The sequence below is a fragment of the Caretta caretta genome, chromosome 8, assembly GCF_965140235.1.
Source record: "Caretta caretta isolate rCarCar2 chromosome 8, rCarCar1.hap1, whole genome shotgun sequence".
Classification (NCBI taxonomy): Eukaryota; Metazoa; Chordata; order Testudines; family Cheloniidae; genus Caretta; species Caretta caretta.
The window spans coordinates 54679181-54740128 of NC_134213.1; the positions used below are offsets into that span (position 1 = coordinate 54679181).

Consider the following 60948-nt stretch of genomic DNA (forward strand, 5'->3'; position numbering starts at 1 on the left):
AAATGCTTACTATAGACGGAATACAGGCCTTTTTACAGAGGTGAGTAATCCAGTGCTAGACAGTGGTAAGAATGGCTGCCCCTTGTTTATTAGCACTTCCACCATTGCTAGTGTTGGTGGATCTGTACCAGTGTTAGACCACTACTGGGAATTTCCTCAAATCTTCAGTGCAGACAACCTCTGAGTGCAACAGCTACAGTGGGAAGGGAGTTCAGTACCTGTAAAAATCTATAATCTCTGGGGTATTCAAGCCAAAAATCTCTTGCATGGAGCAAGAGATGTTGCTATTCCTCTGGAAGCCAACTAGTGCCTCAAGTGCAGTCTCAGCTCTGTAGAAATCTTGCTGCTGTTGGTAAAACTCACTTTCCCTCGATGAGCTTGCCAGACAGAGCATAGAATCCTAGAATATCAGGGCTGGAAGGGACCTCAGGAGGTCATCTAGTCCAACCCTCTTGCTCAACGCAGGACCGATCCCCAATTTTTGCCCCCGATCCCTAAATGGCCCCCTCAAGGATTGAACTCACAACCCTGGGTTTAACAGGTCAATGCTCAAACCACTGAGCTATCCCTCCCCCCTAAATGCAACTAGCCCAGCTGCAGAGAAACTTACTTGAGGCCTCCTTCCTCCCTCATGGATTTGGTGCTGAAGTTGGTGTGGCAACCGGCTCCATTCCAATTCCCAGAGATGGGTTTGGGATCGAAGGACACGATTACCCCAAAGTCTTCACACACCCGATGTAGGATGAAGCGTGCAATCCAGAGGTGATCCCCCATCTCAATCCCTTCGCATGGGCCCACCTGGAATTCCCACTAGAGAGCAGAGAAAAAAACCACAGAAATCATTGGCTCAGTTTGGTGAGGAACCATTTGCTGCAAGGTGCCATTCACCCCCTCTGCACCCTCCTGCACACTCAACGTTTGCAAAGCCCCAGGGTACATACTGACTGTAGCAGCAGGATTTAGCATCATGAGCTTCTGCATTGCATTGTTGGCCGGGGCCAGCTGACTGCAATGGCTGGTAAAACCAAAAGAGTTACCTGTGCGGGCATCACTTCTGCATTTGTTCCTCCAATTTTAACACCAGCATAGAGACATGCACGATAATGCGCTTCCACAATGTCTCTGCCATAGGCTTTGTCTGCTCCTACGCCGCAGTAATATGGACCTGCAGTGCCAGAGAGCACAAGAAAGGTGAACATAGTCTTCAGTGAACTCAATCACAAGCTATTTGAAGAGCACAGAGTATAGTTAGGAAAGGATTGTCAGAAGGCACAGGTCACAAGTAAGTCTCTATACCGCTTTCGTTTGGGGTAGCGGAAGAACAAAATGCCTTCAGAGTGTGACTCCATTCAGAGTCGGTGGGTTTTGGGCTCCTGCTTCTGAAAACCCTGCCCAACTGGTCATATTTAAATGAATTGCAGACTAATGGAACTAACACTGGATATGAATCTGGTCTATATGTCATAAGATTACCATACAGTCTCTAAAAAGATTACTTTTGTTGCTTAGTTTTGGTCATTGTCAGCATAGCTTTTGGTGATCCAGTTTTAGCAACTCCTTGAATCTTTCGTCTCACTTTAAACATTTCCACTTAATCCCATTCATTAATGATCTATAACATTATGATTTGGGGTTAAATATTCATGAGAGCTCTCATTACTAGTTCAGACATTAGCTCTTGAAAGCTTACCCTGGGGCCCAGGGAAGCCATTGGAAGGCCAGCCAAATGGATGTCCATCTGTCCCAAGAAGAGTGTATTCCTGCTCCATTCCAAACCAGGGGATCTGGTTAGACACCATATCCATAATCCGTTTACAGGTGTGCCTTAGGTTTGTCTCTAGAATGAGAGAGAAGCACAAAGCTTATTAGCTCAGCAACGTTCTCGCCACTGGGCATCCCACTGGTTTAAAAAAAAAAAAGTCTGGTGAGCTGCTCTGGTGGAACAGCCCAGATCCTTATCCCACTATGGGAGCTATGACTTGCCAATGTATTCCGGACAAAGCCACTACCATACAGGCTGTCTGGGGGAAATCATTTCCCCACCCATACCTCTAGGGAAGCCCAGAAATTCAGACCCAAAGAGACTGCTCTGTCCCCACCATCATTAGCCAATGTAAAATCTAAGTGGTAGGTAGGACCGCTGGCCTTAAATATTGGGTGGTGGTGCCATCTTATGGACTTCCTTGTACTGTTCCAAAATGTTCTTAGTCTCCTGAACCATATGCTGGCAATCATATGCCCAGAAGCTCCTCATCCATGACCAGGCCTGCATCTCACACATCAGAGGTTTTTGTTCCCTCAGGTACACATTATCCCCTCCAATCAGTGATACCACTCAATTCACTTCTTTCCCCACTCCCTTCCATGCTGCCCCATGAAATGATTTCCCAGTCCCCAGATTTCTCCCAGCATTGGAGTTCCTCTTGAAGAGTCCTTCAGTATTTCCAAGCACTGACCCATGTCATACTCCCATCTACGTGTTGCCAGTGACAAGAGGGGCTAGACCAGAACAGATAAACATCTAAGTTTCTCCCTTGGTATTGCCTACTGCATCTTGTTTTCTTTATATCTAAGCTCTTCATGGCAGGATTATTTGTAGGTCTTGTACAGCATTAATGCTGTAATGGTGCTTGGTAAAGTCTTCCATTAACTACTTTTTTACAGTTAGCCCTCCACCCTCCTCTACTCCAAGAGGCAGCAGACCTTCTCACCCCTCCCAGTACTATTGCAGCCACTCTTGGGGAGGCACTGCACCATACCTGCTGACTTGCGGTTGTATTTTAAGACCTCACAAAGAACCAGCTTGTTGGGGTCCTTGCGGAAAGGGTCCCGGAACATGGCAGCAGGGAGAAGGTACATGTCACTGTTTGAACCCTCAGACTGGAAGGTGCTCGAGCCATCAAAGTTCCACTCAGGCAGATCTAGAGCAGGAGAAAAAAAAAAAATTCACCCCTTTATGTTAGCAGCTTTCCAAAACCGAGAGGAGTTCACCAGCAGATTCAGCACAACCATTGTGTAAAAAAAGATTGCTCGTTAAAGGACACTGGCGCACACACACTGTACTTTTTGCTGATTTTGCTCCCACTGAAAGATGGGAGAGGAAATTGCTCTTTGACACCCTGTGGAAAAACAAAAAGCTGGGACATCAGCAAAGTCCAATTCAGCTAACTGCACTGCAGACGTCCTTGACGAACACTTCCTATCTTGTACCCAACACGCTATGGTAAGATGAAGACCCAGATGGGTTTCCCTAGCCAAAACAAAGGAAGTCAGGGAGATGCTATAAGACAAAAGCAATGAGAAAGAGGGAATCCGGTGTCCTCAGTTGTCTCCAGAGTCCTGGATGGCCCTGAAACATGCTCCTCCACATTGATGCAACTGCACAGAGCTGGTGAAGGGAACCTTGGGAGAATGCACAAGGCCTAGAGCTGCCTGAAGGGGGAACATCTTCAGTTTTTGTGGGGAGTGAACATCCCTTTCACACTACCTATGCCCCTCCAGTTGAGCATGGCTTAGGCCCCACTATTGAATACTGCTTTTGCAGGGTGACCACATTTAATTCCTTCACAGCTGCTTCAACTCTGCCCCCATTGTTATCCCCTTCCATGTGCTGTGGGTGCCAAACAAGCTGTGCCAGCCACTTCCTCGGTGGGCGGGGAGATAATTCCGATTGCTCATGCACAGTGCTTTGGTTTTATAACTGTCCTGGCCAGTGCCATGGCAACAAGTGAAGAAATCCAAATGCTATTATGTCAGTCGGGGCTGTTTGTTCTGAGACACACAAGCTCTTAATTACACTGGATAGATTATCTCCCCAGGGCCAGAAGAAGAGATTTACAGGTAAAGAGCCAGCAGGCTGGTAATACCCTGCAGACAGACACCCCTTTTTAGCAGATGGGGACACGTCACCGATTCCCAGCTCTACTTACACTCTGCCCCACAAGGAAAGGAGTGGTCTCCCAGATCTCCTTCCGCATCAGGAGATTATGAAGTGCATCTTGCTCAGCCTGTCCCCTTTCCCAAACACACGCTGGAGTGAGATGGGAGCTATGCACTCAATACAAAGAACTCGAGGGGTGGAATGCACTGACTGTCTCTGGTCCAGATTTCCCCCACGTGGGAGAGGCACCCTAACTCAAAAAGGAGCTTTGCCTTCCAACTGCACAGCAGTGTTTTGCAGCTCTGTGGTCAGATGCTCGACCCCAAGCCAAGCCCTATATTGCTGCAAACCCACTGGGTGCAACTGCTTGTAGTCCCAGCATTCGCTTTGCGTCAGTCACACACCTGCCCTCTTACCTTCAATGCTCTTGGGCTCTTGGTCCAGTGTCCGGGTTTTACAGCGCAGGTGCTCCCCAGTCCCATCAATCCAGATGTACATAGCTTGCACCTTTTCACCCTGAGGCAGCTTCATGTACATCTGCTTTATAGCTTTGCTCAGGTGGGAACTTGCGGAGGTGGCCATGGCTGCGGGGTGCGTTACTGGGGTCCTGCCAGAAGGGGAGGGAAAAACCAACCATGAATATTTCTGTGCTCCAAGTGGGTTCTCACACCCATGTACAAGAAAAGGACCACCTGGGAGATCTTCACAGCTCAGCAACAGGAGAGAGATGTGTGTACTGAGTGTCCCCTAGACACTTATGCTAGAATATCCCAGACAATGTCATAGCTGATTACACCAGTTGTGAATCTAAATACAGTAGATTACACTACAGGAAACAGACAGTGGATCAATACAGCAGTTCAACAACATGGTTTGGGACCAGCTACAATAATCATTTGGCTTCAAAGATTTCCTGTGATCTCAGGATATCCGAGAACTCATCTACTGAGGGGTTGGGTCCTGCCCTGGCAGCTGATGGACTTGTTCTTTTCCCTCTCTAGCTCTATGAGCATTAAAAGATCAACAGCCCCTCAGAAGGGCTCCTTGACTCCACCGTGAACTCTGCACTCACAAAATGCAATTTCAGAACATACATTTTCCATCACTGCACAGAGGTTTTGCCCACTTTAGCTTAGACAGGGCCTTCTGCGGTCCTTCCCATTCCAGTAAGGACCATTTGCCAGACAGCCCATTTCCAGACCATGTGATCTGAAGATATACAATACTGTTATCTAAGGAAGATGAGGGGCCCCTAACTACAGCCCAAGGCAAAGTAAGTAACCTTTGAACAGCAGAGACTCAAGAGGCCCCTCAGCCATGGAGCATTTGGAGGCAGGGAGAGCTGTAGCAGATTCAGAGGATGCAAGCTGAGGTCACTGGGGATCTTTTACAGCCCCCTGGCTCTGCATATTCGGGGAAAAAGCCCCTAACTCTGAGAAGTAGCTGCTTTGGCGGAAGACACTGTACTCCCTTGTCCCATATGAGGAATGCAGATTTGCCTCTGTCACACCAGCAGCTGTGCTGGGGGTCATGGAGCCCTGCTGGCCCTCGCCAATGCTATTCCAGCCTTCCCAGCAGGCCACCAAGTCGAGCCCTCTCTGGTACTCTCAGAAGCAGCCACCCCTCTGATCGGCACAGACAAGATTTTGTTCAGCCCCTTCCCTGCCTTTATTTATTTCTTGGCAATAAAAGCAGCACTGCTTTGACTCCAGCCTGGAAACAGCTAGGGTCTCGGAACCAGCCTGCCTCTCCCCTACAACTGGCCAGAAGGCAGACCACCCCCCAAGATACAAACCTCTCTGGATTCTCCTTCCCCCTCCACACCCCCCTCGCTGTCACTTCATTTACTGGCAATTTGATTGCATGCCTCTACCGTGGCAGACCAGGTTTGGCCCTGTAAAAGCTTCCAACTGAAGGACCCACTGCTGCCCCCCACGGCTTCTCTTTATGGTCAGCAAGAAATTTGGTCTATGGCTTTTTCCTCTCTTCACGCAAATCCCTCCTCTCCAGTTCTCCTTCTTTCGGAGCCTGCACTCCCAGTTTTTTAAGGAAACTGCTAAGGAGCCTTGTGCAGAGCAACTGCGAGGAGATCTTCTGCCCCAGGAAGCTCAGAGCAAAGAGAGCCCCTTAGAAGATCTAGAACGACCTAGTTTCCTTCTCCCCTTTACAGAGCTAAATCGGAGCTGCCCCCTGGAGTGGCTGCTTCTGGGGCATAAAGCAGCTAAACACAGCAGCCTGGAAAGGGGAGCTATGCCGGTGTACCTGCCCCAGACACCATCAGGAATACAGGTACCACACACCCAGCCGTCCCTTTGTCGTCAGGGCAGGAATCTCCCTGCTCGAGGAATCGGAGACTGACTGGAAGCAAGACAATGAAATAGGGACAGACACTGAGAGGCATTTCAGAAAATGAAACACAAGATCCATCCTTTTAATACAGCACTGCAGACCCGAGCCCCGCGGGGGACCCAGCCCTGCGGCATATCTCTGCTGCTGTACGAGCGGCCTGCCAGACGCAGGGTGCACGGGTTTAAGAGGAGCGGGGCCATCCTCTAAGGGAAAGCAGCAAAACCCCACATTAAGCAAAGCGTCCTCCTAGCCCACCCCACTGCCTGCGAACAGCGCCAAAGCAGCCCGGAGCACCCCCCAGGCGCGGGGCGACAGCGCATTCCCAGTCCACCTCCCCCGCAAACCCAACCTGACCCAGTCCATGGGAGAGCGCGGGCCGACATCCACCCCCCGCCCGTGCTACCTTGCCTACCGAGCAGGGGGCGGCGATGCGGAGGAGAGGCCGGCCGGCTGGGTGGGTGGACGGGCGACAGCTCACTTCCCCCAAGGCGCTCCCATGCTCGGCTCTGGCGGCGCCGGCTCCCTGCCGGCCCATTTATCGGCTGCCCGTGCCGGCCCCCGGGCTGTCCGATTGGCTTCCTCCAGACATGAGCACGACACGATCAGCTGATGGGCGGCCCCTGGATCCCAGCCATTGGGCCGGCGAAGACAGGGCGAAGGGGGCGGGAGGGAGAGAGGCGGGCCGGGCCGGCAGAGAGGAAAACAAGAGCGAGCTCCTGCGGGGCTGGGGACTCCGCCTTCTCCAGCGGGGAGAGGAAAACAAGCTCAGGGCGGCAGCGGGCGGAGAATGAGCCGCCTGCTCCTGCAGCCGCACACTGGCTCCTTTGTGCAAGCCTTGGCCCCTCTGCCGGAGCCTGCTCCCCCGGCAGCGCCTGCTGGAGCCCCGCGGGGCGATCCCGGGAGCGGTGTGGGCCGGGCCTTCCTGTGCCCGCTTTTAAAACGAAGGAAGCACCCCAGAGTCAGCGGCCCTGGGCCTCTGCTGGCGCTGCCGCCCAAGGAAGGTGCGGCTCGGGATTTGCATTGTAATTGTGGTAACAATAAAACTCTGTTTAGGGTGAAGTTCCCCCCCGCTTCTCCCACTGGATTCTCAGCATTGCAAATCTCCGGTTGTCTGTTTACACACCCTGTGCCGCTCTTTTCTGGCAAGCGAGAACTCTCCCCAGTCACTTGGTGCCCCTGGGGAGGGAAAGGCCAAGCCGGGTTTAGAAAGCAGGGGGAGGGGGTTATTTTTTTCCTCTGACGGTTCTTGGAAAGTGGGGACAGGATCAACTCTCCCTTCTTTCCAAAGCGTTTATGTTAACAGCTGCCCTTTCTTTATATAACTGCATGCACAAAAACAAGCCCTGCTCGCTAAGCAGGGCAGAGAGGGGAAAGCTGCTGAACTAGGGCACCCATAGTTGGCAGGGGTAGGAGGTGCCAGCTGAGTACCCAGCTTTCCCCCCTGGCTATACAAAAACAACGGAGCTTTGAGCACATTTAATTAAATTTCATATCCTGGCTAGGCAGGGAGGAGGGGAAATGGAGTCAGCAGCGACCAGGAATTCAGGGAGGCTGACATCCTAGGACTCGGGATGGCAGGGAAGCACACAGTGGTCGGTATGGCCTGCTAGAAGGGCTGGCCAGTATTTTTCCATCCTGCGAATGGTCTCTTCTCCCACTTCTGCTCTGCCCTCCTCACTTTCCAGCACATTCATAAGAATCAGGATTCAGAGGCCACTGCAGTGCACCATTTGCATTCAATTTGCCTATCCTCCCCCATCACAAGAGGCACTGGGGCTGCTCCCTGGATTGCTTTAGAATAATCTCAGAATGTGGGGGGAGAGGAGAATGAATTTCTCAGCCCTTAGAAATCCAAACCCTGGAAGTACAAAGGCTCAGAGACCTGAACTTCACCAAGATTCTCGCCTCCAGCCGTCCCCGGAAATGAGCTTTTCAGCACAAACACTGCTCTCACTTCTCTCAGCTCCTACCTATTTCAAAGAGGAAATCTGATTGCCACTGCTCCCTGCTCTCTGGGCATCCAGGGGGCACTCTCAGCAAGGTGGTGACAGGTAAGATGGCACTGCACATCCCTAGTGCTTGTTGCAGTCAGAGGGGACCAGATCCTTGGTGGGTACGAAGTGAGATAGTATCACTGAAGTTTATGGAGCTGCATCAATTCACAGGTAGTGTGTCCCCCTTAACAGCCCAAATTCCTCCTTGGAAAAGGGGCGGCAGCATTTACACAGGGAGCCAATTATTTTGCACATCAGCTCACACGGAGGGCAATACAAGCATGTTACTTCCCCAGGGTTAGTCCCAAGGCTGATGTCTATATACCCTCCCCATCAGCTGAGTAAGAAATAGGTACACATCATGTTTCTTTAGCATTTTGGAGGAAGAGTAAAGGGACATGCCCCCAGACCTGACCTCCTCTCCTGTCCCCCAACATGCAATTTCCTGCAGCCTAGAAAGCCCAGGTTTAAATGTAGATACAAAAGCAAAGGGATGCATTAAATCCAGCATACCTGTAACCAACTGGCTTGATAACAGGATTTGAACCCAGACCTTTCAGCACTAGCCTGTACTGCTTAGCTATAGCACAACAATAGCCCACTGCAGCCAATCAAAGCTCTTACGCAGTGCAGTCATTATAGAAGAAAGATCCGACCCCCCTTCTATTATGGGTTAAGCAGGTACTAATTAATACCTGCTACCAGACATATGAGAGAGGTAGTGAGGCTATGACTTGCATTGCCTCAATTCTCCTTTGGTTTTTGTTTCCTCCTCCTTTCTGACGGGTCCATTTCACTCCTCATCCTGCGCATGCATTGTTGCTCTTCACATCCACTACTCAGAAGTTGATGCTGAGTGACCTCTTTTATTCCTGACCCAAACCGTGGACAGATAAACTGGCACGTTATACTGAACTAGAGGCCAGGTCAGATTTGGTCATTTGAGAAAACAGACTAAGTATCAGTTGTTGTGTAGAGACCAGGTCAGTCCACGCCTGAGCCAGCATTCCTGCTGCATAACTGGACTCTGGAGACTGCAGCAGAAAGATCAACCCAGCAAATTTTGTAATTAAAGGTACATTGGACCTGGGTTATATTCAAGTCTGTTTTTCTCAGCTCTGCAGTGAAGGTGCATCAGAAAAATACTAGCTTGGATGGCTAAAGCTTCTCTGAAATAGACAAGTAGTAAGTTGCAAATGAGCTCAGTTTATTGATGCAATTAACCCTCCCCTCCCCCCACACACACACTTCAATCTATTTTAAATCTCATTGTTTTCTAGATTTTAGTTCAAGAGTCCTGGTGTTTGATTAGAGTGATCGGAAGATTCCAGGGTATTAAAAACCTCTTCATGCATTACCTGGCATTTGTCAGTTGATTTCTTCCCCCTGGGGAAATTCCAAAAGAGATTTTCCCCCATTTCTGTTTCCAAGACTCTCTCTGTTATTCAACGCCTGTTGTTTCACATTGGAACAGAGACATTTTCAGTGCAAATAGCCCTGTGCTATGCTGTATTCTGCACATTCTGTTCTGTTCAGTATTCATTACACCTCCCAGGCACTCTTCTCTTATTCAGGAATTGTTTACAAGGAATAGAGAGAAAGGCCTAGCCTGGCAGGTGTAAGGACAGTGCCTCCAGTGAGACCTCAGGGGGAATTATACGTTTCCTTAGCCAGCTCCATTTCACTTGTTTACATGCTTGCGTTCCCCTCCTCAGTTACAGTTTATTTTTGTGGGTGCACAGATCACTCATTCCTCATTCCCTCTTGTGTGCTCCACTGACCCTCATTTTAGTCAGAGTTTAATTTTAGAGAAAAAGCCTGTCCAAGAACTGAGAAGATGAGGACAACCGCCATGCCCCACTTAGAAGGGGTATATATCAGCATAGCTCCCCATGTTATGTTTATGTAATGCCTTTGAAAGACAATGTAGCATTTAGGGGGTGGGAAAAACATGCACATTTTTATTCTTTCTTCCTACCCATTTGTAATCTTTGGGGGAATGTTTGTCTTTATCTCCTGCCTCTATCCCCTCACTTACCCAAGCTGTTACTTTGGGCATCTTAAAATATTTTCAGAACAGAGGCTTTGCCATGGCAGGGATGAGACTGGAAAGGACTGGTAATGGCTGGTACATGGAGCCTTTCATCTCTAGGACAGCAATTCCAGTACTGACAATCCCAAGCATTCAAAAAATGACAAGTCAGGCCCCATCATGAGATTGGCCTAAAAATCACAAGAGTTTAAAGATAATAAGTGTTGGGTTCTTTGTGTATGTCTTCCCGTATTAGAAACTTCACTGTTCATGTTTCCAGGCTTTTCTCTGCAGCCAAGTTAGAAACTTACTGTTTTTGCAATGAAAACTGAGTTTCGTAGGTAATAACGTGACTCCAGAAGTTGGGGGCTTTACGAAAAAAACCTCAAAATCACAAGCTCCACAATGAAATCACGAGAGTTGGCAACACAGCAATGAATTCAAATCTAGCCCAGAGTGGCAAGTGTACAAAGGTAGTCCTGATGCTAAAGCTGAATCCATCAGCACCTGGGCCAAACCCCATTGACTATAGCAGGACCCTGGGCAGGATTAAGTGTCTGCATGTAGTACTGGGGCCTTTGTTACCATCTAATGCTGGTTTGGTGCCCTATGAAATGGTGTACTCCCCCCAGTTCTTTTAATACACAAATGGCCATATCTCAGAAGTCATCCCCTCCTTCAGCAACACTCAGCAGCCTGCTTGGCAGTTCTAGCTGAGAAGTCAAGGATCAAAACAGCATGAAAAGAACATTCTTTTCTTTACTAGTGGCCATAGTTAAGGCTCATTGGCAGGGCAGCTTGCACAGCTACTGCTCATGCTGTAACTATTCACTGGTTAAACAGAGAACTTCAGGCTCCAGGACTATTTAGACTGTAAACTCTGTATGGCAGGGCAGGGGTTTGTCCATTTATTCTGTTTGTACAGCACCTAGCACAATGGGGCCCCAATCCTGGCTGGAGCCTCTAGGCACTAATACAATACAAAGAAATAAGGACAATCTCTGGTATCTTTCACCAGCTCTAAGGTCACTTTTAATAAAAAGATATATTTTTAAATGGAGATACTGCATTAGAGGAAAAAATGGCCCACCTAGCTCAGTGTCATGTCTCAGCCTGTGACCAATCCCAGATGCTTCAGAAGAAGGCAGAACACATCCATAATGCACCTACCTGTTCAATACCATAGTGGAGGGAGGTGAGAACTTTCTTCCTGACCCAGCTGATTACATTAGGTTACATCCTGAAGCATGAAGATTGATAGTTCTTATAATTTGCAATCCTCACCAATGTAACTGCAGATGCAATTCTTAATACACAAAAAACTTAGCCAGGAAGCATTTGGGGCTGCTGTAGATATAACACAAACCCACATAAGCATACCCTCTACCTACAGGCACCTCTACCTGCAGCACCCATTTGTCTCTTGACCAGCCTTTAGATTATTCAGCTAGTCACGCTGTAAATCCCATACCACCAGGGACATGGCTGCCCTGTGCATTTGATTAAGTAATCCAGGGAGGTGGAAGGTCACTGGTTGCTCTCAGTGGCTTAAACAGGTGCAGCAGGCACTGACCTTGCATATCTTGCAGCAGATTTTTATCCCTTTGATTTCCGTATCAGGCTGATGACATTCCCAGAAGCAAGTTTTTGATTCCTATGCACCCAATTTACTTTATAATGAATAAATATTGAAAGAGAGGTGCCGGGCTTGCTTTGAAGAAGCTGCCAGGTCAAGGGTACATGACTGCTGGTTTTGAAGTGGTTTTCAAAAGCAGCGAAGGCTAGCAGTTATCTCTGGGTTGCACTGCAAGGCAGGTTCTTGGGGGGTTGGGTTTTTTAAATCCCTCACCTGGCACTGAAAGGCTTAATCAGTGGTTCTCAAACTTCATTGCCCCGCCACCCCCTTCTGACAACAAATCCTACATGACTCCGCCCAGAATGGGGCTGGGGCCAGAGCCCAAGCCCGAGCCCTGCAGCTTCACCGCCCTGGGTGGGGGCAGAGCCCGAGCCCTGCCACGCTAGGCTGAAGCCCTCGGGCTTTGGCTTCAGCCCTGGGTCGCAGCAAGTTTAACGCTGGCCCTGACAACCCCATTAAAATGGGGTTGTGACCCACAGTTTGAGAACTGTTGGCTTAGTTGCTATGTTGTGAATGATGCATTTAGGATAGTGGGGAACTGGTGATCTCTGAGAGCAGAGAGGGGAATGTGGGGCCAGATGGGGCCAGGAAAAATGTATGTTTCCTGCACATCCCCTCACTCTTAACTCTTCATCTTGACAGCCCAGTTGCAACTCCCTTTGCTGGTGCATCAGCCTGTGAGGTTGGTTTTCTGCCCACTCACTTAGGTTCCCCAAAGTTCAATGGGGCAAACAGGAAGGATCACAGCTACTCTATCTTGCCCCAGTTCTGTAGGCCAGCAAAGCCTCAGCACAAAGTCTCTTCTTCCAGGTTGGCATCTCTTCCCAGGCCTCAGAGTTTGAAACTCCCTTCTCTACGCTTTGCAAAAAAAGGGAATTACAACATAAACCTCCTACGCCCCTGAAGCACTCCTGCCTATGGGAGACCCAGGTTTCTAAGGCTCAGGCTGGCCTGAATGCAGGCCTTTAAAAGAGGCAGAACATCAGCGGTGAGCTAGAGTCACTGCTGACAAGAAGCACATGGTTCTTAGGAAGGTGGGGCATGGCAGGAAGATAAAGATCTAGCTCTAAGGGCTGAGGACTCAACTTTGATTTCTTTGGTACGTGTGCAAGTGCAAAACATTCCATGTTAGTGTAGCATTAAGGCTGAGAAATTAAACAGACAGTTTGTAAATGCTGAAGGGTTTGCCTAGCAGCGTTAACTTGGTCACACTGCGTATCTTGTATTTCTTCCATTACTGTTCATGTTGCTAAATGTATTCCTCATTGCAGCAGAACCTCACTACTAGTGGCTGTAAGACTAACACACCTTGTGGATTGGCAAGTAAGAGAAAACCCAAAGGCTGGCCTGAATGGATCCAACTGTAGCATCTTGTAGGACCTTGAGTTGTAGATTAACAAAGAGAGAATTAGCAGCATTCTGTTGTGTCTATCTATAATATGACTGAATTAGGCCCGCATGCTGCAAACACTAAGGCCCTGATCCTGCAGGGACTCAAACACATGCTTAACTTTAGGCTTATGAATAGTCCCTTTATAGTCAATGGAACTACCCAGGTACATAAAGTTGCATACATAAGCCAGTCTTTGCAGGATCAGAGCCTTAAGCACATGTGTAATGTAATCCACATAAGTAGCCTCTTATTTGACAGGGTATATGATGTAGTGGCTAACACCTTAGCATGCTTAGACTGAGACTCAAGAGACCTGTGTTCTAGTCCCACACAAAAATATCTTCATTAAGATGGAAGTTTCTATCAGTAACTTAACAGTAAGACAGGTTTCAGAGCAGCAGCCGTGTTAGTCTATATCTGCAAAAGGAAAAGGAGTACTTGTGGCACCTGAGAGACTAACCAATTTATTTGAGCAAAAGCTTTCGTGAGCTACAGCTCATTTCATCAGGTGCATGAGGTGGAAAATACAGTGGGGAGATTTTATATACACAGAGAACATGAAACAATGGGTGTTACCATACACACTGTAAGGAGAGTGATCAGGTAAGGTGAGCTATTACCAGCAGGAGAGAAAAACAACAAAAAAACCTTTTGTAGTGATAATCAAGGTGGGCTATTTCCAGCAGTTGACAAGAACATGTGAGGAACAGCAGGGGGGGAAATAAACATGGGGAAATAGTTTTACTTTGTGCAATGACACATCCACTCCTGGTCTTTATTCAAGCCTAATGTAATCGTGTTCAGTTTGCAAATTAATTCCAATTCAGCAGTCTCTCGTTGGAGTCTGGTTTTGAAGTTTTTTTGTTGAAGAATTGTCACTTTTAGGTCTGTAATCGAGTGACTAGGGAGATTGAAGTGTTCTCTGACTGGTTTTTGAATGTGATAATTCTTGACGTCTGATTTGTGTCCATTTATTCTTTTACATAGAGACTGTCCAGTTTGGCCAATGTACATGGCATAGAAGCTGTGTTGTGCTGGCTTGGTAATCTAAATATTGGAATATCCACCAGTGTTTGGGGTTTGTTTGCCCCATTCTGTTTGTAGTTCACCCTGATTGAGTGACCTCAGCTGGCTCCCACGGGCCGCACCGTCACACACCCAAACAACCTTAACTCTGCCCTGAAGTAACACCATGCAGTAACCTTGTGATTAAGACATTTCAGTGCTTGTGGTCCCAGATTAAATTAAACTGATTTTTAAGGACACATTCACTTTTTTCCATATGTTTTAAATTCCTTGTGACCTCACTTATGTCCTTAATTATTGGTATTACAGGACCAGGCTTTTGGCTGTGTAAAAATCAGACTTTACTGTTGTTGTCTTTTTAATTCCAGTGAAAACAAGTTTCATGCAACCCAAACATGGCAGCCATGGCTTGTGCATGAGAACTAGAAGCAAAAATGAAAGGGACTGGTCTAATTTCATGTATGTGTGGAGAGAAATGCACAAGCACAAACAGTGAGAAGCAGACTAATCTTTCAGTGATTTTACTTAGACAGTTTTTGAGGAGGAAGAAAGAGGAAGTGATGTGTTGCCTCTTTTTCCTGCCTCCAAACTCTGGATAAGAGTGGGGGTGCAATGTGACCCGCAATACCGGCACACACTCACCGCCAACAAAGAGGGACTCTCTCACTGGTCCAGAGGCAGGTAGGCTGTAGAACTGATCAATGAAATTGTTTTTAATTGTTCACTTTATTAATATAACTTCATAAGCAAAGTTTTATGAATGAAACAACATTCATTCATAAAACTGGTTACCCCAATAACTGGCTAATTGAGTTTCACTTTCAATCCAATTTTTGCTTAAATCGCTGAAACTTACACTGTTTCAACATTGTAACTTCTGTTCACTGTTTGCCATTCCTTACACTTTTCCATATTGTAACTCAAACCCCATTTTAACGTGTCCCAAACGCCATTTTAAAATGCTCACTCCATTTTGTAAAAGCTTGCTGCAACCTTCATTTTTGCAAAACCCTGCTGTCATCTTATTAGTTTAGTTTAGATGTGTGAATGAGGTATGTAGGGATGATGGAATCAATCTCCAGCCCCAGCCTGTCCTGATGAAATTAAGTGTAAACACCCAAGGGCTGAAGATGCAGACAACAGCCCTGACAGAGTAAGAGGAGTCCACCCTCAAAAGAAAAGAACAAAAGTACAATTGAAGAACCGTGCCAGGTCCTAGGCTGAAAGTCATGTCTGCAATTGACGGGTGATCAATCACACCGAACCCAGAGGCAGCGTGACACAGCAAGACCTATAGACTCTGGATTCAAACTAAAGCCTACAAAAAGGATGGGTGAGATGGAAGACTTTGAAGGGTAACATTCTGCTGCCACCATGGAAGGGCATTGGTGCATGCCCAACAGAGACCCAGCTCTTCCTTGTGCCTGGCTTACCTGGCCAGTTAGCCGCCATGAGCTACGAACCCAAGCCACGAACTCAAGCTACATTCAGGACTGGTAACTATACAGCAGCTGCAGAACCTTTGTGTGTGTATGAACGAACGTGTGAATGAATGTGAAACTGAATGAAATGTTACAGCTATAACTGACTGCCTACTATGATTCTTTTTGTATTCACAATAAATGCGACATTTTGTCTTATCCCCTTTAATAAGGTCCTGCTGGTTTTTATTTTATTGGTATAACAAGGCTGGGGGTTGGGGGGGGGGGTGGAGTGATAGGGAGTGTTGGGTATGATGTGGGGGAAAGCATGGGATTGTGCGTGTGGCAAGTGAGAATACAGCACCATTTCCTCCGTGTAACAACCTGGTCTAGTGTGTGACTTCCACTACCTCTAGAGGTCCCCAGCAAGTGGAAGCCAGTTACTGCTGTCTGGAACCAGCTGCATGCAGAAGTGATGGGATGTGTTTTGGATCTCTACCAAGTGACTGTCAGGTTTCAGTCAGGGATTCTGGAATAGGCGCTGGTTGTAGGGAATGGATTCCGATGAGAAATAACCTCCCCACCCCTCTCCTGTAACAAAAGCATGGGTAAATTGTACAGCTTCTCAACATGTGCAGCCAGTAGCCTTAGAGGGAGCCAGGCATAGCTCAGCCAGGTACTGTGCACATGCAGCTAGTTTTGCCAATGCACCTCTAACCCTTGGCAGGTTAGTCTTGGATTTAGCAGCAGGTGTGAGTTGTGCCAATTTATATTGGACCAGGCTGAGAACACCACACTTGCTCCCTTTGATTTAGGCAACATAAGCACTGGTTATTGCTTGCCACCGACTTCCAGGTCCAGATCCTCTTCTGTTGTAAATTGGCAACTTAGAGCCAGATTGGTACCTCAGCTGAAGTCAGCAGGCATACACCGATTGCTGAGGATCTGGCTCTCACTTTGGTCATTTACCAACAGAAAGGATGATGGATTTCTTCCTAACGGAGTCATGATCTGAGAGTCATGCATGTGACAATCATGGCAAAAATGCAGTGTCACGCAGAGGTTACCTGGCCCCTCCTGGGGCTGAGATTAACGGAGAGCTCCTGGGTGGATTTGTAATCAGAAATACTTTTTACCGTGTGTCCAAACTGTAACATATAGCTCTGTTTCCAGCATTTCATGGGGCACAGTGTGTAGCACCTCCGTCCTCTCTGCTAATTAATTAGAATTAGCTGTGTTTTGCTGCTCCATACCTGCCTCAGACTCCTGTGATAGATCAGATTGGAATGGAAGTAATGTGGCCAGATGATGTGTAGTGTTTGGGGAGACAAAGGAATAGTGAGGGGGGAACTTGTGATGTACTCCAGCCTGGACCATGACTGAAGAAGAACATCCTGATTCTTATGGGGGATTCTGATTCTTATCACGCTGGAGATCATTCACCCTAAACTGCTGGCATTCCTCACCTCACATGGCAACAGATCATTAGCACCATGCCTCATGCAGGCACTGGTGGTCCCATCACAATTGGGACAGGGAGCCAGCAGCTGCAGTTCCGAAGCATTGTTTAATCTGGCTCTGGCTGAAGGGACCTGCCAATCCCTTCCTGAGTCTCCTGACTGCAGAGTGATATGAATCACCCCGCCTCCCTTGGGCCTCTCTGCTGACGAAGTAAAAAGACCTGATGCCCTTGCTCCCAGCACCTTCCAGGGACATGAGGAGAACTCGGTTCCTGTTCCTTGCATGGGTGGTGAGAATAATGCAGAAACCCGGGTGAGTCACTCGTCCGTGACTGAATCAAAACGTGCCAGGAGTCATCTGTGGTTTTGCAACATTTGCTGCGACAAACCAAGAACCCCAATCATGATGCATCATGTGAGTGTTGGCAACTGTGACAATGACATTATAATGCACAAGACAGGCATAGCTCACCAATGCAAGGGGTTGGATCCAATGCCCATTGTTGAAGTCAACGGAAAGACTCCTTCTGAATCAGTGGACACTTGATCAGGCCCTATAAGAAGGCTTTGAAAACCATGAGACCAAGGCGGAGGTTCCAAAACTGATCTCTCAGCCTACGTGTCCCTCACCTGGACTGACATGAGTGTTGGCACTGAGGGGAGGCTTTCTAGCTGGGCGATGCTGAAGAAAGAAAGCAGCGTTCTGATGACAGCACCTGCTGCTCTCAAACGTATTGGCTGGTAATGGGCTTGTTAACTGAAATGGGGATTTCTGAGCCTCCTGTAGGTTGCCACCACCATGCTGCTTTGGAAAAGTGAAGTGACACCATTAGCCAAGATGGGAGTCTGGTTTCTACATAAGTTTCACAGGAGAACTTGAGTATAAAACAGTAAATGTGTCCAATTTTATTTCCACTGAAATCCATGGCAAAGCTCTCATTGACTTCAATGGGAGCAGGAGTAGGTCCCATTGCCCCTCCTTCAACAGCCCACCAGTACAGAATCACCTTCAAAAACCCTAGATTCTAGCTGGTCAGTAGCCTTGGTGGTAGCCTGGCACAAGAACACTGGTTGGAGCTACTTCTCATTACTGAACCCCATCACACCAAATATCAATGCACCACCACAAGGAATGGCTTGTATAGAGTATCAGTATAACACAGCGGGCCCAACTCTCCACCCCACCCAACTCTGTTCAGCCATCGTGAGATGGGCACAGTGCAGGGAGCTGGTTGCAGAGCCTAGATTCCATGTCATGTGGGATTAGCATAAATCGGCAAAGACAGCTCTCATTGATATCAGTGGCGCATGGTCCCTCTGGGATGTTACCCCAGTGGATGATTGGCGGTAGCATAGCTCCAGTCTGCCATGCTCATTCCTGCCACCAACCCACCCTAGAAATGCTCCTGCTGACTCCACTGGCTTTACCAGTTCTATGCCAGTGGATAGCTCCTTTGCACAGGGAATTCTCCACTAGCCAGTTCAAGTCCACTCTGTCACATGCACAAAGTGGACCTAATGGACCAGAGAATCTGGCCCAGAATGTGTTATGCTGGACACAGCAGGCAGCTATAACCATTAAGATGTTTTTTTCAGTGACATCCAACAACACCAGTGTCCCTTCAGTCTACCAAAAGCATATTCAGCAGTAATGCTGCACCTGCTCAGAAGTGGTAGAATCTTTCGTTGGTGCTGTCGAGGTGGCCAGTGTACAGTTTCATGAGCCAGGGGGAAGGCTGGGTCACCCAGGATCACTACTGGCATTTCAACATCGTCAATGGTAATCTGCCAGTTGGGAAAGAATCTCCTTGCTTGTGCTTTCTGAACAGTCCTGTGTTCTTAAAGATGCGCACATCATGAACCTTCCCTGACCAGCCAACACTGATGTTCATGAAATGTTCCCAGTGATCCACCAATGCTTGCAGAACCATAGAAAAATAGCGCTTTCGGCTGATGTACTCTTTGGCAGGGGTGTCTGGTGCCACAGTAGGGATATGCGTGCCATCTATTGCTGCAGCTTGGGAATCCCCTTGTTGCAAAGCCATCGCCCGTGTCCTGCACATTGCTGAGAGTCACAGGCCTGCATAGCAGGAGACGATTAATGGCTCTGTACACCTGCAAAAAGATGGCTCCTGCAGTGGATTTTCCAACTCCAAAATGGCTTCCCACTGACCGGTAGCAATTTGGTATTGCAAGTTTCTGCAGCGCCATTGCCACTCACTTCTCCACTGTCAGCGCAGCTCTCATTTTGATGTCCCTGTGCTGGAGGATTGGGGTGAGTTCAGCACACACAGGGCTGTCCCTACCCATACGCAAAGTACGCAGCTGTGTAGGGCACCAGGAAATTTGGGGCAAATTTCCTGGTGCCCTGCGCAGCTGTGTGCTGTTCCAGCCCCGTCCCACCTCTTCCACCCATGCTCCGCCCCACCCCTTCCCTGCCCCAGCCCCCACTCTTCCCGTCCCTGCTCCACCGCAGCCCCACCCCCACTCCCCTGAGGACTGCAGCAAGGCTGGGCCTGCACTCACTGGCAGCGGGAAGTGCAGCGGCCTGGCCCCAGCTGTGCCGCCAGTGAGTGCTGGGGGGTGGTTCCTCCCTGCCCCCCAAGGTGGTTCCTCCCTGCCACAGAGGGGCTGCATAGGGCCCCAGAATAGCTAGGGACAGCCCTGCGCACACAGATCCAAAAATGTGGCCTTATGCATCCAAAAGTTCTGCAGCCGCTGATCACCGTCCCAAGCCTGCATTACGATGCCATCCCACCTGTCAATGATTGTTTCTCGGGCCCAGAAGCAGCACTCCCCCATCTGCAGCTGCTCCGTGAATGCCTCCCATAACCTTGAATTGATTCTCGCTGTGTCCCACAGCAATCTGGCCTCCAAGAAATCGTCACGTTCCCCACAGATTCAGTTTTTCTTCCCGCTCCACAAACACCAGAGGATTGTGCGTCCTGTGCTTGCGACACTCCTGACAATAATGCAGAGCTGTGCAGGCTCCATGCTTCTGTCAGAGATGGACAGCGAGGAGGGCCACGTAGGTTTGTGGGATTTTTTTTAAAAGGCACAAAATTATGGGATATACATGACATTATAGGACGGAGACAGATGCACACTGGGAAGTTGACCCCTTGCTCCTAGTCACCCTGCGTGGCTCATTTCAGCCCCATCACATGTTACCAAAACTACCCACACTAGGATACGTACACATGGAGCACTGTGCACCGTTGCAAACACTCCCCCGCCGCAGCACCAGCTCAAGAAGTCAAGGATGCGCATGCACCGAGCTGTACTAACTGCGGCGACTTGAGGCCAACATAACTTACATCAACCAAAGTCTGTAGAGTAGACGTGGCCTGAGAAGATCCAGGGAGATGAAATCACTTGCTGAAGGCCACAGAATAAGTCAGTGTCACTGGAATCAGGATTAAGAGTCCGGACTCCCAGCCGCATGCTCAATCCACTAGGCACTGTCTCCAGAGGCATTGACTCTGTGTGTGCAAACCTGGAGGCTACTGCTAAAACTAACTCAGGGAGACGTGAAAGGAGTGACCGTGTGTTAATGATTCCTGTCTTTCTGCTGATGCATCCAGTGTAATGTGATACCAAGAATCAAAACACAGTTGGGATAAATGTTGAGTTTAGTATTTCTAATCTGATGGTGCCATCTGCTGTCATGGAACACAAATTACTCTTAGCCATTAGAAAGTATCAGAGGGGTAGCCATGGTGTAGCTAGCAACACCATCAGAGGACCCAACTACATCAGCCACATCATCAGGGGCTCATTCACCTGCACATCCACCAATGTGATAGATGCCATCATGTGCCAGCAATGCCCCTCTGCCGTGTACATTGGCCAAACCAGACAGTCCCTACGTAAAATAATAAATGGACACAAATCAGACATCAGGAATGGTAACATACAAAAGCCAGTAGGAGAACACTTCAATCTCCCTGGACATTCAATAACAGATTTTAAAGTAGCCATCCTTCAACAAAGAAAACCTTCAAAAACAGAGAAACTGCAGAGCTTACAATTCATTTGCAAACTTAACACCATTAATTTGGGCTTGAACAGGGACTGGGAGTGGCTGGCTCACTACAAAAGCAATTTTCCCTCTCTTGGTATTGATTCCTCCTCATCAATTATTAGGAGTGGACCACATCCACCCTGACTGAGTTGGCCTTGTCAACACTGGTTTTCCACTTGTAAGGTAATTCCTTTCTCTTCATGTGCCTGTGTATATATTTATGCCTGTATCTATAATTTTCACTCCATGCATCTGAAGAAGTGGGTTTTTTACCAATGAAAGTTTATGCCCAAATAAATCTGTTCGTCTTTAAAGTGCCACTGGACTCCTTGTTGTTTTTATTAGACACTAACATTGTCAGGGTAATCCAGGCCTGCATTTTAACATTATGTCATAGATTCTCAGCAGGTATGTGCTCTGTTTCAAAGAATAGAAAGATTTGTTTACTCAAATTCTTGCTGTGCTTCAAAGCTCAGACAAGACGTTGTAAATTAGAAATAAAATGTATAGATATATAGCCTATGTCAGCATAATTTATGTCGCTCATGGGTGTGAATACACAGACCACCCTGAAGAGACAGAAGTTACACCACCATAAGCGCCCGTGTGCACTGAGCTAGCTTCTCCAGCCAACATAGCTGCTGCTGTTCACAGAGATGGTTTTATTATGCCGATGGGAGAGCTCGCTCCTGTCCGCATAGAGCGTCTTCACTCGTCGCTGTAGTGCTGTACATGTAGACATGCCCTTAATGTAAAGCGTCGTAGCAGCACCTTTCTGAGTTTGCAGGCAGCCTGAACCAGTAGTTCAGAGAGGTGTGATCTGCCTCACTCATCTCAGACTGGCCCCTGTGGATTCCACAATTAGATGACCATGGCATATGGCATTTCTCCAAGATGCCACAGGATTCTGCATTTTTGCAGTGGAATTCACCATTCTGCAGCTGCCTGGCACTCAACATATCATTTTTAGTCTCCCTGCCCTTCTGGGACCTGCCTTCAGCTGCCTCTCCATCTTTCCCCATAAAGGAGAGCTAACTGGATTACAGTGCAAACTCCCTGCATTGCATGGGCAGCAAGGGGTCTTGGAGCCTGAACTGGAGTCCAGCTTGCAGCCCGAGAGTGGGCGAAGCCTGAAGTATAAGCTGGCAAGCCAGGCTACCTAAAGAATAGAGCAGTAGCGGAGATTCAGAAGCCAGGGTGGTGAATTGCTGATGCTGCCTGTGATGTTGCACTCCATATGATTTTATGAAAATATGCTAATGAGTGTGAATATAATGTAACTAGAATATGCTTCATGCAAAAGGTCTCTTGTAAGGTATCATTACAAAGCTTATAATCTACTGAGTGTGGTCATCCTATTTGTATGAATGCATCATTCTTGTATCTGAAACTAGAAATATGAAATATAGCTCTGAGGTCCTATTGTAATTATGCAACGTGTGGGCCATTAATGGGGGTTTGGAATCTTGATGGCTCCCATCAACTAGGACAATTGGTTGTAAATGGCTCTGTTTACATGCAAGCCTTCCTGTGAGTCAGACCAAGAAGAATGAAATACAGCTGGCTGTATTTCAAGGAATCCCTGTTGAGGTTACAGGGACAAACCATCCCGATGAGTCGAAAGAATAGTAAATATGGCAGGCGACCAGCTTGGCTTAATGGTGAAATCCTAGCGGATCTTAAACATAAAAAAAGAGGCTTACAAGAAGTGGAAGGTTGGACATATGACCAGGGAAGAGTATAAAAATATTGCTCGGGCATGTAGGAATGATATCAGGAGGGCCAAATCGCACCTAGAGCTGCAGCTAGCCAGAGATGTCAAGAGTAACAAGAAGGGTTTCTTCAGGTATGTTGGCAACAAGAAGAAAGCCAAGGAAAGTGTGGGCCCCTTACTGAATGAGGGAGGCAACCTAGTGACATTGGCAACAAGAAGAAAGCCAAGGAAAGTGTGGGCCCCTTACTGAATGAGGGAGGCAACCTAGTGACATTGGCAACAAGAAGAAAGCCAAGGAAAGTGTGGGCCCCTTACTGAATGAGGGAGGCAACCTAGTGACAGAGGATGTGGAAAAAGCTAATGTACTCAATGCTTTTTTTGCCTCTGTTTTCACTAACAAGGTCAGCTCCCAGACTGCTGCGCTGGGCATCGCAAAATGGGGAAGAGATGGCCAGCCCTCTGTGGAGATAGAGGTGGTTAGGGACTATTTAGAAAAGCTGGACGTGCACAAGTCCATGGGGCCGGACGAGTTGCATCCGAGAGTGCTGAAGGAATTGGCGGCTGTGATTGCAGAGCCATTGCCCATTATCTTTGAAAACTCGTGGCGAACGGGGGAAGTCCCGGATGACTGGAAAAAGGCTAATGTAGTGCCAATCTTTAAAAAAGGGAAGAAGGAGGATCCTGGGAACTACAGGCCAGTCAGCCTCACCTCAGTCCCTGGAAAAATCATGGAGCAGGTCCTCAAAGAATCAATCCTGAAGCACTTGCATGAGAGGAAAGTGATCAGGAACAGCCAGCATGGATTCACCAAGGGAAGGTCATGCCTGACTAATCTAATCGCCTTTTATGATGAGATTACTGGTTCTGTGGATGAAGGGAAAGCAGTGGATGTATTGTTTCTTGACTTTAGCAAAGCTTTTGACACGGTCTCCCACAGTATTCTTGTCAACAAGTTAAGGAAGTATGGGCTGGAAGAATGCACTAAAAGGTGGGTAGAAAGCTGGCTAGATTGTCGGGCTCAACGGGTAGTTATCAATGGCTCCATGTCTAGTTGGCAGCCGGTATCAAGTGGAGTGCCCCAAGGGTCGGTCCTGGGGCCGGTTTTGTTCAATATCTTCATAAATGATCTGGAGGATGGTGTGGATTGCACTCTCAGCAAATTTGCAGATGATACTAAACTGGGAGGAGTGGTAGATACGCTGGAGGGGAGGGATAGGATACAGAAGGACCTAGACAAATTGGAGGATTGGGCCAAAAGAAATCTGATGAGGTTCAATAAGGATAAGTGCAGGGTCCTGCACTTAGGACGGAAGAACCCAATGCACAGCTACAGACTAGGGACCGAATGGCTAGGCAGCAGTTCTGCGGAAAAGGACCTAGGGGTGACAGTGGACGAGAAGCTGGATATGAGTCAACAGTGTGCCCTTGTTGCCAAGAAGGCCAATGGCATTTTGGGATGTATAAGTAGGGGCATAGCGAGCAGATCGAGGGACGTGATCGTTCCCCTCTATTCGACATTGGTGAGGCCTCATCTGGAGTACTGTGTCCAGTTTTGGGCCCCACACTTCAAGAAGGATGTGGATAAATTGGAGAGAGTCCAGCGAAGGGCAACAAAAGTGATTAGGGGTCTGGAACACATGAGTTATGAGGAGAGGCTGAGGGAGCTGGGATTGTTTAGCCTGCAGAAGGGAAGAATGAGGGGGGATTTGATAGCTGCTTTCAACTACCTGAAAGGGGGTTCCAAAGAGGATGGCTCTAGACTGTTCTCAATGGTAGCAGATGACAGAACGAGGAGTAATGGTCTCAAGTTGCAGTGGGGGAGATTTAGGTTGGATATTAGGAAAAACTTTTTCACTAAGAGGGTGGTGAAACACTGGAATGCGTTACCTAGGGAGGTGGTAGAATCTCCTTCCTTAGAGGTTTTTAAGGTCAGGCTTGACAAAGCCCTGGCTGGGATGATTTAACTGGGAATTGGTCCTGCTTCGAGCAGGGGGTTGGACTAGATGACCTTCTGGGGTCCCTTCCAACCCTTATATTCTATGATTCTATGAAAGCTTGGGGTCTCACAGGATATGTGACCATGTCACCTGGTACTGGAATCCATCTTAAACCTGGTGCTTTTCCATTTAGAAGGAGGGTTAGGGACCCAGAGAGACAAAAGATTCTTGTCTTGTGCCAAAGCTATATAATAAAGGGTGTGGAACAGAACAAAGGAGGCTCCAGTCATGAGAAATCCCATAGTTACCACCTGAGCTGGAGCTAACAAGAACTGTACCAGGGGAAAGGATTGGTCCCAGACTAGGAAGAAGTCCAGTCTGTGAAAGAAGCTTATTGGAACATCTCTGAGGGTGAGATTTTATCTATAAATCAGTTTCTTAATGTATTAGGCTTAGACTTGCGCATTTTGTTTTATTTTGCTTGGTAACTTACTTTGTTCTGTCTGTTATTACTTGGAACCACTTAAATCCTACTTTTTATATTTAATAAAATCACTTTTGCTTATTAATTAACCCAAAGTAAGTAATATCTGGGTAAGCAAACAGCTGTGCATATTTCTCTATTGGTGTTATAGAGAGTGGACAATTTATGAGTTTACCCTGTATAAGTTTTATACGGAGTAAAACAGATTCATTTGGGGTTTGAATCCCATTGGGAGCTGGGTGTCTGGGTGCTGGAGACTGGAGAACTTCTTAAGCTGTTTTCAGTTAAGTCTGCAGCTTTGGGGCATGTGGTTCAGACCCTGGGTCTGTGTTGGAGCAGTCTGGTGTATCTGGCTCAACAAGGCAGGGTTCTGGAGGCCCAAACTAGCAGGGAAAACGGGCTCAGAGGTAGTCTCAGCACATCAGGTGACAGTCCCAAGGGGGTTTCTGTGATCAAACCCATCACACTCCCTACAAGCTCTTCTCTTCCCTGGCACATGTGGGTAGAAGGTGATTCTGTGCTGAGTCTGACTTCAACAGGGCTCCTGCACTGTGAGCTCCTGAAGTGAGGACAGAGCTCATTGGAGGATTGTGACCATAATCAAGAGAAGTGACTGGCTGTATTTTAGGATCCAGTATTTCCTCTGTGGCTTCCACAGCAAATGTTTTTTGTTGGAAGCTGATTTTGCTACAGGACAGGACTGGAAGGTATTTATACCATTTAAGAAGCCGGAGGACAGGTGATGGCCTAATCTGAAGACAAAAGGGTTACAGAGATCACTAAGGGCCTACTCTGGGCCTTCAGAATCTTTCTTACAGGGGATGATGCTTGAGAGAGAAAGTCCCCAGCTTGATGCTGAGCTTCCCAAGGTACATTTGTAGGGTTTGCAGTTAGAAAAGAAATGATCCCAGATTTGATCAGAGATCAATGAGCAGATGATACACAGGGACTTCCGCAGTGCCATTTTCAGAGTAGCATTGCACTTTCACCAGCTGGTACCACATGGAACTCTGCAGAGCTGCAATCCTTAACGCATCACAAAGGAACAACTCCCTCTAGAATGGTCTTGCTTGGCAGTGACAACAAAGATCTCAAGGACAGGGGAAACATGAACAAGACAGGTGAGTTACCTGCAACACACTCTTGCTGGAGGCCTTAACAAGCAATTAAAGAGGGAAAAGTGGGAGCACAGGCCAGGGACTCAGGAAATCTAGGTTCCATTCCTGCCTGACACAGAGTTGCTGTGTGATCTTGGTCACTTAAGTGTAAGCTTTCAGAAGTATCCATTAATTTGGAGTGCACATTTTCTAGGTGCCCATCTTGCCTCTGTCCCTCACTTCCATATCTGTGAAACAGGGATAATAATACCTTCATTAATAATGTTTGTATAGTACCTTTCGATCCTTGGATGGATGGAGTTTCTGAAGTTAATCACTGTCAGTGTAACCTGAGTCACTTTGTCTCTCTTGTCCCTTGACCTGTGTTGGTTTCTGGGAATTTATTAGCGTGCTCTGCAGAAAAGTAGTTAAAGGGTAACAATTTACAGAGCCAGTTCCTCAGCTGGTGTAAGCTGGAGTAGCTTCGGGGGTCAAAGGAGTGATTCCTATCCACACCAGCTGGAGTTCTGGCACATGATGTTTTAGTCTTAAAATCTATTTTGGGATTGGTCCTCTCTTGCAGTCAGCCACAGTGTCTCTTTTTTATTTTGTCCTGCACTGACTCATTGATTTCACAGTACTAATGCTATTTGTGCCTGAGCTAGGCTCTTTAATTGTTTCGAGAGTTGCCCTTTGACCTTTCAGAAACTGGGATCCCACACTGGGACAAACTCTGGCTACGTAAAACCTTCTTCAGGATATGTTCATTGCAGAGTTTACTCAGGTCCAGGGACCCAGGAATGGGCACCCTGGTTAGCCACGCCCACCCGCAAGTGTCCACGCTATGCAGCCACACTCAACTCATACCCATGTAGCCACTGTCATGTTTTGGGGTGCAATCCAGACCAGTAAGGGATTATGTCACTGCCTGCCCTGTAACCCTGGATAGCTTAAATGCTCTGCTGCTGTGGGTCATAGCCTGGACACCAACAGCCACCAGACAAGAATGCAATATCCTGAGTGTCTGTGTGCTGCGCAGCTCTGGGTCAGTGCTTCTGACTGCAACAGCCTGCCTACAACACATCAGCCCCACCCAGGTTTGGTTACTCCTGGCAAGATGACCCCAATGCACTTCCAATCCTGAATTTGTACAAAACGATCTGCCCTGAAAGGTCCAGCCCTCTCCTGGACTACTCAGAGAAATGAGGTTTGTTTGCTCCTTCAGAGAGACAATACCCAGCAGCTTGCCATGTTAACTGAAGTTAATAGTCACTTAAATTCAACACAGCACTGGGCTGATTTAGATTAAAATAAACAACTTTATTAGCAATGTGATGGGGGAATCCTGCTTGTCAAAAGGGGCCGTCCTTGTTGGCCCAGTGCAGGGTTGGTACACCCCATCACACAGTCATCAGGACTCCCTGTGGGATCAGATATTGCTACAAGGCAGGCTCAGGACCTTTGGCGAGGTCAAGCAAACAATCAACCTGCAGCCCCTGGGCAGGGCAGAACAAGCAGTCTGTAGCCCCTGGGTGGGCAGGGCAAACAAACAGTGTATGGCCCCTGAGCCTCCTGGTTGGGACAGGCAATAGCAATTGGGGGTTCTGACCCTCTGGGCAGGGCAGAACAAACAGTCAGTTTGTAGCCCCTGGGCAGGGTAGCTCAAACAAACAGTAATCACATCTAGTGGAAAGTGGGGAGAGGTAGGGGAACCCAGGCCCATCCTGCTCCACCAGGTTACAACTCAGGGCCCTATGAAGCTGGGAAATTCCCTGTTAAGGGTTTAAGCATCCACTTCTACTACATTCCCTGGGTCACTTCCTACCGCAAGGTGCACCTCAGGCTTCTTCCTGGCTGGCAGCGGCTCGGTGTCCCCATAAATCTCTGTGGTCGTCTGCAGCCTAATCCTGGTCCACAGTTTTCGCCTCTTGGAGTTTCAGGTGTTTCTGCAGGAGCTTGCAACACACATCCTTCCTTCTCCTCAGCCAGCCCAGACTGAGCTGGGATGTCTCCTTTTATCTGTCCCTTCTACCTGGAGCATGTGTAGCAGGGGTAAGGGGGTGTGGCTTCCTGGGCCCACAGTGATTGGTCCCACCCCATTGGCCCAGTGCAGGGTTGGTAAACCCTGTCACAAACAGGACATAGGTTAAGTGAAGCCAAGCAAAAGAAATAAAGGTAGAGATGGTTACAAGCAAACAAAAGTGAAAACATGCATCTAGAAGTCTAATACTCTACCTCGCAAGGTTTCGCTCACCAATTGCTCTTGGTCCGGCATGGCTGGCTGTCTCTCAGTCAGGACCCTTCCACAGATGTACAAGGTACTGGTTTCTCTTGTCTTAGGTGAAAGCTAAAAATGGAATCTCTCTCTGTTCCTTATATTCCTAAATAATAGTTTTTGTTCTCAAGGTTAGAAAGGCCTCCTGGGGATTTGGTCTCTCTGGTGTGTAGGAGCCATGTTAATTCTATGTGTCTCAGGTTCAGGCTCAAGACAACCCAGGATGGTTTGCTTTATAGCTTTGTTAATGGTAAACAAACTTTAGGTAAACTCAGGTAAACCCTCATTTCTTTGTCTAGGACGGACCTGCTTATCTAGGCTGTCTTCTTACGCATCTTCTAGTAAACTTATAGAGAGGGAACTCATAACTTCACATATTAGATTAATACATGCATTTTACAATGAGGACCATTGTGCTAGAACATAAGAGCATGAGTGGCCATACTGGGTCAGACCAATGGCCAATCTAGCTAGTATCCTGTCTTCCAGTAGTAGCTGGTGCCAGATGCTTCAGAGGGAATGAACCAAACAGGGCAATTTATCGAGTGATCATCCCCGGTCATCCAGTCCCAGCTTCCGACAGTCAGAGGTTTAGGGACACCAAGAACATGGTGTTACATTCCTGACCATCTTAGCCAATAGCCACTGATACACCTATCCTCCATGAATTTATCTAATTTTTTTAACCCAGTTATATTTTTAGCCTTCACATCATCCCCAGGCAACAAATTTCACAAGTTAATTGTGCATTGTGTGAAGAAGTACTTCCTTGTTTGTTTAAGCCTACTGTTTATTAATTTCATTGCATGACCCCTGGTTCTGGTATTATGTGACGGGGTAAATAACACTTCCTTATTCACTTTCTCCATACCATTCATGATTTTTACACCTCTATAGACCTGCTATTAGTTTTCAAATGATACCTTACAAAGCATATTTTGTACAAACATCTTTGCAGTAGTGTGAGAACAAGGGGGTGCTTAAAGTCACAGCTGTGTCCACATTGGCATTGCAGTAACCCAGGTCAGGCACAATGATAATTTTGGCGCATACCCCAGGATTCTTAGCACCTCACTAACTTGAGCAGCTGTAGGAATTGTTCCACAGTGTACTGTGAGAGAACTTGTCCACCCTTCCCAAGCCTCTTGTGGAGGTGTTCTTAGAGTTTTCAGTGTTACAGGAACCCAATCTATTAAACATTCTCCTCCTTTTGTGTTCCTTAAACTGGGTTTAGAAGGAATTATTTAAGAACCGTTTTAAACAATTCTCTTTCCTAGTATGAAGACTACCAGGGATTGAACTGGGAACTTCCAGAGCTAAAGGTGTGAGCTGCAGCTTGAGCGTAAGCTTGCAAATTGTGGCTCTAACACATCCATACCTCCTGTAATTAGCACAGAGGGGGCCCTATAACACTCCCCAGTGGGCTACCCTAGTGTTTTAAAATTCATTTTTTGGTTCAGTTTCTCTCCCTCTCTGTAACAAAAGTTGGGTAACTGTTTCTCTTCTCCAACCCTAGCAACGATAGCCTCCAAGGAGCTGGTGGTTCTGCTGGAAGATGAAGTCTTTGTAGATTTTTTCAACACATTCCTGAATCTCCCCGTAAGTTTCCATCTTACAGTTTAGCTCACTCTCTTTCTGGATTCTACCCTCCGTGAGTTTGCAGGTCTTAGGGAACCCTGTGAATTTCAGGCCAGTACTGCTCTGGTAGCTATCCCTACCCCTGCTCCATGGGCATGCATCTTTGGATGTAATTTTGTCAGCTGTTGCAAGCTATGTACGGGGGGGAGGGGGTTAGATGGGCAGAATGTAGTTATCCAAGCAGGACTTTGGGCAGCACAGAAGGAATAACACCTTATTTTTGCACATAGTGCCTGTGTCGCGCTGTCTGGAGTCGCTCACAACAGGGACTGCCTACCTCAGGGCAGACTGTCAAAAACAGGGCAGATGCCCCCAAACTGGTGGTGTGTTCTACAAGTAAGATTTCACCAAGCCAGTAACAGATGTGAACTCCTGGATCACTATACCAGTCTTACCATGGAGTCACAGACAGTCCCCTTAGACTCTCCAGTCTATCTTGCCACTCCGACAAGCTGGACTTAATGATAAATGGTCACTTACACCAAAAATCACAAAATATTCAGGTTGCTCCCAGTCCCAAGAGACCAGTCACTTACCCCAGATCAATTTGTGTCTTAGATCTCACACCGAAGACAATGCCTATAGCCAATCCTGTAATAAACTAATTTCAAGGTTGATTAACAAGGAAAAACAAAATAAGAAAGTTATTTAAGGGATAAAGCAAGCAACCATATATGCACAAACGAGTTGCAATCTAAATCCCAAAGATGACAGAGATGTGGTAGTTTGTCAAGTCAAAATGTCTTCCAGGGTGGAGCCAGGGATTTCTGCCTCAGTTGGGACTCTCTGGCCCAGTGAGACTTCGAATAGCAAAGAAATGACAAGTTTTCCTGTGGTTTTGTTTTTTATTGCCTTCATTCAGCCTCCAAGTCCATAGGATAGGTCTTGCACATAGCAGTTCCCAGGTGCACTAGGGCCATTTACCAATCCTTTGTATTGTGATGTTCCTTGACGGCCCATCTGATTTTGATGGTCCTTCTGGACAAGCGGTGGAGGGTGAAGGAGAAACACTCTTTTCATATGAGTTCACAAGTTTAGAGCAAACATTTTCAAAGCCATAAAGCAAACCTTACCTATTTCCTTATAGCATAGAATACAGACGTTACAAATGAGATTAATGCATGCAACAACTTGTAAGCATCCTGTAGAGTCTAAACATACATACATACTTATAACACTAATACCTATTTTGAACAACACTAACACATAAGTGAATTGGTGTGGTCTCCAGCTATGAGTTTGTCTGTTCTTAGCTAATGCCTGAAGCCTTGGCAAGAGCTGGTGCCTGGCCTGCCAGCGTCACAGCCTGTTCGGACAATGATTCAATACTGATCAGAAAGAGTGAAAATATAGACTCAACTCCACCACTTCCAGCACCATCAGTTTCCCTGAGTATGTCTACACTGCAATAAAAGACCCCCCCGGTACCGAGTTTCAGAGCCTAGGTCAACTGACTGAGTCCCATGGGGCTAAAAGATAGTAGTGTAGATGTTCGGGCTTGGACGGGTGCTGAACTGCTGGAGGTGATGTCTTTAGAGATGTCAAACAGAAATTGTGACTGCTGGTGGGAATTAGGAATCCCTTCTGCCTTACAAATTTCTCCAGAGCTTGTTCCTAAAATGGCTACTTTTGGGCCTAGTAGGACAGAGCTCATGGAAGAGAAGGAATGAGCTTGTGAGTTAAGTCTCCCAAAGACTGGCTTCAAGTCCCGGCTCTGCCACACACTTCCTGGGTGACCTTAAGTAAGTCACTTAATCTGCAAAGTGGGAGCAATCATTCCTTTCTCCCACTCTTTGTCTGTTTAGACTGTAAGCCCTGTAGGGGAGGGGCTTTACTCACTGTACATACAACACTAAAACACTAGGGTACCTAGGCCCCGCTGTAATACAAATACATCACAGACCACACACTGAGAACAGTGACTATAGGGAGGGGTGCATCACTTTGGTTTTAAACAGCTATTTCATTTATTATTAATAATTGTGTCTGAGGAGTGTTGCTGCTTACCAAGAAAGGTTGGAAGAACTCTGCATGACTTGGAAGAATAAGTGGTGAGGATTGTCTATAGGAAAGATGGCTTTTCCAGGAGGAGTTATTGACTCCACTAATCAGCCCCTCCCCCACACCCCAATCTCTCTCACTTCTCTCCTGTTCTTTCTTCACAGGTCTTTGGCCAGACACCCATTTACATGGCCAACATTTGCCAGTGGTTCCTGTGGCCAGAGTTACCATGCTACCTGGTGAGGCAATAACCTTCTTAGCATGCAGTGGAGGGCTGTTACCTTCTACAACAGGGATGGGCAGAACAACTAGAGTTTAAGATTTCCAAGGCTGACTCTCCTTCCCTTTTGTCCCCTCCTCATGTTTATTCCATTAATTGATTTATTTTAACATAGGAAATCATGTTCTTTGTGAATCCTGGGGACAATCAGGAGCACAAGTAATCAAGGCCCTGATCCTGAGGAAGTTCCATGGGGCTTGATCCAAATTCCCTTGAAGTCAGTGGAAAGACTCCCATTGACTTAGGGGCAGGGAGGGGGAGTAGGATCAGGCCCCATCTGCAGAAGTTTCATTGAATTCGATAGAACAGTGTGGAGCAGAACATTCCATCCTTAAACAGGATAGGGCAAAACCAGGAGCCTTCACCCTAAGCCACCTCCTGCAGGGTCTCTCCTCTCCACTGCTACAAGCAGGATTCGCCTGTGCTTTGACACTATTGATCCCTGCTGTTCTCACTGGGGACCCTGCTTCCCCGATGCTCCAGCTGCATCATCACCACCTCTTCTTCCCATTGGTTTCACTGACAGGAAGCAAATCCCTGTCCCCCTAGGTGTAACCCCATTGGGATCAATGGGGTTTACGTCCCACAAAATGTTCATTACCCTGAAAAGGTCATGAAAAACAAGTCCTACCAGGCTTTGAGCCCTGGGAGTCTTACAGGCCCTGAGCCCTAATGGGTTCTCATTTAATGAGGTCAATGGAGCTACACCAGGGATAGATCATTCCTCACAGTCTAATCAATCTTTGGGGGGAATACAGGTGCCAAAGTACAAAGGCTTATTGACCTGGATGGAAAAGTACCGGCTGCCGCACTTCTGTAAAACCAACTTGTGTCTTCATTACATTCTCTGTCAGGAGCTTCTCAGTTTCATTAGATCCAAGGAGGCAGGTAAGCAGAGGTGACCTTAAGCACAAACATTTTAATGCAGGGCAGGATTTCACACGTCAGCAGTGCTGTACCCTGACTCCGTTCAGTTAAGGTGCTCACCTCTGGTGCATGCTGACTGAGGTTTGGAGAGTTGGAGACGCATTCTGAACTAGGTCATCGTGCTTATAAAATGGTTGCATTTTTTGTAAATGGTTTCATTTGTGTAGGGGAAAATATTTGTAAATGGGAAAAAGGCTCAAAAGGGGCATTGTTTATTGTAGCAACTTACATTGGAACCCAGTGACTTCTCAGTCTTGGGGTCTTTAATCAAGACTGGATGTCTTTCTAAAAGCAAGGCTCTGGCTCAACCAGAAGTGGTGGACGGGATGTAGGACTCACTGGGTGAAATTCTATGGCCTGTGTTATGCAGGAAGTCAGACTGGTCCCTTCTGGCCTTAACACCTGAGGACTCTATTCTGCCTCAGTGATTCCAGGTCAAATGTGCTCAATTCACACATAAAAAGATCGTATTCCTTCTACTTTTCAAGCTCCTCTCAGGCTTGAAACAGGCAGATATTGGAGAGAGAGAATTTGCTGGCAGTTCCTCTAGGAGTCACTCAGCTACTATGGGCATGAGCAGTGGTGCAATCGTGATTTTTTATGTGCAGTTACTCCACCTCTACTAGCGTGGCCCCACACCTACGATGCCTGCGAGGTCACTCTGTGCTGAGGAGGCTATTTTGGTCTATAAACTGTGGTTACAGGAAGGGGACTTTGACAGTATGAGCATGCAGAAGGGGTGCAACAAATGATACCCTGAAACATGGAGCAGAAAAAGCAAATATCAGAAGAGCACAGAACAAAGTGAAGGGAAGTTGGTTGTTCTGCTCCAGTCCTCCTTTCCCCCTCTCCATAGGTTACATTCCTTTTGCACGCCCATGACTGAGGGTTAAATTGCTGCAAGTTGCCCACTTCACCACTTGCCAAAAAAAGGTGTATTTAAAATCATTTACCACTTGTACCCAAGTCTAACTTGCACACTCCCATTAAAGTCACCAGCCAGTCAATTTCTCCCTAAAATCTTGATGGGAATTGCACCCAAAGGTGGACTGTCCACCATGATGCTTGAGATGCTGAAATAATCCTCTCTTATAAATGTCCTGAGATGACCTGTTTTTTTCCTCATCTGAAGGAGCAGCAACCATTTAAAAATGACATCTTTTGAACGATCCTGGATAGAAACGAATGGTATATGCCCTTGGGAGTCCCACTGTTCCAGTGACGTATAGTAGGTTTGGTGGGTCAGGAGATAGCCCTGATTTAGGCTTATTGGTGCGTTATTTCTTGTCTGCTGTGTCCTATGCTTCTAAAATAGTGTCCTAGCCTGTGAACCAGCCAGTCTGTGTCATAGTTGCAGCAGGTCTGAATCTGGGCCATAGTGTTACCCCAAAACACGAGGGCAACAGCCCATTTACCAGGGAAATGGAAAGCTGTTGAAAGTGAAGACAAATGGGAGAAAGGCAAACAGGATCCTCTTGGTGTTTCATGGGGCACAAACGCATAGGGCCAGATTAATCTGGTGTAACTCCAGGGAAGCCAATATTTAATGCAGTCATTGGGTGTAGAAAGGTCACCCACCAGCCAGTGCACCTCTAATGACTGGGCACAGTGTAGAAGCCTCTTGGACTCTGGTGGCCCTTGTTGATGGCCACTCTGAGCCTGTAGTGGTTGTCCATTCTCATAACTCAGCCCTCCAGCCACATGGTGTGTCACCCCACCTCTTCTGGGGTAATAGAGAGCCTAACAAACAAACAGTACAATGACCTTATGCCAAGTCTTTAGCCCCATACCGGGATCACTAGTTCTTGTTTTCTTGCATCAGGCAGGCTTTCACATCCCCTTCCTTGGAGGCAGGGAGGGGAACCCAGGGCCTCCCTCTCCTCTGGGTTCCAACCCAGGGACCCTGTACTAAGCAGGTAAGATCTGCTTCCCTGGGCCACTTCCTACCTTCATTGACCTCCAGGCCCCTCTCAAAGAGCAGCTGGTTCTAGCATTTTGTCCTTGGAGGTTCTGGCTCCTTGCACTGCTTCCTCCCACTTTGCAGCTAGTGCAGTCCTCCCCAGGTTCCTGGGCAGCAGTCACCTTCTGGCTGAACTCCAGCCTTTTATCCCAACTGGTGCTAGTCACATAATTCTCTGCAGGTGGGGAAGTAGCTGCTCTGCCTGGGTGGCTATTGCAGCGCAAGGTCCAGACATCCTGGATAAACTTGGGTTATACCATGGATTAACTTGGTCCATGTGGTACAACAAAAGCTCAGAATCAGAATGTCATTATCAGAAGAGCTGCAAAGATAGATGAGCCATGTTCATCTTGTATTATAAAGTCAACAGGAGCAAAGTTCACACCAGTTTGATCTTTCCTCTGCATCTCAGGCTTCTTCTTGCAACCTAGGTTTAATGTTCAACACCAGGAAGATTTGAAGGGAAGCCCCAGTTAAGATAAAAAATGGGAGCGGGGACGGGCTAACTCAGAGAAGGAGATGGCAGGGTGTGGAGGGCATGTGTGTGGTTTTACATGTCCATATGTTCATGTGCTGGGTATCACTAGTGGGAATTCCAGCTGAGCATTTGCAACTGGCTCTTATTTGTTCCAGCTGGCAACTAGGTTTTGGAACAGGGCCAGCGTCCATTGGCCTGCTGGCTCCTGGCACTGCTGGTCCTCCAGCAGAAACTAACAAAGATCACTTGAAGGATTCTAGAGGGGTCTACTGGAATTTCACATCACATCAGAAAGTATTCGAGCATAGGGATGTATTTGCACATGCACATGCTCGAGTACTTTCTGATGTGATGTCTTTCACTTTCTCTTGCAGCAGAGATGCTGAAATGGAAGAGTGCAGATCAATGGCTGCTCGAAAAGTGCATTAGTGGTAGCAGGGGAATGTGGCGCTTTCGTTCTTTCATCCAAGGAATGGCAGGTGACGATAGAGAGCTTCCTTCGTACTGCCCCCTACTTCCCTATGTAGCCATACATTTGTGCAGAGTGGCAATCCCTGCATCTGGACATTGGGATATGTAACTTTAAGGCGGGGCCACTAAAGTAGTTCTACTAAAGTAGAACTCTTCTACTTTAGAATAGCACCTGCCTGTCTCATCAGCAATGCTTTCAGGGGATGTCTCTCCTGCACGCTCTCCCCACTTACTCATTCCTTCCCTGCCATTAACCATTGTGCTGTGTGTCTGACCCACAGGGGAAGAGCTGACAAAGTTCTGGCTTGCTGCAGAAAGGATCTTGGAGATTGACGAGTCAGATGTTGCCCAGCGAGATCTCTACTTGTCTCTGCTCCAAGTGCTGAGGGCCACGCATTTGCAGGAGGGCTCCACAGTGGTCAGCCTCTGCAGCATGACCATTGGTAAGGAGAATTTGAGACTGAGAATCCGAACTTCCAGGAGCAACAAGACTTCAGTGCATCTGTTCACTTTCTGGTCATGTCCAGCACCCTACGCTTGGCTTGAAGAGCTGGGGATAGAAACATGGGGTTGTATTTACAACTAGGGAGTTGATGAGCATGGAGTCAGTTCGTACAGCTCCACCTTGCAGAATGGACATCAGTATCACTTGGTTAGAGATCTCATAGTTCCAGAGATACCAGCACTCAATGAACAATGTGACCAAATCATGGGCGGCTGGTATCATAGGCTAGGGGAGGCTAAACATCCCCAAACTGCCAGGCGTGGCCCCGTCCATGCTCCACCCTGAAGCACCCTCCCCCATCCCGCTCTTCCCCCATGGCCTCACCCACGCTGCTCCTTTTCCCACCCTCGCTCAGCCTCTCCCCCAAAGCCAGCAGGCACTGGGGCTGGGGCTAGGGTGGGCAGGCTGGTGGGTTGGGACTCTCAATGGCTGGGGCAGGTGGGCCAGCGGCCCAGGGCTCAGGCCAGCCATGGCAGCTGGGGCCAGCTGGCCTGCAGCCTTGAACTTGAGGCGGCTGGGGCAGGTTGGCCGGATGGTGGGCCAGGACTCAGGGTGGCTGAGGTGGGGATCCTGCGGCCACGGTTGGGGGCTTGGGTGGGACAAAGGGGGAGGGCCAGGAACTAGCCTCCCCAAACAGGGGGCTCACGCACCCCCCATAGACCAAATACCTCTTTCACCCCAGAGAGGGCCATTCCTCCACCTGCTCAGGCTTGAGGAGCAGTGGTGGAGACTAGAACTGACGGGAGATGGAAATGAAATCCATTCTCTTACCCAAGGGAGGGGAGTTGTTCCAGAGCAGAACTGAAGGAAAGTGGTGGAGCAGAGAGGACAAACACAGGAGTGAGAAAAACTGGAGACTGACTGGTCCTGGCATCCTTTTGAGAGAGTTATTCCACCTCAGCCAGGGTGAGGGCTTGTGCGGCCCATCATCAAACTGGTACAGTAGTCAAGCTAATCTAAGACGTTAACTCACAGAAAGCCCTGGTGGGGTTATGACCCTGCCATTGGGCCCTTTCTAGATGAAGGTGTATGTGGAGCAGCCGGAGTGTGATGTACCGAGCAGAGGGCTGAAAAGCAGTCAGCTTGTATTCTGCTGCTGACTGCCACTGAGTCACTGTGTGACCTAGGTCAAGTCACTTAACTGCTAGTCCCTGTGCCTGCATTACCCTATCTGGAAAACAGTGGGCAGTAATGCACTTCTACCTTCCTGTATAAAGTGCTTTGAGTTCTGTGGATTACAAAACACTCTACAGTGCAAAGTATTATTATTGCTGTTATTTCCCCTTGCTTTAAACCATTGTCTTGTGGCTGGAAGCAGTGAGCTATTTTGCTTGCTGACTGCCATGCTGTATGCCGGGATTGTGCACGTATACAAAAACGGCCACAGCGCATGTGTTGCTTTGTCATGGAACAGATAAACCACAGTCAAAAATCCAAGTTTTAAAAAAGTCATTAAAATTAGACATCCTTGCAATAGCTTTGTGTATGTGCAGCTTGCAATACGAAATAATGGAATGAGGAGCACTGTGCAGGCTGTAGGACTCCTCTCTCCCCTGCCGTCTTTACTCATCTCTTCTCAAGAACCTACTCTTGCAGGGTCTGATCCAAAGCCTACTGAGTTAGCGGAAAGACTGCCATTGACTTCAGTGGGCTCTGTATTAAGCCCTTACTTTTTACAATTCTCCATGCCCTTTTCAGAGTCGCTGTTGAAGATCTCAGGCTGGCACCCTCAGTACATCAGCACCAGGAGGGAGATCCTGAGCGAGATGCAGAAAGTAGCCCTGTTTAAGATCCAAAGTTATTGGCTCCCTAACTTCTTCATTCATTGCAAGCTGAACATGGAGAAGGAGGAGGCCTGCCAGCCTCTGTTGTGGGAATACCAAGAGCGTTTATTACAGGTGGGCTCAAAGGAGAAGGCAGTGTCTCCTGCACACACAATGAGTATTAGGAACAGCCGGGCTATGTCAGAGCCGTACTCCAGTAAAAAAGCCAAGAAGAAGATCTGGGATCTCGTAACTGGTGGAAGACAACCTCAAGAAACAGAGAAACACGGAAGACATGGGCTGCAGCCTGAGGGGCAGCCAAGCTCAGACTGGAGTACAACTAGTCTGACAGACACGAAGCAACCACCTCCAAAAGAGGATGCCCTGGGAAAGACTTCTGTGTGGGCACAAGATCCAGAAAGGGCTGTTAAAGATATGGAAGAGGCCACTTCTTTCAAAACACCCAGCCCTAATGCCCAGCTGCCTCTTCAACTGGAGGAGACTGGCAAAAGGAGAAGCCTCTCTGATGTACGCACTTCTACACCCATTGCCCAGCTGCCTTCACTGCTAGCCCTGAAAAAGATAGTCAAATCCTCTTCTTCTTTGGATTTCCTTCCTTGGGCACTTAATGCCGACAACTGCGCTGGCCGTCCCTTCGGGAAGTTCTTGAAGAGCAACAACTATGCTGTGGAGACTCATCTTTTGGATCTGTGGCACGATCTGGAGGATTTTCTGCACATGTTGCTGAGCTCCAGCAAAGAAGGCAGCTTCCTCCTGCGCCATTTGATGGGTGAAAGAATATGTGAGATCTACTTAACAGAAAGCAACCGCCAGCACCTTCCCCTGAAGCCGAACACTCTCAGGAACTTGCAAGATCTTCTGCCTTCTGGAGAGGTCATTCCTTGGATATTAAAAGCACAGGAAGAGATTTGCAAGGTAGGAAATGCTGCCATGATGCTAATGCTGGGAAGTGTGATTGACATTCTCAGAGTGTTGGGCTGCTGCTATGCATGAATGGAAGTCATTTGTAACATTGCAAAACTGAGTACTTTGGTGCCTGACGATCCCTTTACAATGTGCACGGGACACATGCAAACACAGTACCTGGAGCTTCTGACTTCTAAGGTCCCATTGTACAAGGTCAAACTCTGAACCAGACACTCCGGGAGGGATTATTCCCAGAAACACAAAAGGCTAAACTTTCAAAGGTTAGCACCTACATTTTGCTCACAAAACTTGCGTAGGCAGCTGTTGTGCCTGATTTACACCTGCAAACAGAAACTGGGGCGTGCAACATGGGTACTTAGATGAGCAGCTACCCATTTGCGAGCCCAAATGTAGATTTTGCAAAAGCAGCTTAAGGCCTACTTAATGAGGATGGTGCTTCAGTTCAGAAGTGAGGCAGAGAAAGGAGAGTAGAGGTGCAAGAGCACACCATGCTGCACACTGTCTGGTCAGGAATCCGAATTCCCCAAGGACGCAGCAGATGTTATTCTCTGTTTGGTAGAGGTAATGCTGCCTCAAGTTAAAAATGACCTTCCACATGGTCTGATTCCAAGACCTTAGCTCTTGCTCTGTGGACCAGGTAGAGGTGAGTGGGGAGCTCACTAGTCAGTGTGCCCAGCCAATAAAGACACGTGAGCCAGGGGGCTGGATGGTGTGGGCAACTGTGCTAGGGATCCTGTCACACTGAGGCTGGTGTTCTCAGTGTGATGTAATCTGTGACTGAATGCCATTATAACCATAGCTATTGGGTAGCCTATGCAAAATGACTTGATGGGCTTAACTCAGTCTACGTCACTGAAAACACCCTTCAGCTGGCCCTTTAGCCAAGGACCGAGAATGAATTCCCTTTTCCCCCTAGCCATGGCCCTTCCAGGTCAGCGTTGAGGCATATGGACAGGGTAGTGTGGGGCAAGCCCACTCTTGGGCCACCTGGGCTGTCCTTTATGGCTCTGCAATAGACTCCTGCATCCATGGAGGGTATTAGTCCAGCACTATTCCCAGCACTACACTGGTTTTTCAAAGCACTCCCTGGCAAACTGAAAGCTTTCAAAGCATGTGCTTACAAAGCATGTTCTTGTTGCCTTATCAGATACTGAGCTTCTTCTACGATGACTTTCTTGCTGCTGATGATGAAACGTTTCTTCATTTTGTGGTAAGAGGAGGTTGTGATGCGGCTGAGGGACTGGAAGGATGGCCCCTGGCCGGTGTGCCTGAGGATGTTTGTGTCCCTTTGTGCACTGCATACCCATGTGTTCTGAGCATACAATGACTGTGCACACCTGGGGAAGGGTTTGTGTGAATATTTCTGTGTGTGCATGTAGGTGTGTGTGTAACAGACACTCTCTCCAGCTCTTTGGAGCAGCGTTCCCGAATTCCTAGCCACTAACCTCTGAAATGTAGCAGCCTATTGGTGGTGTCTTGAAAGAGGCCTTGCAAGAGCTGTCCGGAGAATTGCCTGACCAAAAACTACCCAAGAGTAGCAAAAAAAATAACCTGTCTGGGCAGGAAACACAACAAGGTACCAATCACATACACAAACCAGGGGTAGGAAATACAGTGAGTAACTGATACATTCTTTAAGGACCCACCTCTTTTCCCTTGCTTATAGCAGGTGCTGCCATTATTACACAAAGAGAAAAAAGTCTGCACACACAGACAGGTGACCCTGCAGCCAGTAAAGGCCTTCATTATGGGAGGGGCAGCTAGCAGTTTTAACTGTGCTTTACTTGTGTTTATGGTTTTCACATGTTTTTTCACTGCCTTAAGGAACCAAATTACATGAGTTCTCCTCTTCCCGTGGCATTGCTCTGAACTGGTGGTTGAAATTCCACAAGAAGACCAGATCTCATGGAATACCAGCCCCGTAAATGGCACCTTGAGGCAAGAATGCCTCTGAAAAACATACTTTCAAACAGAAGTGCTAAAATATCCAGGTTTATTTGGATTCCTGCAGAACCCACATGGGCCACCCTGCTAACGGAGGCCAACATTTGCAAACTGATGTTTCCTTTCGAGTGTCTCGGTTTCGGGTTCCAACCTGAGATACCTGGCCCTTGGCTTTAAAAGGTGCTGAGCACCTGCAGCCGCCCTTTCCTTGGGTGCTTAGCGTGTCTGGCTGCAAATCAGACCTTCGTTTTCTTAAGCTGGGTACCCCAAACCAATGGCCACTTCTGAAAATATTGATCTTGGGCCAGTTTTACAAAGGTATTTGGGTACCTAAAGATGCAGCCAGGCACCAGGTGGGATATACAGAGCATGTAAGCATCAAAGTCAATGGGATTTAGGCTCCAATGTTCCTAAGTCCCTTTAAAAATGGCATTTAGCATCCTAACTCTGTTAGACCTTGCAACACTCAGCAAAGCAATGCTTGAATACCTTTAAAAATCTGGCCCTTATTAATTCTAATGGTTGTAAATTAATTAGCCAGGTACTTAAGTATCCCCTGACAGGGAAATTATCTTTCAGATCACAGAATTGGCCCATGAATGCAATTAGCACTTCAGCCAGTGCTAAAACCCTGAGGTCTGCAGGGTATGAAGCAACTGGGCTAAGTTCGTCCTTGGTGTCATGCTATGGAATTTGGTGGAGTAGCACCAGGGATAGGTCAGGCAGCTTGTGGGCATATCTTAAAATTTTCAGGTAAAGGACATTCTAGTCCTGTTGCCTTGTGAAGCATCCAAATTGCTCACTTAATGGTTAAGGGCCCAAACCTGAAGCCAGCAGCAGGGCCTGAAGGATATAGTTTGGCTGCATGGGGAAGGGGAGAGACTCTGCTGAAGCCAATGAGGTCACACAGGCGTAAAGGAGGGCAGAATTGGGCTCATGGTGTCATGCAGTGCATCAGCAGTTTCAGCCAGTCACAGGGATGGGCTGTTTCTCTCCCAATAGCACTTTTTGTTTCATGAGTTAAATAAAATGCCATGAGTGTGCCAGTGTCTGAATGATATGAGCATTTTTTATGTTACTTACTGGATACTCTAAATTAGACTACACTTCAAGGGCTAACAATTCTCATGCTTCAGGGCACATCCGGATCATCAATTGCTGTCAGGAAGATACATCCTCTACCTTGTCCTCCACATTATTATACAACTAGGTGCATTATGAGGGTTTCCCCTACATAATGGAGAGGAAGGGTGGTCTTGTGGTTAAGGCACCAGACTCAATAGACCTAGGTTCATTTCCTGGCTCTGCCGCAGACTCCATGTGTGACCTGGGGCAAATCACGTGGTTTCCCTGTGCCTCAGTTTCCCATGTAAGACATGGGGATTATAGCACACCCTTTCTCCCACTCTTTGTTTCTTTTGCATATTTACCTCATAAGCATTTCGGTTCAAGGACTGTTGCTTTGTGCAGCACCTAGCACAATGGGGCCTCTGTGTGCTACTGCAATATAAGCATCCAGCACCAGCAACTGTCCGAGCCTTGCCTATACTAAAAACAACCACTCACGTTTAAGCGCAGTATGACTGTGACCATCTTACAGCATGACTAGCTGTGCAATGCAGCTGGTGCTCACACCAGCGGAGAAGCTGCCGGTGTGTTCTCGCGTAGCAATTTCGAGAATGTCATCTGGGCTCCAGCAATAATTCTCCACTCTTTTGGCTGTAGTCTCAGAGGAGCAAGGTCCAGAAGCCTGTGGGAGAAGAGGAGACTTATGGAAAAGTTGAACACCTTCTGCTGGCCAAGAGGATAAACGAATCCCTGACTCTGAGCCAAGCCTTATGTGGAGTGAGGGACTTCGAGACACTCTCAGAGGAGCACTGGCGATTCATAGCCACTCAGGATCTCACAAAAGGGGGATCGATCCAGGTTGAACTGGAGCCTGTTGTGCGCAAGACAGGTAAAGGGAGTCTCTTCTGCGGGCTTGGACACAGTCATTTGAGTGGGAGGCACTCATGTCAAGCTAGAGTAAGACTGAAATACACAGTGTAGGCAGGGTTACAGTGATCCCTATAGGGAACCTGGAAAAAGTGGTTTCCCTCTAGCAAACCTTCTTCAGCTGCTTATTGGTTGGAAAAAACGTTAAATAGTTGACAACATTATTTTGCAAAAATGGTGGCTGTTCTTCCAACCAGCTTCTAGAGTTAAAGTGTTCCAAAAAAGGGTCTTAAAACTTTCAGCAACATTTTTTCTGCATTTTTTGGACAAGCTCTGTTGCTTGCAGCCACCTTGAACTTGGGGCTGAAATTTTCCATGCCTGGCGTCAGCCTCACAGCAAACCTTTTTTGCAGTCTCTCTTTGTTCAGCTTTTCTCTACAAAGAGTTGCGAAAAATACATGCGGGCCATGTTTTGTGACCCTTTATTTGAACACAGCTCAGAGGGAGATGGCAGACAATTCAAACTTGGCTGAGATGTCAGCCCACTATGGTGATCTGGTGAAAGGTGATTTTGACGATACACGTCTCCCATTGTGTAGGGTGTCTGAAGGTACATATGGAGTGGGAGCCCATATGATATGCCCAGGAGAGTATGGAATAGGGGCAGGGCTTTGAGGTCAGGGATGCCTGAGTTGTAATTCCAGCTTTGACAATGACTCACTGGATCAGATCCCCTCATGCTGGGACAGGAGGAGCAAACTGTGCCTCTTTGCACCATCCTGGGACATTGCACCGGGTGGAGGCCGCAGCAGGAACGCACGGAAACCCGTGGCCAGTTGCCTTGGCTTCATCCCACGTCTTGGACTGCCTTGGCCCCCTAGTAGAGGGGAGGTTGTAGCAATGCCACATGCTCTTGCCCAGCGGACTTCTGCTGCCTAGAGCCATGCACAAGATTCTACGCTGGCGAAAGCTGTTGTAGGCCCTTGGATTAATTTAGCTCACTGTGTGACCTGAAGAAAGACATTTAATCTCCCTGTGGTTCGTCGGCTGCATCTGTACACTGGGAACAGCAATACACATCTTGAAGGGAGGCTGGGAGACTTCAGTAATGTTTGGAAAGTGCCAAGCGTTACTAAACCTGTCATTATTAAGCAGTTTTGGTGAAGCCTGAGTTTCTGTGGACCGCCTGTCTTGGTCATTGCTCATCACAGTGGTGAGTCAAACGATCAGGATAGAGAAGGAATCAGGGGGGCGGGTGGGAAGACTAGCACTCCTGTGGATATAACACCATGAATTATTTCCTCAAGCACCTTCCCAAGGCTGATTGGTAACCACAGGCGGAACGAGTGATTAGTCCAACCCCTTTTCTCTCTGCCCCATCAGACTACAGGAGCATGACGTTCGAGGAGCTGACCCTCAGGAATCCTTCGATGGCTGTAGAGCTGTTAAGCGAGGACTATGAGCTCTTCTGCCGCATGTTTCCCTCCCTTGGTGAGTGCTTATGAGGGGCTAGAACCAGGGCAGACTTAAAACAAACTCATGGGCAGAGAACAGCAGACACAACCTTGAAGGACTGAGCCCAGAAGGCACCCTGAGAGGATTAGGCTGAGGAGAGGCCCACCTACTTGCTTCCTGTGGTTCAGGTGATCATCTCCAGAAGGAAGTGGGAGAGGAGAGTCCTGGCCCCCCAGAAAGGCCTGCACTCCAGCACCCTTTCCCAGAGTTCAGGGACAAGGAACACTTCCCAGCAGCCAACCCCAAAGGGACCTGACCATATTCAGGTGACAAGCTCCCACAGCACAGGCTCTTCTGGGCTGGCCTCGTGACATGAATGTCATCATGGTGGGTTTGGAGATTGCCCAGAGTGCTCTGGGTTCCTCCACCTGGAGGCTGAGTAAGTCTGTGCTCTCTGCGACATGGCTCCCAGTAACCATGGGCCCACATCTCTTCTCTCTGTAACAGCGTTCGATCTTGAATGCGAAGTGAGGAAGACTGTTCGCTCGAGCAAGACAAGTCTGTCCCTCATGAGGAAGGGGATCCCCACATTAAAAAAGCCCTCTCTAAGACCCAGGTACAGCACCATGCGTCATGGAGCTTTTCTCCTTTTTACCACCTCCACTCTCTCTGGCGTCACATTTTCTAACCCCCCAAACACCTGCCATCTGATTCATCTTCCTGTGGAAGCAGTCCCACCTGCCTCAGAGTAGGGCTGTCTCAGACAGAGACATTGATATAGCTGGGATCTGGGCCGTGGAATGTGGGGAGGAGGGGAAGAAACTCTGTATCCCCCACTCCCCCCACACACCCTCATATGCAATCTCACATCTCATCTACTTGTACAGGAAACATCCAATTCAGCCTGGAGGGCTGAATCACTACTAGTTACCCATCAGGTGGAACTGTTGAGCATCATTAATAAAGCTTCCTCCTCCCCTCATTCATTTATTTCTCGTACCTGTCTAGTTTGATTCCCTGCTGAGCTGATACTCCTTCAGCACAAGGGCCAGTATATGGCCTGGGTGCTGCTGATCACTTGTGGGTTCCAAGGCAGTCAGGGCAGATGCCTTCAAGTGCACAGCTGAAGTCTAGTGAAATTAACCTTGCTCCCACCTTAGTTCTCTGGTTGGGATCTTCTGTTAAGCATGGAAGGCCCAGAGCTATTGGGTCAGATTCTGCTGTCTGGTACACCAGTGTAAATCCAGAATGACTCCACAGGCTTCAGGATTTACACTGGTGTAACCCAGGTCAGTATTTGGCTCAGTTGCTCCCTTTGGTGGCAGCCAGGTGTGGTAAATTCCACTGATGCTGTTGAGTGATGGGTGGATTCATCTGGTCACGTGGTTCTCAATGAATCAGTAGCTGGATAGGAGGCACACATCTGTTTTCCCTTGTTACAGAGAAGACGTACTCTGCCAGTGCCTTCATCAGATCCCATGCGCTGAGGTCCCCAAGCTTTCTACCCTCTCACCATCATTGGGAGTCTGACAAAAACTCCCTGTGCCAATGGAGATGTGGGTGCAGGGCTCCAGCTCTTGATCAGGGTCCAGTGCCCTGCCATAGTGCTGCATCCTCACCCAGTGCCTCCTCCCCACCAGGTATCTCATGGAAGTGCTGCACAACCCCGGCCACCTGGAGTTTTTCAGGCAATTCCTCAAACAACATAATGCTGAAGCCCCACTGCTCTTCTGGCAGGCGGTGGAGAAGCTCAGCGCCGAGTCCAACCCCAAGGCTCAGAGGGCTTTGATCAACAGTATCCTCAAGAATTTCTTCCACAACAAAGTGCCTGCTGGTACGCAGACTCCCTACTCCACAGATCTCAGCTACCCAGGAAGGCAAATGTGATCTAGGCTACCCACTAAGGTTACTAGGGAAAGGGATGCCCCATCCTAGAGTGATTTCTCTGGGCACAGGGCAGCGCCTAAGCTCACCATCCCAGGAGTGGCCCGGACATGCATTGTGCCACAGACACCCGTGGGGTACAACTCACTCCCGACTTCCCTATTGCTCCAGGGTGGGAGGGAAATAGTAATTTTGTGGCTGGGCCTGCCCACAGCAAGGTAGGACAACCCCCTGCACCACCTCAACTGGTTGGTGCACTGGTAGGGGAGGGGAAGCCGGCACATTGCCCACTTACTCCAGCATGGGGAATACGTGGGCACACAGCAAGGCTGTGGCGGAGCTGCTACTCTCCCTGATACAATTGTACGCAAATCGGTGAGGATTCTTGACCACAGGGAGCATCCTCAGCTGCCCTACCTAGGGCTGGCTTACAATGCTGTTGTATCGCTCCAGCACCACAACGGGACTTTAGTGGAGGCAGAAGGTCTGAGCTGTCAGTAGGCATTTCCAGTCTGCTGTGCCACAATGCTGCTAAATCCAGGGACCTTGCAGCAAGATTTGGATCCAGCTTGTAGCAGAGTGCACAGGACCTTGCCAGCTCTCACTGCCCAAACCAGTGGGGCATCTGCTCTTCGGGGACTCTAATTTTCATCTCACTGTTTCCTGAGGTTCCTGCTCTTACTGCCACACAGATTTCTAGAAGAGACCACTATGATCAGCTAGTTTGACCTCCTGCATAGAATTTCACCCTGTGATTCTAGCAGTGGAGGAAATTATTCTTCCCTACTGTATCTTCTTTAGATGTTTTGAGCTCAGTAGTGTCACTTGCAAAGTGTGTGAGGTGCCTTGGTACTTACGTGGCCTGCAGACTTCTTCATGGATTAAAAAGTGATATTATAAAAGGGGAAAATGCCAAGGAAGGAGGGAAAATGTATTGGGCAAATGTGGTGGAGGGGATAGTGATGGTGATGGAGCTCCTGGACCTTGTGAACACTAGGGATGCAAATTCATGGAGGGCTCAGGAGGTCCTTACAATGATAAGAATGTCTGGTGCAGATGAGAGGAGGTGACTGTGTGTCTTTTCTAGAGGAACTACTGCAGTGCCAAGCTTCCATCATCAGAGATATACCCAAGGCCAGCCTGGTCACCAGCTCCATGCTATTCAGAGCACAGAGCTTTGTCCTGAAAGCAATGGAAGAGAAATGGTAAGTAGTCCTGGCTCATTTCACTTTAATGGGGTACACTTACCCCTGGGGTGCCTCTTTGTGGCTGCGTCTGGGGATTCTCTCTCGCCTGGTCTGGTGCCCCTTTCCCGCAGTTGCCTGCACCATGGCCTCTCTATCTCTCTGGGACTTGGGGTGCTTCCTCTTCGTGACTCAGCCTTACAGCCAGGTCACTATTTGGTCCTCCCCTTCTGGGGTCTTAAAGTCCCACTGGACAAGCTGTCCATATGCCATGTCAGTCAGTCTTTCAGGCCAAGTCCAGGTCCAGTGCCACTTCCCCAATGGCTGGTAGGGGAACCCAGGCCTGCCCACTACTACGAGTTCCAGCCCAGGGACCCTGTGCCTAACAACCACAGTCTATGCAGTCTCTGACTCTGTTGCCGTTTCCTTGGGCTCCTTCCTAATTCACTTCTCTATCTCCTGGCCCACCTCTGGGTTTACCAGCCCAAGCTTCCTCCACTCCCAGCGCCTATTCCCCCCTCTCAGCTTCTTGCCAGAGTCTGTAGTCCAGGACAGGATCCCAGGGTTTACACTCCCCCTCGAACTCCTCCTTGTCCCTAGGCAACTTCCTTTCTCTCTAGGGAGTGACTGCAGAGCCCCTCCCTGCAGCCCCCTCTTGCTCTCAGCTTCCTGGCTTTACTCAAGCCCAGCCTTCCCATGCCTAGCTGGGCTTCATCTTCCATTAGGCTTTATCCATCCCTGGCTCTCCTCCAGGTGCAGCCTGTAAGGTTAATTGGCCCCTTTTAGCTTGTTTCAGCCTTGTGAGGGGTGGACGCCCCATCATACTTCCTGAGAGGCCAGTGGCATTGTTGCTAAGCTTGCTGGAGGTTACACACACACATACTCTGTAGGAGGATACACCTAAGCAGTGGCCAGAGTGCTGAGTCCGTATTCTGGCACAGCTCTCATTGAGGCCGACAAGGGTTTTACCTGTATAAGGACAGCAGGGTGGCTCATAACTTTTCATACACAAGTGTGTCTGTGATATATTATAAGGGGCAGGCTGAGCTGGTCCTTGCGTTGCTGGTGTTACCCATAAATAGCAGCCCCCTGCAGCAGCAGAAGCTGGTGAGGAGGGGATCAGAGGATGATCAGTTTCACCCTCCTCATCAGGTTTCACTGCAGCAATAGAAGTGATATCCAGGGTCACTGAGCATTCTGGGACTGGGCCCACCATTCCCCCCACTACCTCTCTCCTCCCTGTCTCTGCCTTCACGCCAGTCTCCTCTTAGCATTGAAGTCCATTGCTTTACTGACTGACTGGTTGCCACTGCTTTCTCTAATACTCTCCCATCTTGGCAGGTTTAAGATGTACCAAGACTTGTACCCTGGGAGCGATAGTTTAGACACTCACTTTGTCACGAGGCAGGGGAGGGGATCCTTCATAACGGACAAGCTGGTAAGTAAGGATGGCCTGCACTCCGCCTGCGGATACCCCAGCTAGATCCCATAGCACAGGCCCGAGAGTGGGGAGGGGCTGTTTTCTCTGTGGATGTGTTGATGCCAGTGGGCTGAGGGGTCATGCGAGGCTGCAGAACAAACTGTCTTTGTCCAAAACAAGAGATTTAATGTGTAGAGCCCCTGGGCTGTAAGCTCATCTGCGCAAACAGACCCCTGTGCCCATGCAGAGCCCCACTGACTTTCATCAGGAAATTCATTTAGCGTCAGCATCCCCTAGGGTTCTGACTGAAGCCCAGTGACATTCAAAAGCAATGACTGTGGCTCAGTGGGGTCAGTAATTCCACTTAATGTGGGGATGCATTTTGGTGCATTAGTTCAGAGTGGCAGGTCTGCCTGGGCACACATCCCCAGGGAATAATCAGGATAATTAGACTGAAGGCATTCCCATCAGGCCCAAAGTTATTTACTGCCTCCGTTCCCTGCCTTGCTTCCCCTCCCAGTGCTGTACATAGGCTGACTCTCTCCATGCACTTTGCCCACAGAAGAGAGTGTGGTTCGTGCTCCAGGCTTTCATCAGGAGCATCTGCAAGTTCAGGAGGGAGATGAACAATTGGAAATCCCGCAAAGACTTTGAGGACTTTCTCCGGAGAGAGCTCGTAAATCAAAAAGAAAGTATGTCCAGATCCCGCTCATTCTCCTGCCTACCATTGTTGTCTCCTGGGGTGAGCAGACTTTAGGGGCGGCAATAGCAGAAACCTGGCAGCTTGTCCCCTGCTGTCATTTTCTTACCCGAGGGCTCTCTGTTGGAGGCATATAAGAGGCCAGGATACCAGCTGGCTCAGAGGGAGTGAAGCAGCTGTGTTGTTCTCTCCATAGCAAGAATCTGCTCCACCCAGCAGGAAGTTAGCCACTGGAGAGGGGGAAATCCCATTTGCTAACCTGGGCAGGCAGCTCTGCAGCTGGCCACTCAAAGTGGCATTTTATTTAGCTCGTGCTATTTGAGCACCCGTGTGAGGAGATGGGCAGCCTACTTTAGGCACCCATTGGGCACTATAATGAAAAATCAGGTCCAAAATGTTTAAAGCAGTAATTGTACTGCATAGCCCCCCTGGAAGTTCCCTACACCTTACATTTTCAACTCATCTGAAGACAGCACCCACCAGCTGCTTCTTGTATGTTCAGTAAGTCTGTGCAGTGACTTAGTACCTGGCTTCAGCTGTGAGTATTTCCTCCATATGATGGTTTAGGGTGTAGCACTATGTAAGTTCTTTCCCTGTGATTCAGAGTAGTGCTGAGGGGCAGGAGAGGTACGGGGATTAGAGAGTAATGTGAACTATAAGGGCTCCGGATGAGCCCTGTGTGTACTGGGGGAAGTGTACAGCTTGAGGATTACAGGGCCAGAGACACCAGCAGCAAACTGTAGACAGAAGAGTAGAGCACTTTAGGTGGGGGTGAGGGTACAAGATTACATTGTCGGGGGAGTGGGTAAATTGATAGAGACACACACATGGGCCTGAAATGAGGTGTGGCTCAAACCCATTAGTGCTGGCCCTGTCATCTCTTTGTCTCATGCTCACACTGTCTATCAATTTACCCAACATCTGGGTTGCAGGAGCTTGAGGGAGATGAGTTGCTCAGGTCTTCCCTTGTCCTCACTCAGACTTGCCCAGTAGCTCCGTGCGCAGTAACATCGCCATGTCTAGCCCCCCCCAGTCCATGCCGGCTGCCAGCGTGGGAGAGGATGTGGAGGTGATACAGGTGAAGCGCCGGCTCTTTAACCAGCGGCACATTTCCATCAACTTCCTGGTCAACGACCTCAGTTTTTACCTGGAGATTGAGAAGTAAGCATGCCCACCCTGTCCGTTTGTTTCAAATACCTTTCGATTTTTCCTGCCTTGCAGCGATAAAATCCCTGGCCTGATGGGCTGGCTCAGACAGAGCCGCACCGCACACTGGTCTGCTGGACACTCAGCTGATCTGTTGCTTACACTGCAATGATGTGGTGCTGGGAGGCACTGTACTCTGCTCCCTGGGCAAAGAGACTAGACCCAAAGGCCTGTTCCTTTGCACAAAGAAGCCCCCTTTCCACAAGCCAGAAGGGAGTCTTGGTGTGAACGAGTACCTGTTGCTGAGTGCTCTGCAGCGACACCTGTTGGGTGATCAGGGAGCGGCAGTAACAGAACACCGAAGAATGCTCACTTTCAACCTCCCAGCCACCACAGGAATGGCAGTGACACAAGCTGCGTTTCTTCAGGGCAGGAGGTTGTTAGGGGGAAGGGCAGACAAGTCAAGCCATGCTACCTGTGTCCGCATTTTGTTAGCTTAACTGTGACAAGTGCACCGCTGGTGGCCTGCAGAGAGTGGGCTAGTTACACACTACTGGTTGCTGCTCCTGGTTTGACATTCGGTATTTTCCTGCTGGAGCTTGACACAGGCATGTCATGATGGCCAATGGGAGGAGTGGGAAGCACAAGACAATCCCTCTGCTGAGGTGTAGTTGCCCCATGAAAGTATCCCCCACCCACCTCTGTCATTGAGTGACTCACCACTGGCCAGGTGTGGTGTAGCAGGCTCTGGTCTGGCACCTGCTGCGGGACAGCTGTTCCAGCCTAGTGGAGGTCTGCCTCTTCCAGTGACTCAACCCTCTGGCCAGGCCACATCCAGTCCCACCCCTTCTGGGGTAGCAGAAAGTCCTGCAAACACCAGCCTGATGTCCTTAGGTCAGGTCTCCAGTCCTGACTCTAGGCCCAGTGGTCTTTACACCCCTTGTCTCCAGGTTTCCCAGAGTCCTTACTTTTTGTATGGAGGTATCATGCCACCTTCCTCAGTGGCCAGGATGGGAACTCAGGCCCTCCCTCTTCTCTGGGTTCCAATCCAGGGACCCTGTGGAAGCAGACAAGGTCTACTCCCCCAGACTCCTCATTTGAGTGCTTCCTACCTTGAACTTCCTGCTGCCCATTTCTGGGCTCTGTAGAGTTCTTTCCATTTCTTGTGGTGAGCGATACTTCTCAGTTTCTCTCCCCCTGGTAGTCCTGTTCCTCTTTGTCAGAGCTCCCCTTGGAGGGACTGCTCCACCCCTCTGTCTTCCCAGTCTCTCTCCTGGCCTGTTCCAGTGTTCCCGTGTCAGGAGAGGATCCCCAAGGCCTACTCCCCCACCTCCACCCCTGGGTTTCCTCTTTCCTCTACTGCCCTGAAATCCTGCCCTTGGTCCACAGGCCTCTCTATTGACCAGAGAGGGACTACAGAGTTCTTACCTTCTCACTGCAGCTTCTTCACCTCGTTGTAACTCTCAGCTCCTCCCCAACTGGGCTTTATCTTTAATTGGACCTGGCCCATCCTCCAGGTGCAATTGGGTGTATTCATGACTCTCTGAGTCCAATTAGCCTTTTCTATACCAGTGTGGCGTATACACCCTGTCACACTCTCCTTGGAGGAAGGCATGTGCCATAGGGCAGGGGGTGAATGTTAGTGGGAACTGGGCATCTAAATCCCCTACGTGGCTTAGAAAATCTCAGCTAAAAGCCACATGTTGTATCATAGTCTGAGTAGACAGCCACGCCCATACCTTCTCTCTTAGACATCCCTTTCCATTTGTCCTGGCAGGTTTTGTCACCTGGCTGATTCGGCTGCAGTGCTTGCAGCCTGGGGGATGTACACCGAGAGGGATGTCGCCTTTCTTAAGACCAAAGTGGCCACGATCGCCAAACTCTTCCTGAATTCCGAAGTCCCTCCTAAACTGCGGGTAGGACGCTGTAACATGCCCTGCATGCTCACTGCCAGGGAGGCCTGGGGCCTGCAAATCATTGCCTGAGAGCTTGGGGGTGTCTGGCTCAGGGAATTACTAATGGGACCCAGGTTTCAATCTGTTCCAGCTGAACATACTGCAGTTCTGATAACTTTGGCATTGTGTAAAGTAAGTTATTAGCTTCAATCCAGGTCCTAATGGAGAGTGTCCATCGTTACCAAAACCACTCTCACAACTGACGCTAATTGGTAATCCAGAGAGTGTGAGTGAGTGGGCGTGGTAACTGAACGACCATCTAGACATGGGCCCCTCTGGTCAGGGCTGAGACACAGTGGCTGGCTTTACAGTCAATAGAGAAGAGCCTTTCAGTCTGTATTCACTAGAGATCATTCATACTCTCCCTCCCCGTTACGGTGCACCTCCCCATGGCACACTGCTGTTTTAACCACCTTTCTTTTAAAATCCCTTTTAAAAGCATGGTGAGGGAAGGGGCAGAAAGGGGATTTCTTTGGATTTTGGCTAGTTAGCCAGGAAATAAACCGAGACCCTGCTTGGAGACCTTTGAACTGTGACCAGGGCTCTATAAGTGGAATGCAGAATCCTGGAAGGTGTGAGGGCGGGGTGGAGTTACTAGGGGTGTTTCTCTCTGGGATCCAGTAGGGATGCCACCCGTGCCTCAAGCCCTATTTATGAAGTGGTCTCTGTTCTGTGACCAGGTGAACATTTCTGACGGCCAGAAAGATTTAATCCGGAATTTAACTTCCAGAGGGGTCCTGGATCGCAGCCTCTATCACGTGGCCTTGCTCAATGTCTTCCCAGTTCTGATACACTTCTGGAAAAGGTAAAAATCCCTCTCTTTAGGGCTGGGCGAGTGGGGTGCAGAGGTGGGTGTCGGGCATTTTCTCGCCTTACCTCCTTCCAAAGAAAATGTGAGTCCAAATGGGACATTACCGCTGGCCGTATTCCTCAAACGTGTTAAACTTGATTTGCTGTCTGTCCTTAACGTTAGCATTTCCCCTACAGATACTGTAACTGGAAGTCAATGAAGTCCTTCCGCAGGTACCCGAAGATAAAAAAATCTCTCTCTCCATTCCCTGCTAAGACATCACCTAGGACATCCAGTATCTTCAGTGGGGGTAAGCTGAGACTGCCTCTTCCTCATCCTCTCTCTTTCTCTGATGTGTTCGCCATGTCACGTATGCTGCACATTAGTCCTCTCAGCCTTGCCCATCCTCTAATGCCTCAAGTAGTGGCTCACCAGTGGGTTCTGTATGAGAGGCAAAGTTTGATATTAAAGTACCTTCATTTGGTGAGCATTTGCATAGATCAGGCAGCTTTCATGGTGTAAACTGGATCAGGTCAGGAAGGAATCTTCCTCCAGGTAAAGGGCTGCACAATTGTCTAGGGGAGTTTTTTTGTGAAACATCAGGTAATGATATAGATACTGTAACTGAAGCAGAAGATATGAATTCATGGATTAATATTGATCTGTCAATTCCTATCTTCTTATGTTGGGGATCCTTTTCAAACATGATGGTCTCAAAACAACTAAGGCCTCTCCCTTCATTCCCTCCTGATAGCTCATGAAAATCCCTCAGTGGTAAGTCCCGTAACTGTACATCTGCTGCTGAATACAGAAAGTCAAATCAGGGTCATATCCATCAGATGCACTTTCTCCACACTAAACACACTAGATTCCTTATACCACGTCCCAAAAAATATTCAACCCTTCAAAACAGAAATTAAACCAAATTAATTCTGGTTTGCGAATTTGCTCCCAGATAGGTTCGGAGATGAAAGCAGATTGAGGAGTGATTCATCTCTCATGTAACTTCGCTGACATCAGTGGCATTACACCAGGGCTGAACTGATCACTTAGAATGCAGAGAAACTGCAGTAAGGGTTTGGGGGTGATACTCACTACAGTTCAGGTGTGAAGTGGAGTGACTGGTATAGAGTACATTCTCCTAGGGATCAGGGACAATTTTCACTTCTCAGTCTGGCACTTAGTACCAGCTCCTTTAAGAACCAAGCTATGAAATAATACTAAGACATTAGCACTAAAGTGGTTGTCACTCCCTCTGACAGCTTGGATTCCTCACTGAGTATTCATGTGGCAATTTTCTAATTGACTTACCACTTTTAATCAAAATAGTCAATTTTTTATGAAAAGAGGGAGTTTTATTTTCTTTAATAGTTAGAATGGAAAACTGAGAGTCAGGAGTCTAAGGTTCTGTTCTCTCTACTACATCATTGAATGACCTTGGTCAAGTCATGTAACTGCTGTGCCTCGGTTTCCCTGCATATAAAATGAAGATCTGGAGCCTTGATTCTCTATTTTGTTACAGCAGTTTTATGTGGCGCTATTGATCTGAGTGTTGAATCAAGCCCATTGATGTCTGTTGAGATGCATATCAAGATGTATTGACCAAGGCCAAACAGAACTCAATATTTATCCCAAGGAACAATAAATGTTATTTTCACTCAAAGTGGAAGTTACTATGTGTAACCACAACAATCTCCTTTCCTTATTTGTTTGTGGAATGTTTAAGGCTTCCGAGACCAGCTCCTTAACACATCATGGCTCTAGTCCCAAAGTCAGGATTATTGACCTTCCAAGGAGTCAGACAAAATTTGATTCATCACATGATTATTCTCAGCCAGATATCAGTCAAAATTTCAATTGCACATAAAAAGACTTAGGGTATCTACCTGACAGGGCTGTTTGGGAGGGTAAACAAATCTTCATAAAGAGCTTTATGGAGAGAGCTATATGCAGTACATGCAAATTATTACAGTCATTAACTATTTCTGTTCCATGCTGTCCACACCCAGGCACCAGAGTTCCTGTTAAAAACCATGATGCTTTGAGATATGACCAGTCGTTATCCCAGTATTCAAGTGTTGCTCTGGACTGGACAGCAAATGGAATCTGTTGAAATGGCACTTTGTTCCGTCCCATCATGGCCATAATCCAGCAAGGAGTGCCAACTGGCCAGACCCCTGTGCCTGCACAAAGCTGCTTGCAGGACTGGGGCCCCTAGCAGAATCCAGACTCTGTAGCTAAGGCCTTTAACAGGCTAACATCCTCACTAGATCCAGCAGAGGATGGTGCATAAATAACTCTGACCTGCGTATTATAGCTATTTGCTGTATTTGTGTCAGTTTCTAGAGCTGCCCATTAAATGAGAAGAATCATCTGTAGTTATTACCAGTGTCCACACTGCAAAGCTGAGATAGTGGTGGGAGAGCAAAGCAGATTCTCTTCTGCTTCATGTCATCCACACACTTGCCAGCCAATCTCTGATGGCGGAATCTGTATTGCTGGTGTCATTGTATGATGAGGGGAAAGTACCCAGCTGGATTTCCAAACCCAGGATAAAACTGTATTTTAGGCAGTCAGAAAAATCTTGTTTCGACTTGCAAACTGAACTGTTTCTGCTGACTTTTGCTAAGATACCTTGCTGATCATGATCATGCCCTAAAGTAAAAGCTTTGCCTAGTGAGATTACTGACAGGATGGGTTAAATAGTTTTTAAAAAAAGAACTCTAAAATTACTAGGAAAAAAACCCTAAATATATATTGATCACACAAAAGCACCTTTATTTACCTTAGTTTATTTCTGGGATTACAATCACTGCGGAGAAGTGGCTGAGCAGAGCAATGCATCACAGCATGTACATATTTTAAATTCATTTCTCTTCCCAACCCCACTCCCCTGGCGTGCCTCTCTTTCTGGGATATTCCCAAGGAAGATACTTGAGTTTTTCTTCCACCTGGCCACATGGTGTCACTGTTGCTCCACTTGTGCCTTATTTTGTCATCAGCAGAGGACTGGGCAGCTTCTGGTACTCAAAGTGATGTCTCACCTGGGATTGTAGCCTTTGAGGATGTGGTGAAGGACCTTCTTTAGGAAAGCTTGAAAAACATATATAATTCAGAACTTCAAATCTCTCATTCAGGGAGGGAGAAATTCAAATGACATCTGCCACATGAAGATGAAGATAGTGCTTCATCCTACAATTTGTAGAATAAACATGCTGTTCTTGTACATACACCAGCTGGCTGGCTCCATGTATATATCGGACTATGGATGTGGCTGGGCATGTGTGGCAATGTGTTAAACCGTGTGGCTGTGTGTAAAGCTGTATGTCTTTGTGGCTCCATGTACCACCTTCCTCTTTCCCTCTCCATTCACACAACCAAACAAACCACCTTGAACAACATCCGACTAAACACAAGGCCCCATATTCTGTCCTTCAAGACCTGTACCATGCATGTGACAGTCAGTAGCTCCTACCCCTGTTGATCACCACTGCTGCAGCAGAACCTAGGGCAGGAGGTGGTTCCCTCTGTTATTCATTCGTCCTCTCATCTGGCTTCATTGTCTGTGCCTGATGTTCAAAGAGAATAGGCTACAACAACATCAAATGAGATGCTTGTTGGATTACCCTGAGCCGCTTCCTTCCCCCTCTTGCCCAAGGATACGTGTCTATGTCACAACCCAGTCATTTAATATGGGATAGGGAGAGGGATGCAATCTCTCTCTCCAGTCCCCCCTCAACCCTGTCTGCCAATCCAGATGAAAGGAGCCGAAGAGGCCTGCGAATTTGTGTGGGAGCAGCTGGGTGAGAGAGCAGAGGAAGGGGGATGTGTTGGACATGCATTAGAGGAGGATCCCAATGCTGGAGAAGTTACGGTGGTGTATTGTTTTGCCTCCTCTTTCAATAGAGGACCATCCAATCATTAGGTTCACGCTGCTCAAGGGGATCCAGCTGCTGCTACCTCAGCCTCGGGAGGAAGTGGATTCTTCTACAGAGCAAAAGTGTAAGTAACTTTGCCCCTAAGGTTCTCTGACCTGGGAACCGAGTGCCAAGTGATGAGGAAGGAGCTTGGGAAATCAGACTCTCCTGTCTCTAGTTATTCCTGTGCCCACCTGCGTAAATGCTGTCAGGCCACCTTGGGAGCATCATGTCCCCCTGCTGATCTCTTTACCCCGAGGAGAAGTTAGGAATGCTCTTTCTCTTGAGTTCACCTTCCTATCTGCCCAGGAAAAAAGATGCTTAGATGTTAGAATGCTGCTGGTTGCTTGTGTGGAGGGGACCTGCAGGGTGATTTTCAATACATGACGGAAAGTTCTCTTGGGTTTTGTCTCAGCATCGTCTGGAAGCCTCAACTGGAAAAAGCCCCCATCTGGCATCTGCGTGACCCAACAGATCGGGTAGGTAATGACTGGGAAACCTCATCTCCTTCCATCCAGACCCAGTGTGAATGCCCAGCATGAGATGGGAATCTCTCGCTTCCCAAGCTGAGTACAAGTTGTGTGGGCAGTACCAGCGCCCTGTCCCCCCAGCCTACCCCAGGCACAATTAAGAGTGGGGAAAGTAACCCCAGCTGAAGATGAATACAGAATAAGGGGGTAACTTACTTTATGCCCCTCTCTGCCCCTGCACAGATGGCATAGAATGAGCATTAGATTAGATTATTTGATGTGGTTTTCAGTACCTAACATTTGTCTAACGGTGCCCACCACAGCATCCATCTAATTCATCAATGTGGGGAACAGAAGGGGATTGTTAGAATAATCTTGCGATTAAAGCACTGGACTGGGAATCAGGGGATCCTGCTTCTGTTCCTGGCTCTGCCACAGACTCTCAGTGAATTAACTACTCTCTCTGTGCCTCATTTTGCCATCTGTAAAGTGGGGATAACAACACTTCCCTCCCTCAGGCATTGTGAGACTAAATCCTTGGAAGGCACTCTGATCCTGCAGCGATGGGAGCATAGAGGGACTCCAATAGACTGTATACTCTCCAGTGCTTTGTCCAGTTCTGTTCCAAACGGTCCAACGGAGAGAGTTTGGGAGATTATACCCAGTCCAAGAGACCTCGCCATTGGGATAGCTTCTCTGATAGTCAGGCTTTTCATTTCACTGCTTCTGGTTAAGAGCCCTTGGACCATTCTGAACTCTAACTCCAGAGGATAAAGTAGAAAGTAGGACTAAGTCTAGATAGAGTTGGGATGGGCTGACAAATAATATGTATGGACACATGCTCATGGACCAAGGACCAGGGCCAGGAGGGAGTGGTGGGATATGTTGAAACTTGTTCTGCTTTTGAGGAAATGACTGTATTCATGAAAACATTTGTGTCATACAAACCAAAACTCACTAGGGTGGGATTGTTGGCTTCTCAGCTTTGTTGCAATTCCAGTGCATTTGTATAATAGAGGGTGGGTGCCCTCCTGTCCCCCACCCATCTTGAATTGGCACTGCCTGACGTTCTTGCTCTTTTTCCTTCAGGCAACAGCTTCAAGATGCTTCTAAAAAGCCGTCCTAATCCATCCCCGCTTTCACTGTTTGAGTGAGAGCAACTGTCCCTCTCCACCCGGAGGCTGGCTCTGAAGACACGGCAGTGCTGCAGGTCAGGACTGAGGTGCACTAGCAGGGCCGTGGTGGGAGGTCTGGACTAGAATATCAGGGGTTGTGACAGTTCAGGCATTAGGTGCTTTGGCAGACATATGGGTTGCACAACACCTGTCCTCATAGTCCTTGGCTGTGGACAATGATGGCATCTTCTGCCTTCAATAATGTTCTTTAATCACTGGCCCCTTCCCCCATAAACAAATAAGTGGAAGCAAAAAAAAGAAAGAAAGAAAGGTCACCGGGAGGTAGGTAGCTAGGCCTAGGCACTAGGATGGCAGGGCCTGCTCACCCCTCCACTTGGGGGACAATAGCAGAGAGCAGCCAGCCAGAAACTCCAGCCAGGGGGGCAAGCACAGCCAAAGACCTCTAGACATCGCAGTCAAAACTGTAGCTGGTTCTGACTTGCTCTGCCCTGCCCTGACTGGCTGGCTGTTTGTTCAAACCCTCCCTCTCCCTCCTCACAGTATCTTCACCTCACCTTCAGTCCACACCTGCCCCTCTTAGCCTCTCCTCCCCTGCCCTGTCCCCTTCACCTCCCTTTCCATTTGGCTGATCCCCTAACTAAGTAAAGCCACTCCTCACCCCGGCCTAAAATAGTTGTGGAATGAACATGACGTTTGCTGCCATCCTGCTGATCACTCCGCTTGTGTGTTAGATCCCTTCCCGCAATCTGGGGCTGTCTAGTCTATTTAGACAAGTTGTCTCATTGTTTCCTTGTACCTCCCTGTCTGTCCGTCTCCACCTGTTGTCTCATCTTGAGATTCTAAGCTCTTTGGGGCCGGGGCTGTCTTTTTGTTCTGTTTGTCCAGCTCCTAGAGCCGTGGTCCATGACTGGGGCTAGTAGGCACTTCCGTAACACCAATAAATAATAATTAGTAGGTTTGCTGCTTGGGTGTATTGATTCCCCGGGTGCAATGCTCTTGTCTCAGTTCTCAGAGGGAGTTGTTCCAAGAACTCACACAAAGTAAGCTGGCCGCCTCTGTGCCTTTGAAGCAACATTGCAGGAAAATCTGGTCTCTCTGTAAGTCATTGTCTACCCTGGGGATATGCCCCTGTTACAGCCACCAGTGGCTAGCCACTAAGGTAGCTGCACCAGTGCAAACCCCTAGTGCAGGCAAAAGCTCTACAAGCTACAATTTGCACTGGGAGAGCTTGTGACTCCTTGAAGCCTGGGCAAGCTTCATCGTTGCTAACCTAACTGTAGTTTAAAGCCTCTTTGCCTGCCTAGTGCCGCTACTGTGCT

At 48.2% G+C, this 60948-nt stretch overlaps 2 protein-coding genes and 1 long non-coding RNA gene across 4 annotated transcripts in view; 1 reads left to right on the top strand and 2 right to left on the bottom strand.

Moving 5' to 3' along the window:
- The window catches only part of GLUL (glutamate-ammonia ligase), a 9260-nt gene extending 2462 nt beyond the window's left edge, over positions 1–6798 (bottom strand). Inside the window, exons 1-6 of one of the 2 annotated variants that reach the window (XM_048860024.2) lie at positions 6642–6798; positions 4297–4487; positions 2760–2921; positions 1691–1837; positions 1038–1165; positions 611–810 (exon numbers count right to left, since the gene is read on the bottom strand). In XM_048860024.2, the coding sequence (XP_048715981.1) occupies positions 611–810; positions 1038–1165; positions 1691–1837; positions 2760–2921; positions 4297–4462 (803 nt within the window). In that variant the 5' untranslated portion in view covers positions 4463–4487; positions 6642–6798. Of the gene's footprint in view, positions 1–610; positions 811–1037; positions 1166–1690; positions 1838–2759; positions 2922–4296; positions 4488–6632 lie in introns of both variants that reach the window. The other variant, XM_048860025.2, reaches the window with a different exon arrangement.
- Positions 6799–18067: 11269 nt separating this feature from the next.
- LOC142073002 (uncharacterized) lies at positions 18068–20748 on the bottom strand. The gene is made up of 2 exons (XR_012669654.1): positions 19950–20748; positions 18068–19453 (listed from the first exon to the last, which is right to left on the bottom strand). It is a non-coding gene; the product is annotated as an uncharacterized LOC142073002 (long non-coding RNA).
- A 5710-nt stretch (positions 20749–26458) lies between these two features.
- Positions 26459–59673, top strand: RGSL1 (regulator of G protein signaling like 1). The gene is made up of 22 exons (XM_048861917.2): positions 26459–26471; positions 30239–30321; positions 32526–32600; positions 33400–33529; positions 36381–36485; positions 36759–36920; positions 38681–39681; positions 40841–40903; positions 43363–43594; positions 44956–45063; positions 45535–45643; positions 46668–46861; positions 47999–48116; positions 49437–49533; positions 50078–50207; positions 51196–51376; positions 53139–53277; positions 53997–54121; positions 54304–54416; positions 58013–58108; positions 58439–58502; positions 59583–59673. Exons 1-22 carry the CDS (start codon positions 26459–26461, stop codon positions 59617–59619), a joined length of 3375 nt encoding a protein of 1124 aa, XP_048717874.2. The 3' UTR covers positions 59620–59673.
- Positions 59674–60948: the final 1275 nt, after the last annotated feature.

Excerpts from the sequence above, each read along its gene's own strand:
- RGSL1 (XM_048861917.2), top strand. Across the intron at positions 46,862-47,998 it reads CCACAACAAAGTGCCTGCTG|AGGAACTACTGCAGTGCCAA; the intron begins GTACGCAGACTC and ends TGTCTTTTCTAG. Across the intron at positions 54,122-54,303 it reads CTGATACACTTCTGGAAAAG|ATACTGTAACTGGAAGTCAA; the intron begins GTAAAAATCCCT and ends TTTCCCCTACAG.